Here is a 71,307-nt window from a genome sequence, read left to right on the forward strand (position 1 = left end):
TTACTTGAGAGAATGAGGGATTTTGGTCAAGGCAGTGGAGTGATGCCTACAAAACAAAGTAAATAACCTCAGCAGGGCATTCTGTTTTGGGGTTTACTGAATTGCTGTGCCAACACCTCTATACTCCTTTCATTCGTTTTAGCCATTCTATTTCTCTACTAAAATTAGCACTGAATATGTGCAATACACATGAGAAATGGATGGCTGAGATCAAAGTAAAAGATAAGTGACACCTATAAAGCACATAAACGAAGGACACCTCTGATTTGTCTGAATATTAGCACTTTTGTGAGATCAAAACTTGACTTCTTAAGAGTAGCTAAGCCTTTATCAAACTTGACTTCTTAAGATAGCTAAGTCTCTTAGTTTCTTTCCTCTCCAAGGAGGAGATGTTTCTTGATACACAGGAGTTGCTGTCATTCCAGATTGCCCCTTGTTCTTTTCATTTAATTTCTTTATCACATGATTACATTAAGAAATTATATTAAACTCAAAGGTCCGTCACAAACAGTCTTCTCTATATAATACTACAGATTAAAAAAAAATACTCACTACACCCAACATTCTATAAATATTATAATGCTGTGATTGCTATATTGAATCTATATATCTCTTTCCTACAGAACGGAGTGTAATGGAGAGTAGATCTTGCATATCTCAATTGAGGATGAGACATGGTAGTCTCTTTCTCTAGCACTATATATGATGTGGCTACTGATCTAACCATGCTCTTAGCTATCGTTCCCCATTCGCAAGTTGGCTCGATCATCCCCATTCCTCTTGGTTCCTTGGAGTCACAACCACCACTGCCACTGGAGAAGAAAGTGTAAGCTTATTGCATAGCTCCGTGAAAACACGGAGCTCCATTCTGAAGTTCTAGTTACAAGTGAAACATGGTTAGTCCTATCTTTCCCTCAAAGAAATATTAACAGCTTGGTCTCGGTTTAATAACAAACCAAGTTCAAGCCTCATGTTCAAGCTCAGCTTATAAATTAGCCTTGGGATGAACAGTCCTGAGAATACAGGAACAAGGCGAAGCTTGAGTTTGGCTCAATGACAGCTTGTTTAGGCTCATTTCAATTAAATCAGGATTCGGAGTCAAGCTCAGCCATCAGCTCAATTTGGCTTAAGTTTGGACACTCCTTTGAAATAACAATCTAAAAGCCTAAACACCCAAGACTTGAACCCAGAGAAGGGGTGTGACCATTAAGGCATCACCCACTTGACTTATCTGCAACCTGTTATTTAATGTTATCTCATATTCAATTCTGACAAGGGGCTAAACTTCAAAATATCTTTCCTAAATAGAGATTCATAAGGAAGTCTTATGCAACACCATTTTTTCTTTAATTTTGTACCCCTCTGGTTCCTTCTTGTCTCTGAGGAGATGGATGGGAAGGTGATTCAAGGAGGATATAAACGAGGATGCTAAAGCACAAAACCCACTCCCTAAAAGAATCCATATAAGATCATGATCTTAAGAAAAAGCAACAATATCTAACAGTACATTTCAAATGCAATCACAAAAAAGAGGTATTTGGGTGCTATTGCTATCCTACGATCCAGCACTTCTGCTATCTTGAGTGCAATGTCATAAATTCAATCAATCACATTCATTCGTTCCTCCGTATAAGTTACATGCATTCACACCCATCTTTTCTAGCCCCTTCCTTAAACCCCATCCTTAGAATGGCTTTATTGCTTATAAGGTGGTGATTATAGAATCGGCAGTTATGGTGATGTCTGGTCCGCATGGGACTTGAACATGCTGCTTTTGTGTTTTGGTGGTTTAGGTGCTCGTAATCTCCGTCGCGCCACAATCTTTTTTTCTATTGACCATTCAAAGTGTCAGAGATGGAATCTTAGCGGCAGAAGTCTTGAGTGTCGCTCATTGTTCAGCTTCCATCATTGCAATTTCAGTAATCTCCTTTGACAACTAGCTAATATTACTACCAACTGTACAATTTTCCTCCAAGATCATGTTCTTTCTTTTCTACTCTCCTTGCTCAACCAACAGATGCACCATTTCCCAGCAATAATATGCTAAAAAAAAACTCCTCACCGCACCTATCTAGCCACAGTCACAGAAAAGCAGGACCAAATTTATAGGATGAAATTCATCCCAAAGGTTTTCTTTAAAAAGAAAAAGTGAAAAAAATAAAATTATTGTATTGAAAGAGGGAAAGATCATGAAAGAAGGCATGCTTGTTTAAAGAACCCAAACCTTATTCAGAAAAGGGAGATCATGAGAAAACCTGTCCCTTCCTCAGTCATGTCATTTATAGCTCTACAAGAGTGCCTCTAGTCTTCCAGTTCTGCCATACAATGGGGCAATAGGTGGTTTGGAAACGGATTGGGTAGGCAAATGCCTGTAGTGAAAATATGGAATGGTTGCAGAGGGGGATAGACTATTCCTCAAAGGCCCAAAACTTTTTTTTTTTTTTGATTTGAAGCAGGACCTCTTGAAGGGCAAGCCCTGAAGGGTGAGATGACAACCAACTTTTGCTAACAGTTAATCTATTGACAGCCAAATGAATAGGCCTAAGTTAGTATTAATACTAAAGAGATCAAAAGTTTCCAAGGGAACCTGTAAGACTTCGCTAGGTCATTAACCACTATGAGGATAGATTAACCCTCTTCTGAAAAGAGATTTGTGGCAAAATTTGTACCCAAAACCCGAACCCACTATGTTACACGCTACAATTAAAAATATGACCAGTTCTAAGAGTCCCCTTAAGACTTAGTTGCTGGAATCTGGAGTGGGTGAATGCAGTAAAGCGGGTAATTTAGAAACACATTTGCACTTGGGAAGTAGGTGCAATGAAAGTGGATACTTTAGAAACAGTTTTTCAGTTAGGAAGTGAGCATGAGTCCTAAATACCAAGAAGATTTTAAAACAGGTTCATTATTCTCGGTGGAAGAGTCCAGCTACTAAGTGATTGCCTTTGACAAAGGGTGGCAACCTAGAGTGTTCAAAATCCAGTTTGGAAATTACTGCCATGCAAAATAACCAAGAATTTAACTGTTTTGTCACTAGGTTGTTAAAAGAAACAGCACCAAAGGAGAGAATTTGAATTTTATCAAATACTTATATAATTAATAATCTTGAAAAGTAATAAACTTACAAAATAACCCGGTAAAAACCTAGGCTACAGTCAGTAGTTGCATCCTTCCTCCACATATGTGGAGATTCTAGTTAGACTATAGCGTTGTTTCAAGTATTTGACCTAAATGCTTGAGGGAAGAGAAAAAGGATAATTTATGCCTGTTCTTGTTCTCTAATAATTTACACTCACTATGAAGTTATTATGCTTGTTCTTTGATCACTTACAAACTTTCCACCTGAAAATTGAAAATGAAAATCCAATCACTTGCAGGATAAAATCACATAGGGCTCTGGCAGACCCTCACTGAACACATAAACCCAGCTCATCTGTCCTATTGAAATATTTAATTATATATCTTCTGGGAGAAATAATGATGAATCATTCATCAAAAAAGAATCTTCTACAACATTTGCATATAATTAATTAGAATGGGATGAATCTCCACCTCCACTGGTAATATTGCTCTTTCATGAATTTCACCCAAGCAAGAAAAGGGGGAGAGTGATCTGGGTTTTGGACTAAAAGGTAAATAAACAACTCTCATCATAATTATATTCTCCTAAAAGCTTGGGAAACCCGTGTCCACCTTTCATGAAGATTATTCAATTTCTGGTTTTTGTTACTGAAGTTTTCTTTTTAATGTGCTTGTCATGAACTTTTTAGATTCCAAACAACAATTTACTAGGAATTCTATATTCTAAGAATTGATAACCTCTATAAAACTACAGCCAGTAACGAGCTTTATGTTCAACTCTCTCGATTTATTTATGAATTCTGATTAACTTTATGAATTACCTTTTGATTTGTCAGTCTACAAGTTGCAAAAACACAAACCAATGTACAACATCATAGTATACCTATACCTATTAAGCCCCCAGGTAAATGGCTCTATATGCCACCAATCCACTGCACAACTACATGACCTTGGCCTGTCACAAGAGAACAAATTTTCTGCATTAAATGCTACAGTCCAGCATGGCCAACCAAATTCAGAGTTCGAAAAGCCAGCTTCACCAGAGTTGCCATCTGGCCCTGTTATGCTTCTCGACATCCAAAGGCTCCAACACCAAAACATCTGATTTCAAAGACAGATAAGCTTCAGCCTATCAGTATCCTTTCTACTATGTTGGAGGGGCGCTTTGTCAAAACAACAATGTGGGGCATGATAGATCATTACATGATTTTCATGAAGTTGCCGAAAAACTGAGGCTTCTACAGGAGACACCTATTCAAATTTCAACACCTACTCATTAACTATGGCAAAAGGATACAGTCACAACTTCATTTAAGAAAGATGGCGAGTTTCATCTCATGAGAACTGGTTTCCATGGGTAATACATGAAGGCATTTCAAGTGTGTGAATGATTATTCAGGGCATAATCAACATTATGCAACAGTAGACAACCACAATGCAAAATCAGAATCAAGTGTATTGGCACTTGGAACAGGATCATGATGCATTCAATTATAAAGGTGATTATAAGTAAAGACCTTGATTTGTGGCACTCACTATCATTAAAAAATCATAATTATAATGATGATTAAATGGGTAGTTACCAGTGAAGTTATCAATAACTAAATTCTGGCATGTCAGTTCTTGACAACTTGCTCGTCTTAGTTAATTTAGGATTAAAGAAAGAGACCTAAGTTCATCCTAACAATTAGAACACTCATTAGAGATGTAGAAATCTAAGTCACAGAAAATTAACAAGATGATATAATGATTATTAATTGATTGCCTCATATTCCAACTAGCAGATTAAGAATTAAACTAAGGAAACTTGCAGTCAAAAGAGCAAGCCTAATTCAACTCCAACCCTTGCAAAAGAACCTTGGTTTTTAACTAGTCAAAATTCTTAATCTGACAAGTCAAACTTCACTTGTAAGGTTACTAATTTGGCTCTAATCCTGAATTCTTGTGATATATTGGGAGGCATGCTGTTACTTTTGTATTTTTTATTTGAAATAGTAAAACTTAAGAATCACATTCCTAGTTGCACCACCCTAGGACAGTCTAGTAGACCATCATGTCTATCAACTACACTTGGATTATTAACCATATCATTTTGCAAGATCAGAAAGAACAGATTTCTGACAGTCTATGCATCTGCGCTTTGAAACTTACTATACAATGATTCACTCCCAGTAGTCATGGACCATAATAGTTGTCAGCTCTCCATCCGATAACCATCTCCTAGGCAACCAGGAACCTAAAAATTTTAGAATTGTGGACAGGAGAGAAAAAGATATAGAGAAAGAATCATGAGGACAGGGTCTGAGGATCTCATCCTAAAACTTAAAAGGAACAGAAACCGTGTAAAGAGATGAAACACAAGAAGGATAGAAAGTAAGGTTAATCCACATGTCGAGTGAGAATGGAAAACAGAACTGGAGATGGCTAAGGCCCTTGAGAATCATAGAGAAGGCAGAACTCTTGGGATGAGGCCTCCTCACCTTGTGGTTGTGAATTGGCTAAGAAGCATCTTCACCAAGTAGTTTTAAGGGTAAGAAAAATGTTTCCATGTTGACTCATTATACATAATGATGAAAGGGAAAAAGATAGATTTCTGGAAAGAGTTTAAGCAGTTAAAAGGACTTTAAGTCAGGACCTTGTGGATTAAGAGGGGAATCAGATATAACTTAACCATGGATTAAAGCAAAGAGAATGACCCTAAAATAAGAGCAAAGGATTTTCTATATTTATAAATTAAATGGATTGACTGGTTTTTCTTCTATATAAACAAAGTTCACTTGGATATGTTAAGGATATATCCTAATATGCATAGTTATAAAAACCAGACTGGACTGGCCGGGTGAACTGAAAAATTGGCAAACTGAATCCTTGACCAGTCCAGTTTTCACATAGAACTGGAAATATAGTTGAACCAGCTGAAAACTACTGACCTAACCAGTTTTCAGGAAAAACCAATGACCCGGGTGAACCGGCTAGCATAAAAAATAGTGGTCGCGTAGGATTCAAACCCTTGACCAGGATTTTGGTTAGGAACCTATCAACCACCAAGACAACAATTAATTTCTAATAACTTACTAGTGCTAAAAATTATATCTACATTATTCAAAAGCTGTTATTTGATAAATATCTTAATAATCAATTCTTTCAATAACAAAAAGAAAATAATCATTCCTTTTCTCTTTGGTGCAAAATTAAACAAAAAATATATATATACTTCATTTTGTGCATTTGGATACTTTGAAAACTTTACCATTTAAAAAGTAAACCAATCATTTTTATATAGTTTCCTACATTCCATACAAGACTATTTACATTTGTTAACAAAATTGATAAATCATGATTTTTCTATTTATGCTGCAATTAAAGAGTAGAATGTAGATAAATGTGTTTTAAATATTAGTATTTTAAAAAATATATAAATAGTTGTACATGTTTTTATATTTTATCGATTTTTAATATTTTTTATTTTTTTTATATTTTAAACTATAGCCTGGTCTTATTGATTGACTTGGTGGTTGGACCAATGACATGATAACCAGGCCCCTTGGCCAAGTCGGTCACCATCCAATTTTTATAACCATGCTCACATGATGAGGATTGACATGTTCTCCCATTTATGATTAAAATTCCTTCTAGAACTCAATATCAAACTTCCACACTTGAGCAAACAAGCTGGCAGATCAAAAGCCAACACCACACAGAGAGGGCATGGTGGCAAAAACTAGGGCAATAAAGCAATGACAGGTAGAAAGAGAAAGTAGAACAAAATTTGAAAATATTTTTGTAAATTTGTGATTGCTTGGGACTAATCGTATTGATCTTACAGTGGGAGTTACAGTAGTAACACACAAAGAAAGAAATAAAAGAACAATGATGAAATTAGAAGATGGTACATGGATCTAAGTGAAGGAGATGGGATGAAAACCAAGGTCTAGCATAATAAACAAAGAAAGCAGGAAAGTTCATTTCTGTACAGATGATGGCAAACAAGAGGGGGGTTGTAGGATACATTGTATTTCATGCAAAGGTGAGAATGTGACTTACACAAAAAAGATTATGCTGATCTCTTCTAAGACAACATGATGTCTCAAGAAAGATCTTCTAGCAAGACTAAAAATAAACTTGACCACCACATATTTTTCATTTCTCCTAAAGGAGGCTTCATATATGATAAGAAGGGACTCATTTGATAGATCTAGAAAACTTTTAAGATAATGAAGATCATCATGAAGCTTGAGAAAGGCTCATGAAACACATCGGCTGAAGGAATGGAAAAAAGGAAGCAGAACTAGATCAACTATGTTAAACACTTCTCGAGGACAGAAATCCTCAGTTCATTGCTTGGACCTACTCAGCTCTAAATATGCAATTAATTGATCAAGCACAGATATTAGGTCCATATCTAAGCTAAGAAGATGAAACTGGATACACACAACTCCTCATTAAATGGCTCTCACTTGCTGATTTGAAGATCTCAGCAATCTTATTATTATTGATAAGGTCGCAATTTAGAATTGTTTACAATTTTAACTTACTGGAGTTTCAGATTTAAATAAATGCATTTTTCTTAAGCCAAATTATACTAAAGGAGTCTTAGGACTAGTTTAAGTAATAGCAAAGGCCTTTCATCACTAAGGAAACATTATTCAGTTATCTATCTCTTTAATTAGGGGTTAACACAGACTGTCATTAGTGAAGAGCATTTGAGTTGTTTTGGTTGAAAGGAAAAGGAAGAAGTCAACTTTGGTAGTTCCTCCACCCTTCAAAATTTTCCTCTAATATGGTATCTTTCTATTCTATTTTTATTTTCCTTGATGTTTACCTTTGTTGATCCATACCTAAATATATTCTAGTTAATTTGTAACCTCATTTTTCCTCAAAAGAATGGGTAACATTATTTATAATTTATTCATCCCCTTAGAATTGTAGAAATAGAGAATTCATTTCAAACCCCAGAGGCCCTCACAGCCCTTTCCTGAACTTTTCTTTCCATTCAAATGTCAAAAATCCGTGCACATTGTTGAAAAATGTGCATAACAAAATAGAGCTTGACCTTTAACTCTTGAATCCTTAGAATCCCTTCCTTGTAGCTTCTTAACCCTATATAATATATTCTACCACCATAACCTAATCAGAGAAACCTTGGAAAGCTATAAGTCTTCTTTACTTTCCCAAAACCATCAGATTTTGTGAATCTATCCATTTTCTTTGCAGGACAGCAAGCCACCAGAATCATTAAACTCCAAATAATTCCCTAGCCTCTTGACCTTGATTTGACGTACACTAGCTAGCATGGCTTTTTCATGCTAGTAGTATATGCCTTCTAGGCCTAGACTGATTAAGGGCCACAATGCTCTTGTGCATCCTAAGTATTGCATAAGCTGGTTTGATACCAGCACATATTAGACCAAGTTGATTAAATATTTTTAGCATGAGCTAGTACCAACCAACACCGAGTCAAAAAGATTATACAATAAGGTTTTAAATCCCATTCCTGAGTCTAGGACCTGTGTTAGGATGGTTTGGCTTCATAGTGAATCACCAGGGTGTTACCTTTTTCTTTCCTTTCTATATTGTTTGTTATTTTTAGTGAACGTCTCGAAGGATCTTATAGTTTATTTGTCAAATTATAGGATTAGGATAGTTATTTTGAGCCCGTGTTGGCTTAATACCACCAATATTAATGTCAACACCAATGCTTTGAGAAAAAAATGAAAAGAAGGGCCCTGAGCTCTCTCTCTCTCTCTCTCTCTCTCTCTCCCCCCTTCTCTCCTCTTCCTTTCTAGTGCAACAAAGCCTTTGGCTCCTTTTTGTTTGCTAGGGCCAAGTTCTGTTCGAATTGTTACCAACTAAATTAGCCACCAACCTAGTTGGTCAAATGATGATGTGCCAGTCCATATGGACCCAAGGTCCCATAGCTATCCCAAGGCCTCAGCTCTCACCAGTCCAATCCAGGATGACCCAGACGAACTAGGTCCTGATTCCATGTTCTAAAGTTCTATTTCCTCCCACGGTTTCACCATCTTAGCTTTGTAGAGGAACAAACTCAATCCAAAGATAGTGCTAAAAGTGATATTGACGAAATCATGTCAAGTCAACACCAAATTCTCCTCCCCCTCCAAAAAAAAAAAAAAAAAATCTAGCCAAATAACTTTCAACATTATTTCCCTTTTCCTTCTAAAAAACAAATAGATTCCTTTTTTTTCTGTGAACTCTGGTTAAATGCAAGTTTTATTCTACGATTCTAGTTGATTTACACCTGATAGTGCACAAGCATGAATATGTGCTCAAAATAGGTTGTTTTGGTAAGAAATGTGTTCCACTGAAAATCCCTCTAAAAAACATTATAATCCAATATTAAAACTGTTGAAAAATGAGAGATGCTTAGGTTGACTTCCATATATACTATGGAATATGTAGATCTACAAGTCTAAAGTCTAAAAATAATTAGTTTTGGCATAAAATTAAATTTTTAAAAATTATAATTTCTGAGGAAAACTATTTAACATTATGTAAAATGTAAGCATTTATCAAATTATCCCTTACCTCAAGTGACCTTGCATTACATCCATATTTTGCGATCCTTCCTCAAGTCAACATTAAGTACATGTTTTTGGATCCTTACCTCGAGCATTTTTGCATTATATCAAGAAAAGAAAGTGGTCTTTGACAAAGAATCAAGGGGTTCGAGGAAGGTAGCCAGGAAGTATTATCAACTTACCATCATAAGTATGTGAAGACAAGAGATAGCAGGGAATAGGAGAAAATGAACTCAAGAAGACAAGTATGATTTACCAAGAAGGAGGGTCAACAAATTTTGAGGAAAAAATGAATGTCACAGAAATTGGTGGCTAGGTGCCATAGCCAAAGTGTTAGTTACTGCAATTAGCTCTGCATTTAGGGAAGGTCTATGGATTTGTGCTTGAATTTGGATTCTAAATATAAATGGAAAAGCAAGTGTCGTTTTGAGACTTTAAATTATCTTAGTGACGCTTTCAATGTTTGATAGTTCCTTTGATCCTAACATGAGGGGAAGCACTGGCTCAGAAGAACATCAAATTAAACCAGAGGCATGGTGTGGAACCTGATGTTTAGGGCTGAAATCAGATCGGATGCTAGCATATCTATATTCATATTTGTTTTGTTTGACGAATACAAATACGGATACAGATGTTGGTCGGATGCAAAAATTCATATCCATATTTGTTTTAAATGGATACCATTACAAATCTGATACTGAAAGTATAAATATAAATACGGATATAAATCGAAAAATTAAACTTTTTGAACACAAAATCAAAAATATTACTAAGTGGATAATAAATCAAATAATAGCATGTTAATATGATCATTTATTTTTATTAAAAGTTCACGAGTGCTATATAATTTAAATAGAGTTACACATGGAATCGAATATTCGGATACGGATCGAACAGTTATCTATCCGTATCCATATTTATTTTTCTTTGATGGATATGGATACGGAGACGGATATTAGTCGAATGCTCAAATTTCTACCCATATTTAGATAGTTTTGAATACAAACACGGATTTGGACGGATATTAGCCGATCCACTTTCATCCCTACTAATGTTCGAATGTCACTGTCATCCCCAAAAAAATAAGGAGTGCCACCAATGCTAGACATTGAGAATTAGATGATCACTTGTAATCGTATTATATACCACATAAAGATGTTCTATAGGTGTGAATAATACTCTGATCCTGTATTTTCTCTCAAAAGGGAACTATTATCTTTTCCATGATATTATCTGCATTTAAGAATATGCAAAGCATTACTCCTCTGAACTACATCTTGTATCAAAAATATGCAATTCCTTCAAAGCTAATTCCTTCAGGATCTAACAGTTATAAAGAGAAATCTTGATTTAATCTAACGAGCAAGGCACAGCTCTTTTATTAATAAAATCAACAAGAATATAGCATTACAAATCCATCCAGGATCATGTATGTAGATAAGATAACAATTTGATCTCAATTTAGTCCTCTCCCCAAAAGCATACTGATATGAGAACAACAACAACAATGTAATCGAAACCATCAGGTAGAACACAAACGGAAGAAGAGAGAAAAGATACCACCAGAAGATCAGAACATCACAGCTGTTGCTGCATCGCTACGTGCTCCACATACCACTTGTAGGTATCGACGAGCCCATCCTTGAGTGAGATCTTCGCCTGCCACCCCATCCCCGCCAGCTTCGAGCTGTCCATGAGCTTCCTCGGGGTCCCATCCGGCTTCGTCGCATCCCAGACCAGCTCCCCTTGGAAACCTACCACCTCCTTGACCATCTCCGCCAGCTCCTTGATGCTCACCTCCTTCCCGCTGCCCACATTCACGTGCTCCAGCCCCGAGTACCGGTCCATCAAGAAGACAACTGCATCGGCAAGATCGTCGACGTGGAGGAACTCCCTGAGCGGAGAGCCGGTGCCCCAGACGACGACCTCCTTGGCGCCGGAGACCTTGGCCTGGTGGAAGCGGCGGATGAGGGCGGGGAGTACGTGGGAGTTCTCCGGGTGGAAGTTGTCGAAGGGGCCATAGAGGTTAGTCGGCATGGCGGAGATGGCATCGAGGCCGTGCTGGAGGCGGTAGGCCTGGCACATCTTGATGCCGGCGATCTTGGCAATGGCATACCACTCGTTGGTGGGCTCGAGGGGGCCGGAGAGGAGGGCGGACTCAGGGATGGGCTGGGGGGCGAGCTTGGGGTAGATGCAGGAGGAGCCGAGGAAGAGGAGCTTGCGGACGGAGCCACAGCGGAGGGCGGCGTCGATGACGTTGGTCTGGATCTGGAGGTTGACGCCGATGAAGTCCGCGGGGAAGGTGGAGTTGGCGTGGATGCCGCCGACCTTGGCGGCGGCGACGATCACGTAGCGGGGCTGCTCCGCGGCGAAGAAGGACTCGACGGCGGACTGGCGGGTGAGGTCCAGCTCCGCGTGGGTGCGGAGGAGGAGGCTGGTGAATCCGAGGGAGACCAGCTTCCGGTGGACGGCGGAGCCGACGAGGCCGCGGTGGCCGGCGACGAACACCTTGGCAGATTTGTCCGAGAGGAAGGAGCCCACGGTGGTGGGGGTCTCTGAGAAGATTAGAGATTGGATGAGGGTTAGAGCTAAAGGGCGAAATAATGGAAATCAAGAAATAAACTGAGATGAGAGATAAAAAATTAACAGAGAGAGAAGTTTACCTGAGTCGAGGCCACCCATTTTTCCCCTTTTCGTTCACTCTTCGAAGGCCTCTCGTTATGGGAGGGAGGGGAGTTTCGGAGAGGCCGCCGTAGAGCAACGGGATGGATTAGAGGAGAAGAATTTATTAGGAGAGGAAGAGGTCCGGGTCCGCCTCACCGTTTACCGCATAACTACACAAAGTGGCATGATGGCACATGATGCGAGGAAGTTGTTTATTAGTATTTTTTTTTTTTTCCGCTTCTGAGGTTGAGATGGAAGAGTGGAATACACGGTTGACAACATGGTTCACAAATTCGCATGATATTTGGCCCCCCTTTTTTTTATATAAGTTGTAGGGTTTCCGGGATGGAAACGATGGGGGGGTTAGATGAAATCAAATGGGAGTCTTAATAACAAAGTGTATGACCTTTTATTTCCTTTTGCCGACCTTAGCTCATTGGTAAATGGAGCAGAGGAGCCAGCCGATTGGGCAGTGCGTTGGGTGGGTGGGTCGTGGCATTTAGAGTGAGTGGATTTGCAACTCCCCTTCTCTGCTTCTGGGTTTGACCAGACCTAATTAGTTTGGCTTTTCTTTCCTCCGTCTTCCTTGTGAGCCGGTTCAAATGCACTTTCTAATTTCGAGACATCTGCATTCCTTCCCAGATCATTCTATTTCCTTAACAAAAAAAAAATATAAAAATATAAAAACCTATACATGCATATATTTAGTCTTTTACTAATTATTTATTAAATAAATTTTGGATAGATCAAGCAACCCAAATAATACTTTCTAGCTAGCTATTTTGGATGAGATCCTAAGTTGTTAATTGTTACAAATAGTATCAGAGCAGATCCGACCAATAATTTATATGAACTAGAAAACATTTCAACACGAATTCATTGGGATTGACCACAGGCCGATCATGATATTTGTGATTAGATTTGAATGGATTTGAACTCTTAGCTTGACAAGAACGTCAGAGGTTAAACAAAAAGAGTATGTGAGGACCCACATCAGTTATTTGTTGGATAGATCTTGGGTACTTATATAAGATCAAGAAATTCCAATAATACCTTCTAGTTAGCCATTTTGGGTGAGGTCCTGTTGTTAACTCATTTACTCTAATGCAACTGCAATATAGTTCCTAATATATTGGTTTTTACATTACCTGGTAGCCTCTCACTATGCCAACTTTCAAGAAAGCAAAGCCCATTCCATCATTTCCCTGACTCAGTTAAGATTCCTTATTGCTTAAAATATGGATCCTATCACAGCAGACACAATGCTATTTAAGCTTATGAAGGATAATCCAGGAGATGACAGTTAAAATGAATTTATCACCGACATGTTACAGCTGTGCAGGAAAATTTCAGACTGATGTTGGCAAAGCTTGGGTGTTTGGAAATTGCATCAGAAAGAAGCAAAGGAGAATAGCAAAAGAGTTGAGCATCATTGGAGAAGAGGATACCTACTCTTAGTGGAACATCATGCCCCTTTTTTTTTTGAGACTATTTTTGTTTTGAGGGGAATTAAACCCATCCGCGTAGCAGTCCCTGCCGGGCTCTCCTTCCACCAGGGAATATTTGATGCAGGTAGGAAGTTTCTCATACCCTCTTCACCAGCACGGGCGAACCCGCATGTGAGTACGTCACCCCAGCACCACCTCAGTATCAGAGGACCAGCTCCCAATAGGCAAACTAGACAGGGGGCATGCGGTCCTCACATTTAATCGACGCTCGTACGTTTCGAACCTAGGTCACTCCGTTAGAAACAAAGTCTTGTTCCAACTGTGCTACCACCTTGGTGGTGTTTTCGAACACTCCTTCGCAAATGCCTTATGTTAGGCTTCAGTGCAGGTCCACTAAGAACTGTAGTGGACTAAGAGATTCACAAGCTAACTATTCAACCTGTTGTATTTATGAATTGAGTACTCTAGTAGCAATCCACCAAGGGATTACTTGTGGATATGGCATGACTAGCATCATATCTTCAGCGTTGCTTGGATGCCCATTTGTGATGTCCCCTGCTTGGACGTCCCATGCAAACAGGTGTTACACTCAGTGCTGCATGGTGAAAGGTGTAATTTTTATGGTGATTCAAGACGGAACCCTCTCGAATCACATCAACACAAGGAGCACCATTTTTTTTCTTCTTTTTTCCCCTATTTCTAACAGGGGAAGGGGAGGACTAAGAGCCCACCTAATCCTAATTGAGTAGGAAGAAAAAAGAGATTAACACGAGGAGAACCATTACAAAGCTGACCTTCAGTATTCCAATAATCATCTTCACCTTATATGCTGATTGAGTGCTTCATATGTTAGCCATCAAGACGTAGAATACCATGCAAACATTTCAAATCCACCTTAAGTCATGTCCTCCTCAGTAACGAGTACATGCTGTTAGGACGGATGGCATTTTTAAGAAAAGATGCATCCATATATGCCAGAAGCTCGATTTTAAACTAAAAATTTTTAAACTGAGAATTATACTAGTTGCTTCATATCGGATAGGCTTATCACATTAAACATTGGATCTATTTGTTAAATTGTACGTAGCAAGCCTTGGCACCTCACATAGTTTGCTTGCTTTTAAGCCTCCAGCCATGGCAAGTAAGAATTTCTATGCATTAAGGGAGCCAGGAAACCATACAGTTTATATATATTTATATACACACACATATGTACATATTCAAGAGAATTACTCCTTCACCCATTCAATCAGGTGAAGTCGTATGATGATTTACTCTACAAGCCACTACTGCGCTACTGTAAGTTATAAAACATGCAGCAGGATGTACCCTTGAGTAATTCCTAGTTAGAACAAGACATCAATATTTTTAGCCCCATTGTTATCCTTTAACAGTTCATGTCTAACAGCCTTGCTTCTGCATCTTGTCCCTGGTTTATTCCTTTACCTTGCTTTTGGTTTGGGGGGGGGAGGGGTGGGGGGTTAGAACTGTGACATCTGCATCAAACCTGAATTGAAGCTTCGTTAGTGTGAACTTTTGTATCAATGATGGGGGCCAAGCTAACCTACTGACCTGAGCGTTTTTGGTTTTAAGCCTTTGTAGTTCTTCTTGGGTGCATATAAGCCTGTGGTCAAATAAAAATCCATGAAACATCAATATCATGACAATATTATACTTGTCATTTATTTCAGATCATCAGAATTTACCTCCATTGCAGATCAGTGATATCCTGTAATAGCTCTTTCTCCCTTTCATGTGATGCTTCCAGCTGCAAAATGAAGAGAGTTTCAGCATGCAGCTCTACAACAAGGCTTCAAGATAAGCTACTGCCTCATTAGCATGTTCAAAATCTAAGTTCAATAATAGTTTATAAAACTTTGTATTTGCGCCACAAAATGTAGAGGTCGAAGTAGATTGTCTGCCTGTCATAGTAGAACATCTAAGTAGGTCATATGACAACAGTACCAATAAGTAGGTCCCTAGAAGCCACAGGGTATTTCACATAAGCATGTTGAATCTGCTAGACAGCCAGTATAGTTTTTACCTGCCTAAGATGCCACTCATTTTCAGGTTTTTGCTTTCCTGCCATGAAATATGAACTGCTTTCCATGGGTAAAGGACCTAAACCCAGTGCGAATTTTGAGGCTCACTTATCTGCAACATGTCTGGCAGAAACAACTCATTCTCACTGGCAGGAGGCAACCCACAACCATTTCATAGATCTGAATGGGAACCTACTTCATCAGAAGAGTAGGTGAAGCGAAGAAAAAGTGTGCATGTGGGAAGGAGTGAAATGCAACACCAAGAATAAGAGATCTCTCAGAAAAAAAGGAAAGAAGTTTAGAAGAACATGTGCCATTAGAACATAACCAAGTTGTAAAAAGAAATCTCCCAAGTGATTCATACTGAAGAATAACATAGGTAAGCCCTTCAAGGGTACTTGTGACCTAATACCCTGCAGAATTTCTATCTTGAACTCATTAAGAGTATAACTCAGCCTTTTCAATATAATTTTTGCCACTGATAAGAGCGCTCATCATAGGGATGGGCGGAGATATACTAAAAAAAATATGCTCTAGCACGATCGCTCAATTAGTTTTGTTTTTACCACATTGAATCTCCTTTATGGGATCTCTAATCACGGAGGTTGGGTATCCACTGTCAATGACCAAATAGTGAGCTTAAGCCCCATCTCCCTCGATGATTCTAGGACTCCACCCCTAGACAAACCCTTGGTTAATTGATCTGCCAAGTTTTTCTCAGACTTACAAATTCTAAGAAAAAAATCACATTACTTTTTTTGAGTTGTCTCACAAATTTATGACAAATCTGGATATGCCGATTCATCTTTTTATTAGTACTCTTTTGATATGTCAGTTCTATCACGACTTTATTATTGTAATGGATTGATATGGCCGAAACTGGCTTAGGTACTAAAGGTAGCTCTGATATAAGATTTTTAATCCACTTTGCCTCAGTACATATGGTATCTAGAGTGATCAACTCAGCCTTTATGGTGCTTCGAAAAATAATAGTTTGCCTAGATGATCCCCAAGCAATGGCAGCAACACCGAGAAGAAAGAGATATCCGGTGGTTGATTGAAGATCAAGAGAAGCAGTAATCCAATTTTTATTACTGTAACCCTCAACCGCCTCAGGGTATCCAGTGTAAAAGAAAGATAGATCAAAGGTTCCCTTAAGATATCGGAATACCCTTTCAACAGCCGACCAATGAGATTGATTTGGAATTTGAGTATATCTACTTAGTCTCCCTACAACATAGGCAATATCAGGTCTTGTCTTGTCTGCCACATATAGGAGAGAACCTATGATTTGGAAGTATCTAATTTGATCAACTATATCATCTTAATTTTTTTTGGGATAAATACATGGATCATAAGGAGTAGATATAGATTTTTGATCAGAGTAACTGAATTTTTGAATCATTTTCTTGATGGAATGAGCAAGGAAGAGAGCTATCCCTTCACGAAATCTGATCAGCTTCATCCCTAGGATGATATCAGCTTTACCTAAATCTTTCATATTAAAGTAATTTGAAAGAAATTGCTTGATTTTATATATGATTTTAAAAGAAGTTCCAAATATCAGAATATCATCGACGTATAAACAAAAGATCACACAACCATTGTTGATGAATTTGGAGTAGACACTTGTCATGTTCATTGATGGAGAAACCAAAGGAAAGGATGGTTCTATCAAAATTTTCATGCCATTGTTTAGGTGCCTGTTTGAGACTGTATAAGGACTTAACAAGTTTGCAAACTTTGTTCTCTTGTCCCTTTACAATGAATCCTTTAGGTTATTCCATGTAGATCTCTTCGTCTAGATCTCTATTTAGGAATGCAGTTTTCAAATCTATTTGATGAATGATCAACTTATGGATGGAAGCAATGGCAAGAAGGGTTCTAAGGGTAGAGATTCTAGCTACAGGAGAATAAATATCAAAATAATCTAAATCCTTCTTCTGGTTATACCCCTTAGCTACTAACCTAGCCTTATATTTTTCTATTGATTCATCAAGTCTAAGTTTCCTACGGAATACCCACTTACAACCTAATGGTTTACTACCTAGAGGAAGATTAGTTAGGATCCAGGTCTGGTTTTGAATAATTGAGTTGAATTTAGAAAAAATAGCTTCCATCCAAAAAGGGGCATCAGGTGAAGACATTGCCTCTGCAAATGTCGAAGGTTCACCTTCAACTAGAAAAGTAAAGAAACATTCACCAAGGTTCTTTTCCTTTCTAGTCTTTGTGTTTATAAAATAAAGATATAGCAGTTTTTAGGCTAAATATTTCCAATAGAGAAATCATGATTGGTAATATTAATGGCATGATAATGGCCCTTCTGTAAGCATTTCAGGGCCTTTATTTCCATACCTAACATATTAAAATGCATGCTAGAAAGATGCTTAAAGGAATAGAATAGGTCAATAAAAACACACCAATGACTATCTAAGCAATTTTTTTTTTGATCTGAAGTACTGTAAGTCCAGGATAAAACCACAATACTTTGTGCCCGATCCTGGTAAGAGATGATAATTGCTTACCAAAGTTTTCTCAGTTGTAGGGGTAGATGCTGCTATGTATAAACCCTCAGCTAGACGAGTAGCTGTAGCAAAATGACCAATAACTTTATTCCATAAACAAAGGTCAAAACTAAGCTGAGAGATGAAGTGACATTACCTGATGAGTCACCAGTACTCACTTGCTTCATCAAACTAAGGATATTATCCTGCTAAAAGAAAACTCAAAAATTGGCAAGGTAGCCATGAAAAAAAATTATGTTAATAGAAGTCGATCCATACTCTTTGAAGAATGTTTGTCTGCAATATATAATGCAACTGCGGCAAAGTCGGCCAGCTAGGAACAACTGGGGCAGCATCGGATGGTGATGGTAGAGTGCTTGAAGGAAGCTGAGTAATCACCTACATGGTCCAGAATGTCTGTATAAGCCATTCAACAAAACAAGGTGCATGCTTGCCTAATTTTATCAACCTAATCTGATATCATATTTCATAATTGCCAACCTATTTCATCCATTCATAAACGTAGAAAAATTTTACAACAATAATGGCACATAATTTTTACCATTAAACTTTTGAATAATTTCTAGATGCCAAAGGAAGATTAAAGATGATGGTCATTATACTGTATCTCTACTATTATAATGGGAACCCTTGGGGTAGAACTCCATCCCCCCTTTTGACTCCACTTTTAGTATATTTACAAAAGCACCCCTTTTGACGAAGACTCCAACCATGAAAATGGCATGCATCACACATGCCACCTATTAGTTAGATATAACTAACCCTTATTATGTTTAAATTACTTGATCTAAAGGTGCAAATATTCAAATAAAATTCAAATCTGGCTGGTTCCTCTCTCTTCGAGTGACAAGACCATGGTAGCCAGAATCTTCTACCTAGTGTAATGCACTCAATTTGGAATGTCCCCGAAATGTTGAACAGGCATCTACTTCCTAAACATTTCCTTAAAGTGCTTATAACATATCCACTTACCTACACTCACTCACGATTCTAGCAACTAAACACAAAACTTCTGTATGTGCGTGAGCGCATGCACATGCGTGCTTACATCCTCTCGCTCCCCCTTCTCAACAGTCTCAAGTTGTAGACAGCAGAGTTTGTCTCCCTCCTAACAAGTGAGGTTGGGCAACCCCTTCATCTATTCCTCTTGGCAAGGAGTAGAGACTACTCCAAGCAAGGACTAAAGACAATCATTCCATGCAGTATCTACAGCATGTACCATACAAGCAGGTTGTTAGCAGAGTATAATGTATGTTCCTCTGCATCGTGTTGCACTTGTATCAATGTGTATAAGCCCATATCAATGTGCATCTCTTTGATATGGACTGACACAAGTTGAAACATCATGTTCAGGCTGGTATTCTACTTTGGACTTATATCAAACCACCTTGAGCAGCCTAATTTTCTATTGTAGGTGGTAAGGAACTCTTCCCAATTAATACTTTTTCCCTTTTATAAGGATTTGGAAGACCATAGGACATGATCACAATAAAATGACTTCATCAGACTAGAAGTTAAAATTAATGTATATTCCTAAAAGCTTTTCATATTACTATCAGCGATAAATTTATTACAAATGTCCTTACGCTAGTATAAAGAAATTGAAATCATTCCATGTAAATGAATAAAGTAGTGTATCTTAGTGTGCTGGTTGTTGACATTTTTACAGACTTGACTATCTTTCCATGCCAGTTTGTGACAAGTGATAGTATGATATTTGTACTAAGCCCCCTCATCAGCACTGCCACAATATGCAATAGTTTAATCCTTGACCTAAAGTAGAACTCAGGAAACCCTCCATCGATAGAAATATTTTCTTTCCCTACAACAACCGAGAGCCTGTCTTTTAGTTGAAAAGTACCACCAATCCAGAATGAGTTACCTTCTTCTAAGATATAATCATTTAGATTGCATAGAATAGGTTGAATTAAGTTGTTACCTTGGGTTGGCTTAAGTACATGAAGGGATTTTAAAATAGAGTAGGCCTGAGTCTAGGAAAATTTGGTTCAAAGTTAAAATCAGCATCTAGGCTAGGCTAATGAAACTATAGTTTGGTTCTTCATCCATTTAGCTCAGATATTAAGCAAGGGAGTACATATTGACATGGTACAATATGCGCAATGAATGCTAGGAAAAGTGAGAGTAAGAACTAAGAAGGATAACAGCTCGAATTGCGTGAAGGGCATGAAGTACAGAAGGGCCAAAAAAATCTGGATGGAAAGTTCGATGAAGGATTAAAAAGCTCATTTTAAGAATATTTATCACGAATTAGACCAGATTATGCTTTTTATAGCCAATGTGGACTAATTTCTAGACACCAGTATTCTTTATAGACATTTAAAACTGAAGAAGATGTGCATGGACAGACACATGCAGAGGACGTAGGAATCTAGCACAAACTGGTAATGTCGGTATATAATTAGGATATGGTACACATTGTATCATAAATTTATTCATTTAGATAATTAGACCCTTATGCATATGCACATAAATATAAGATGTAGGATTCTAGCATAACCAACTGTGTGTTGGTATTTAATTACGACATGATACATGCTATATCGTAAAGTGAATACCTACATCCTTTCCATACTTTATTCAATTAGACAACCAGACCCCTAAACAACCGAATGATGACTGCAGAATCCCAACCAGCGCCACATAATATTATCAACTAATAAATTTGGACCAAGTTTTAGTTTGATTTTGTATCATGAAATAAATCATTTGTGATGAAGTTTCAAGTATATTTTGCATGGCAATTAATTCCAATGGGTTTCATCTGCTCAGGAAGAATTGGTTGTATTTGTCTATTATCTAATGGACCTCTTGACAATTCATCCAAGTCTTGATCCACAGGTTTCAGCATGCAATTGAAATAAGTGTTGTGAAGTTGGTTCAATAAAGTAAATTTTAATTCCACAAGCAGATCTTGGAAGATCTACAATCCGACATGGTAAAGGATGGAAATCCATCGATTACTATGGTCATCAATAGAAAGTCAGTAAAGGTAATTTTTGATTACAGTCACACATGGAAGGAAAAGTTAAACATGACCACTGTCAAATTTTAGAAGGGGCTGAGGATTTCTTTCTAGAACAAAATTGCTTCTTTAAATCAAAGTGAATTATATGACATTTATTTAAATGCAGGAAGAAGACCAATTACATGACTTACCTAACTTCTGAACTCACTTATCATAAAGCCATAACCATAACCAGTATGCCTTGTCTGGACTATTAAGGGTTGAATTAACTTATCATAAAAACCAAACAAAATTTAAAATAAATGTTACTTATTATAACTAAATAAAGTCAACATCTTCCAAGTGATAAATGGTTCCATGACTAATCTTTTGCTAATAGATGCACTTAATTCATGGTCATGGGGTTTTTCCTAGAACTATGACAATTATAAATAGATGCACACAAGCCTACAAGGAACACAGAACCTTTGCATCCCAAGACTGGCCTTTTAAATTAACAGTTTTTCCCGTTCGTTCTCATCTGCAAAAAGTGCAGTGATATGTTCATAAATCTTGTCATGATATATTTGGTTTAATTTATCTCTTTCATTCACATGGTGGTAAATATTTTTTTTTGAGAGAGATTGGATGAGAGTCCGATCAATTCATTAAGCAAAAGAATAGATAAGCGGTACAAAGACTTAAGTGAAAACTAACCTAGCTCTTACTCTAAGAAGGGTAACACAACAAACTTATCAGTTTACAAAAGCTTCTGAGGAACAAGGTTAATCGATAAGAGCTTCTTCTTGCGAGGGCAACGTAAAGATGTTTGCATCTCTCTTTTCAAAACTTTCTTCCTCTGAACTTTTGTGGAATCATGAGTCTCTGCCCTTGCTATAGTAATAATAAATGCTGATGTGAGTATCATGCATTATATATTTTCATTATTCTATTTGATCAGCTATGATTTATGCAGTAGATATGTCACTGTACAACAGATATTATTCATGATGTGGCTATAAGTGAGCCAAGGGGGGAAAATACTCAGTGGGACAAGAAATTGTCCAGAATGGTGATTGAAACATCTGTTATGGAAGCAAATGTTGTTGCATGGATTACAAGCTACTACTGGTCAAGTATTAAAAATGAATACAGTTAAAAAAAATTTACAGGTGAGGCTCATTTTGTCGGAGAATGAAGAAATCTCTGTTATCTACAACTAATACAATGGCCCGAAACAATCCTAATCTTATCCCTGGATCAAGATTAGCTAGGATCATAAAAGATCCGTATGATAAATAATGCATTCCCTTGGATCATAAGATCCAACTTAATCATGTTATTTACAAATTAAACCATGTAGAAATCTATTATCTGTAATTTATTTGACCTATAATTTATTTGACTATATGGATCTTATATGCACTTATTGCTAAGAAACCTCAAAAACGCAATATTAGCAAGCCATGGTAGGGCATTTAACTACTAAAAAGTTAAAAAAGAAAGGAAGAAATTCTAAAGTTTTTATAGTTAAAAGCAAGATATGAATCTTAGTATTTTAACAACTATTTGTGGAAACCTTATTTTTTTAATACATATATATATATATATATATATATATATATATATATATATATATATATATATATATATATATATATATATATATATATATATATATATATATACTTAAAAGGATCACTTAACAGATATATTTGAATTTTGAAATCCCAGAATATAATATCTAAAATTAACTAGACATTATGCTTATTCCATTAGATATGCTAAATATGGGCTTATAATGGTGGACACTAGATTCCTATATGTATAACTCTCTATTTTTCATCCATCAACATTTTCAATTTTTTTCTTTTTAATTTCTAACATTTTGAAAGAAATTGTAAAGAATGTGTTTTGCAATCTGATCCACAATGAAATCTCATCTGCTTCCCTCTATGATTTAAGAATCTATCACCATCTCTAATAACATTGGCATTCATCAATTATACAGATTCAGAAAATGCAAGACTAAATGAGCTGTATTTTAGCAGGAAACAAATTTACATAAAGAAAACTGTTGATGTGATGGCTAGCATATGTTCTTTGCAGCCTGGAAGCTAAATGCAGATCATTACCAAATAACTAACCTGCACACTGTGACTCTTTGGTAGACCGAGAGATGGAAGAGCCTGAAGCAGTAAACGATCATCAAATCTAGGTCAACAATATATAAATCAAATAATTAAAGCTTGATGGTGTCTTGCATGCCTTATCTAAATCAACATTCTCGGATGTGACTTTAAAACGCCCCCTTTGCTGCACCACTGGAACCTTTGATTTTTCGTCAAGATCATCAGCATTTGATGCTGCAACATTGCATCTAGGCTTAAGGATGAAATTTTATGCAAAAATGTGCCCTATGTAATTTCCAATATAACCAAAATTTCTAGACATGCCTGCTGACTTGGATGCTTTGTCTGTTGCTTCAATTTGCAAGTCAGCTGCTGCATGACACACCCAGCCATTGCAATTTTCTGTGTTTTGGAGCAGATTGCATTGCTTCACACTAAAAAATTAAAAGAAAAATAAAGATGTTAAAATCAAAATTTTAAATAGTTAGAGATCATATCAAGATATTTGGTTGAGAAATTTTTTTTAAGAAAAAAATTAAATAATGCAAACTGATTGTGGTGTTTGGGATGATTGTGGATCACAATCATCATTATACAAAAAGAAAAAAAGAAGCATAGTTCCACATTCATGAACAGAAGAATTTCAACAGAAAATGGAGAGGCAAAAGTTGATATCCTCTTCGTCCCCTGTTAAGCAATGGCCTCAGAAACAGAGTGACATGTGGCAATCCTACCTCATCAATTCAGGTTGACCATATCTTACTATCACAACAATTCATGACTAAGCCAAGTGTACCAAGATATACAGGAATAACTCTGTTCTGGCAGCTAAGCCCTCACAGTGGTGGGTAGGAAGATAAAATTGTGATATGTAAAAGAATATGTTAGAAAGCTTGCATGTAACCAGCAATAAATAATCTAGGCAATCCATACAAATATACAATGAATGGTTTTTATATAATAACATGCGAACTTTGTTGAGACCTCCATGCTTAACTATATGTGGCATATGCCTCACTAAGTTTAGGTGCAACTGCAGTGTTGACCCTAGTATGATTTTGATGTTTACAAAGCCATTGAGGTCATATTGTTGTACTAATGCTTTTAAATTAAGTATTTCAGATGATTTAGTATATAAGTGTTTAAGGAAGAAAGAATTGAAATGTTCTTGATAAGCTTTGCTGTTCAATTAGAAGAACTTGCAAGAACTCAACAAAAGTGTAATTCTGTCTTTTCCAAGATTCAAGAGATGAAAAATTCATATGCCAAGGATTCTAAGTGAAAAGAAATGATTTGCTATGATTCTAGTTTAAGAAGTTCAGTTATAAGTGCAAATCTAACTTAAAGAGGCAATGAATCTATGTTAAGAGTCGACCCAAGAATTCTGGAGCCAACCCTGGCATGATTTGGCACTTGGTACAGGTTTCAAGTCGACCCCAAAAAGTTTGGAGCCGACCCTAGCACGCCCTGTACACTGGCACGGATTCGAGTCGACCCCACCAGAAGTTCGAGTCGACCCCACCAGTCATTACAAAAAGCTTGTTCTTCTGCAACTACTGATCGAGCCGACCCGAGATCTGCTCGAGTTAACCCCAGCTGGTCTGACAGCCTAACGGCTAGTTGCGCATAAGCTTTTTTAAAAGCTCCAATGGCTATAAACGGTTATTTTCTTCAATCCAACGGCCAGTAACGGCTATTTAGAGGTTGGAGAGGTATTTAAGAGCCACTATTCATCTAGGAGAAAAATCTTTTTGGAATATTAAGTGTGCATTCAAGAGAAAAAGCTTGCAAACCAAGAGTTTATTCATTGCTTCAATTAAGGACAAAAAGAAGAGTGTTGAGCAGAGATTCCAAGTGCATTTAAGAGCTCAACCAACCCATTAAAGCATGAAGCAATCTCAGCAAGGAAGAAAAGCAAAGCGCCTTTAAGCGACATCATTCTTTTCCTTCCTCTGTAGAGCATAATAGTTTTGTTTGCTCATTTAAGGAGCTTTAAATTTCTGAACTATTTATTCTCTTTGTAAGGGTTGTTAGTGAGCCAGGAAAACCAACGGTTAGGGTTTTGTTGGTGAGCCCAGAAAATCAAAGGTTAGGGTTTTGTTGGTGAGCCTAGAAAACCAACGGTGTGGATTTTTGGATTGTGAGCCCGGTAAAATAATCCAGCTATAATCCACGGAATTATAGTGAATTCCTAAGGAGATTCTTAGGGAGTGGACGTAGGTGCCTTAGAGTGCACCGAACTACTATATTTGTTGGTGTTTGGATTGTGTTCCTTTGTGCACCTTGCTTTACTTACCTTCTTGCATTGTGTAGTTGCTCTAGTTTAATTTCTTGCTTGTTTACTTGAGATTGCCTAGAGTTTATATTAATTTTCTTCCACTGCATTTACACCTTTCACATAGGTTAAATTGTGCACATATCTATACAAAAATTTAGGATCAAAAATTTTAGAAAAACCAATTCACCCCCCCCCCTCCCCTTCCTTGGGTTGTCACCTAGGGCAACATGCAGATTTCCTTTTGTTAGTGTTTTTTTTGTTCCCTGATTTAGTTTAGGCTACTTCTCACAGATCAGCCAGTTGGCCAAAATTGGAATTCCTAGGGCTATTTTCTGGATATTTAAATGAAGTGGTTTTTCTAAAATAAGAGATAACAACTAAATGAATGGTAAAAATTATATCAACGGGGGAAAATCATGCTATGGGAATTTTTAGAAAAGGATAATGTATAACAAATAAGAATACAAAAGGCAAATGAGGCCAGATGTGCATACTATCATGATCTTTCCAAAAGTTAGGATTCGGAAAAAGCAAGACAAAGGTCAAAAAAGGGACATATAGATCAAGTTGGATGCAACAAAAATAAGGACATAGAGTTTTAGTCGAAGATGGTCAGATTTGAGAAAAATGGAAGACTTACTTCTAAAGCTTATTTAAAGAGGACACTACGTGAGTGAACTTTTTCAAAGAATAAACAACATTGGCCTCAACAGTTATGCCATCGTTCAATTTGGAGAATTGAAAAATCAAGGATCTTCGACAAAGAGGCTTGATACAAACTTTTAAAATATATTTTTAAAAAAAAGATGCAGAAGGATGAGGGTTTAGGGAAAGACGAAATACGAACTAAGGATGCCAATTCGTGCGAGAAAGTAGGTTTAATTGAGAAGCAGCTGCATGCAATTTAGATAATAAGGAGAATACCATATAATAGAAGTGTCTAGACTCACACCTATATGAGAAAAAGTGATATGCAAAAGTGTACAGATATCAGCTAAATAAGTCCCTTTAAAGTTATAGTATAGGGTGGTAGGAAGAAAAATTAAGAAAGAACAATTTCATGAGTTAATTTGCCTTTATGCTAGGCAGGTCAACAATAGGAGGCCATTTGCTTTCTTAGGCAACAAATGGAAAGACTTTGAAAACATAAAATGAATTTGCATGTGGTTTTTGTTGACTAAAGACAATATGACAGTACCATCAAAGGCACTTTGACAGACGTACGTGAAGCAAGGTGTGTGTTCAAGACATATATAATGGAGGAATGAGAGGCATTAGAAATCCTTGTAGTAAGAGGGTAAAATTTAAATGGTAATTGGTAAGCCTACACTGAGGATTGGCACCAAGTCTGTTTCTATAGAGTTTACAGATCAGACGAGGCCAAGGTTAAAAATTAAACTGGAACTATAAAGAAAAGGTAATCAAAAATATTAAACTAAGTTATATGAAATGTGATTTAGACCAACAAGAATGAAAATGAAGCCGTAGTCTTAATCGATGTTCACAGGATATCACAATTTGACTGTTGATATTATATTGGATATACTGTACAAACATTACAGAGATGATGAAAATATATCAAATAGAATTATGGACATGTATGAAGTGGAGAGGTACTTCAGAGTGTTATATGGTTAGTGCATGCCTTTGACTTTATTCAAAAATGAGATAATTAAGTTCCACATATGATAAGATATTTAACTGTAAAATGAATTTGGACTGAAGAAAGAACATAATGAAAATTTCATTTTTAGAAACATTCACATTTGCAAGGGTCCATATTGGTGATAAAACATCCGTTCTTTATTATCTACAAGAGTTCCACTTCACTATATCTTGGTATTTATTCAAGCAACTTTTGAATGCCACGGATCAAAGAGTGTCTCTGTTTCATTAAAACATCTTCACGGAAGAGACTTATAATCTATGCAATCTGAATCGACAACTATTTCAAAACATCATTTTAAAAGATACAAGTGTTTTTTGTTTTAATTTTCATCTTTTTTTTTTGAAAAAACATGCGACAATTCATGATTTCTTAAAATTATTTTTTAATCCTGCCCATGATAAACATATAAATTTACATATATTTGTTATTTAAGCTAAGACTTATGCAGTTTATCTATAAAAATAAAACATTTTTCAGGTTATAGCTCCTAAAGATCAAACACAAATTCGGGCTTTTCCCTATAAAACTACATAAAAAACTGTTTGTCAAATTCAACAAGAAAATGATGACGACAATCTGCCTTCACATATTTCTATCGCATATGAATTCATAAATCTCCAAGTAAGGACAGCAAATAAAGAAGCATAAGCTTGTTTGGTGATTAAAAAAACATAACGAGATAGATAACTTTTAATTTCAAGTAGAAAACTTCTATTTGGAGAACAATAATCAAAAAGCAGAAAGATAGAAGCGTATTAGAAATTAACAAATTCAGATCAATGTTTGAAAATAGTTTGCAAGAAAATGAAGGTAAAAATATCTTGTAACATATGTCGCATATGTTGTTAATTCTAACATACTTTAAGGGCAATAAGCCAAACCTTTCTCCCCTGCATGATGGAATAATGTCCGATGAGCATGAGCTGGTTGAGAGCTTTCGTTCATGACGAAAGTGCAAAAACATATCGTCCCAATGCTTTTCATTATTATCTAACTCACAATTTGCAGTATTTTCTATTTCATTGCCATGGACCTGCAAGCTATTCTGCTGAGAATTTTGGCCATTTAAAATATATTCACTTTTAGAAACATTGGATCTGACTCTGGAATAAAATATATACAAACTTGTGTCAGTAGAACGACTATTTGACATGAACAAAGCAAATGAATAACTACTTAGCAAATACATTTGATGATCAATAAGTAATATTTGCCCCTGAAAATTTTTAAATTATAACTGAACAAATTAAGTAAATACAATAAAAATATGACACATAACATAGCTCTACAATTTAATGTAAAATCGTATATGTATGTCACACAAGGATTCGTTTGGTTTGTAAAAAGAATTTTTCCTCAGAGGAATATTTTTTCTAGGAAGCTGATTCCTGGAAATATGACGCTTGGGAAAATGACTTTGGCATGTTTGGTTTGCCATGGGAAAATAACTATTCTGGAGTAGCTTATATTTGATTGAGCATCTACTTTTTTGGAAATATTGTGTAAAATTCTATTATACTCTTAATAAAGGAAAAGAACTTATCTATGATTTTGATGGCTCAAGAATAGTTTTGAAAAAAAACTAAGGATCCCAATTTCCAACTAGTGGGAAAGTAGCTTTCTCATGTTCCTCATGGGTTTTTCTCTCCCATGAAATATGGGAATCTTATTTCCAACTTTCCGATCTATCTCCTTTGAAAACTTCAATAAAAAAAGAGGCTTTTCTTTATTTTCCCATTGACCATACTTTCCCTCCTTTTCGTGCAAACCAAACGAGTCCATAATATATCTGTGAATGGAGAAAAGGCATGTGAATGCCAACTTACAAAAGGAATGGTAGAACAAAAGGGAGGCTTCATGCAGAGACTGGAAGAATGACAAAAAAATGAAAGATTCATGAAGGTCAAAGAATGACCTTTGAAATTTTGCAGATTGTCCTGGTGATGGAAGGGGGTCTACTTTTTTCTGCAGATTTCCATCATTATCCTGCAAGCTACCAATTTTTTTAGGAATTTATAAAAGATAAGGAGCTTTAACATATTTTTGCGGAAGATTAACACTTACCACATCAACATCATCCTTAATGGAGCAACTTGTGATAGGGGGCATGCCTAACGGCAAGCTTTCATGCAAAGGTTCAAGCTCAAACAAAGAATTTGGGCATCCTTCTGGATCTTGACCTGGAACATTTTCCTTATTTTCTGGAATCTGGGAGAGCATTTACTAGGTCATATTTATCAGAAAAATCTCTAGTAGACTGAGACTGTCCTAACAAGGTTGCAAAGAAAGTCGCATACATACCAGCGAAGCCTGAGCCTTTAAGTCTTCCATGTCAAAGTTCCAACTGCTGATTCCTCTTTTATATTCATTCTACATGTAAGGTGAAACAAATTGTCATATCCAGGAATTTCTTCAGAAGTATCATAAAAATTATAGACCAAGGATTAAGTATAAACTGCAACTCATGATGAAAGCAAATGTTTGCTTATATTGTATTGTTTATTACTAAGCACCAAAAATTAGATAAGATACTTCTAATAAGAAGAATTAAACCACCAATCAAGTTAAGAATCCAATTGTAATAGAAGAAAAAATACAATTCATGGAATAAAATATTAATTTTGTTACCACAATTTGGAGACGCACAAAATGGAAATGTAGATAGGGCCTAAGCCATCAAAAAGATAGGGAAAAAAAGTATGGAGGCCTAAAATGATTACCTATAACCAAAAATGGGATAAAATAAGAAGAATTTTTATCAATTGGTATAAATACACAAGAACCAAATGATAATGTTGTTGTTGTTGATGATGATGGTAAATTAATAATTGTATGATCAAAGATTGTACAAGTTATGGTTCCAAAATGAGCAAAAGCTATATTTTGAACCCATATTCATCATTGAGCCATGTATTCATTATAGTTTATAAGTTGTTGAAGACTACTTTATCTAGGCATTGGGCCTTGGCCCGACCTGAACCCAGCCTAGCCCGGCGCATGCTCAAGTCTATTTACCATGCGATTTTATGAAGGCCCGCTAATTATATCATGGACAGATAAACTCCAAGAAGTGGCCATCTGAGCTACCAAGAAGAGGTTTAAGGCATGCATGAATTAAACATAATCGTCCTTTCTTCTTCATGTCCATGCAACCGAGAAGAGGCTTTTCTTTCTAGTTCTTTGTCTTGATTCGTCTATGTTATGAACTCTTGAATGGTCAGACTTATTTGTGGAAAAAAAAATTGGCCTTGAGTCTTGACAGTCTATTATCAGTAAACTATTTGACATTCAGAACTACAATACTCATATATCAAGAGCCACATCACCTTCATAGAACATATTTTCCTCTTTACTACATATTTCATTTTTTTCTTCTATTTAAACTTCAATGCAACAAGCACACTCCATTATTAGATTTTTCATTCATGCAAATAGGAGATTTGACTAAAATAAGGTTCATACCAAAGTGCACCTTTGCTAGCATAGAGATTTGCTGCTGCATGAGTATAGTTTAAAGTATTAGGCTGCTGCTATGAATCAAAGAGCTAAAAATTGTCTGTTATTAGTTTCAGTGCAGAAAATAATGTTGACCTGCTAGGCTACTATGTGCTTTGTATTTTCTGTTACTTTACAATATTTGGGCAGAAATATTTCTAAATTTCTTAGAAAACTTTACTGCTGTACTAAGATTGCCTTCCTGCTGTTTCTGGTCCAAATATCACAGTTTTCATAAGTATTGTGATTTATGATCACGCTGCAGTAGTTTCTTGAGTGGATAACAAAGCGAACAACCTAGCCATTGTTAGTGATGCTTCATTGCATATAGTGAACATAATTGTGGAGCCTGCAGCCTCTTCTTCGCCATTTTAATAATATAACTTTTATCCACAGGATGTGCCTCAGAGCAGTAGACGGACAAGTTTGCTATGCCAAACAAGTCTTACTTAAAATGCAGGCCAACATTCAAGTTTTATTACTGATAATGATATCACCATCCAAATAGAAAGAAGTTAGAGGTAGAATGCCCACATCAAAATACAGGAATCAGAAATGAACAACTTGGGTGCCACCATTATCATAACCTCATAAAAGATAATTTATTTGCAATACCTCTATCAGTGTCTGGATTGGAACTATAGGTTCAAATTAGTTGAAATTGTGGTAGAAGGAAAGACAAAAGGGGCAAAAACAAGAACACTTTTCTCCATCTCCCAATCTAAATATTTGTCTCTCACCAGCACATCCTATAAATCCCAAATTCCCCCACCTTTCACTTTTATATCCTCCTAATAGTTACATCAGGCATAGAAATGTCGAGCGAAAACACCATTATATGACGATATAATTAGTTCATATCAACTATAATGTCTAAGGTTTCCTATGAACAATTTGTCAATATATATCTATATCTATATATATATGTGTGTGTGTGTGTGTGTGAAACTTTAGGATTTCTTATCATGAGATAGGCAGTGCATAAATAATGCTCATTCTGATTAATGTCTATGTGTTTGTAACATCCTTAGCCCCTACCAAAGAAAGAGATTTGATAGCTCTGGTCAAAATATACCTGCGACATCTCCTCCTTCTCCCCATCCAGCATTTTCTTTTGTGCAAATAAATCAGCTTCCTTTTGCTGCATTCAGGTAAACATATTATGTCAGTATATTAAACCAAACCAGACATAATTTTTTTTCTTTAGAAAAAAAAAGAATTAATTGGAAGGTTGTATATATGGATCATGAAACCAACATAATTCTCAACGACTCAACCTTTAATGCTTGAAAACGATCACCAAGAGAAGGCAATCCCTCCAAAATTTTCCGAACAATGTAATCATGGGATCTTGCTTGCTTGAAGAATGGCTGTTTTAACAGCTTCTCTGCAGTAGGCCTTCTTGAAGGATCTTTTACCAAGCACATAGCAATCATATGCTTAAAAGACTGGAGAGAAAGGGCCTCTATGAGAAAGGATTATTTCAGACAGAGAGTGCAAATCTAAATGTACTGGTAACAAGAAACACACCTTTGAAAACTTCTTATCTTTTTTATTATCAAGTGATGGGGGAGCATTTTGCAAGGTCATGAGCAAGACCTGCTAAGCTAATTTGATCAGGAACAATACTATTTTGGGTATATGTAATCACTTTGTTGCATCACTTTATATGCCACCTTCCTTGCAACACTCCTGATTTGTCCATCGAGGTGGCTCTGACATAAATCCAAACTTCTCCAGTGGATTCTATGAGGAGCCAGATATTGACAAATCCAGTATATGTTGCAAGCGAGGAATAGGATTTTGAACAACAGAAGTACCTTCATTGGAGGTTGTGATGAAAAAGGAGCATGCCCATGAGCAAGCTCTAAAGCAGTTATTCCGAAAGACCAGATATCTGCCCTGCAAATTGCCAAATGCATTCATGATGGGGAGAAAATGACTACTACAACAGTGCTGAAGAAAAAAAATGGTGATCCTAACTTGAAATCATAACCCTTTTTTGGCTCCATCACCTCAGGTGCCATCCTGAAAGGGAACAAAGATTTCCAAAAATTAACAATCTACAGAAGACAATAAACTTATGGTAACCCACATAAAATAAATAACATGCAAAAATATTATATATTAAGAAAAGAAAAAAATATGAACCAGCATGGCGTCCCCACAAATGTATTCCTCATCCGCTGCCTGTCAGCCGAATCAAAGAGGCAAGCAGAAACCCCAAAATCTCCAAGTTTCACTTCCCCACATGCATCAACCAATATATTTCCAGCCTACTTAGGAAGAATAAATTCAGTAAAACTGCACTAGGAAATTAGATATATGTTTTGAACTCTAAAACTTGACAAAGTTGGTCACTATAACAAAAAACAGTTGTGCAGCATTTAAAATAGTATACAGAGCAAATAAAGCCAATACTAGTGAAGAGAAATGTGGAAGGAACAGAACATATAAAATTCTTATAGACATGCTTCACTTCTGATGATAATAATAAAGAACCTACATTTCTCTATGAACCTGAATCATTGGACTCGGGAATCAATACTCCTTCGAGTAATATCCGAACCTTGAAAAGAATGTTTTCATATCGATCCTAATGTCCAGGATATGAAGACAATAAATGAATAGATAGACTTTCATGATTTACATGAGGATATTACCACGACAGTGGAGTCTGAAGGAAATTTCTTCTAGTCATGCTGGTGACACAGTGATTGATGGAAAGGGTGGTAAACAAGAGAGCATCAATTTTCATCAATAAATAAATAAATAAAAAGATGCCATCAGCAATAATCTACTGGATAGAGAGAGGGGTGAAGGAAACTGCCCCACTACCACCACATGCTTTTATTATTTTCTTTACCAACTTAAAATATTTAACCTATCAAAACTTGAGGGTGTGCAAGAAACATAATTTACAAAAAAGGTTATCACATATGTGTATCCTTTGATACTCATGCATATCATCTCACATATCATCATATGAAGGATCATGGGAACTATAACTTCAAAATATAACCACATACTTATTGCATATTGCAAGCTTTCTTACATGTGCTTACATGGGATCCTCCATGATGCTTGAGAGAGGAGCTTCAGAGAATCTACATATAACTCTTACCCTCCACCTCAATTTCTCATCCATACAAGGGCACTTATCCCAAAGTTCAACTCAGCGAAATGCTAACACTATTTCTTGCAACTCCACAACCATGCCCTTCACTATCTTGAGAAATACATCTCACACCAACTTTTGAACATGGGAGACAGCTGGCCATTTGATCATGTGACCCATGCTTTGGTCAATTAAATAAAAGGAAGATCAAGATTTAAGATAACAACAAATAACATCACCAAATATTGGAAAGTGGTTATCCTGTTTCCTACTAACAAATATAATTGAGACATGTAGAAATGTGAGGGAACTTAAATTTCAATTTAAAGGAAAAAGAGTACCATGTGGAAAAATGGAATCGTGAATAACTTACAAAAGAACTAGGGCATCATATGGAAAAAGTGAACCAAGAAGCCACACCAGAAACACACCGATCAGTTTCGCAACACTTATTAGTGGGATTTCTTTTTAAAGGGTCATAACCTCCCTCTTTTTCCAGAAGCACTATGAATCACTTTTATCAGACTCAAAATCAGTGCACTTATCTTCCCTTTCCTTACCTGATCTGCTATATATTCTTGCTTATCCTCTTACTCTTACTATTTTCTGTTCTTAATCTATTGCAATATTTCTTTATAGGATAGACTGCAACCTTGCCTTCATTGTTATTAAATTGTTTCTATATGTTATTGCTTACTTAGAATCGCTATTATTATTTTCATGATTGTACTAAAAGTATTCTCTATCTTCGGGAACTCCATTTACTTGGAAGTTTTTAAGTTTATTTAAGGCATTAAACAACTCAAATCAAGTATGTCATAATAGTTTTTTGTTAATTTTATCATGTTTTTTGGTGATTGATTAACAATAGATCATGGATAATTGATTGTCATTTATCAAGGAAAAAGGAATTTTTGGCACAGCTATCTGTCTTACTAACTGTGCATGCCAATCGATGATTAATTGCATCAACAATAATCATTTGTCATCAACGTGATCATGTAAATAAGTTGACTCTGAGTTCTTGCTTGCCTCAATGAAGATGAAACACTTCAATTGTGAAAGCAATAGCAAATTATCTTAATTGTCAATATCATGCCTTCATTTTTTTAAAGAAAAATTATTCGTATAGCCAACTCACAACCTTCATTGATTTGTAGAACTCCTAAAGAATTAATCAAAAGCTTAATGAATCCAAAGTTATTTGGATATGACAAGGAAAAAAAATTACAGCAAACACTATTAAATTCAAAATGATTTGTACCCTGATAGAGGAAAGGATAACAATAAAGAAAGGAGGAGGTAAGAGAAAGAGCAAGAGAAAGGATGAGAAAAAGGGTAAGAGAGAGGGAAAAGGAAAATGAAAGACCAAAGACTAATTTCCAGTCTGATAAAATGAGTTATCAAAGAATCTGAGAGCTCTGTCCTTTAAATGGACATCCTGTTAGGAACTGCTCCCTGTAACCATATGGAGTTATTTTTGTTTCCTCAACTCTCTGGAAGTTAGTTGTGGTTCAATTTCTACAACTAGTCCTCCACTTCTTTTGGAAGATATTCATGATTCAGTTTCTCCACATGATATTCCCTTTTTCTAAAATTCAAATTCAAAATTTCTCTCATTTGTATGCATTTCCTAATATAATATTGAGTAGAAATAGGATGATACTTGTTCAATCCTTGAAGATGCCACGTCTTTTCACCTTAAGTTTTTTTGTTTTACTCAATTGCCTGAAAATTGTTCAATTAATCAATTGGCCAACTTCCTCAAATGATTGGTGATTGGTTAATTTATGGTGCAAATACTACAAAATAATGTCAGCCAAATGTTTGAATAAAACCCAGAAGCCCTATGTCAGCACAAAAACATATAAAAGCTTGCAAATAATATTAAAGTTTTACTTATAATTGACAAAAAGCTACATTACCAACCTAATGCAATACAATCTTAATAAAGCAATTTTCTCTAGAGCTGTTGAAGGAATAAATGATCATTGAAAAGCAGAGAGCAAAATAAAAAAGTTCAGTAAGACCACGAAACTTCTGACAAGCTATGTTATTTTGCCACAAATGCTTCAAATGGACAACATAGGCTTAAGGCAAGTTGCTTATCAAAAAAGTGAACAACTTGCATCATTTACTGGCAAGTTTTTTGTTATACAACTGCATTACTTAGAGAAAAATTTATGGAAAATAGAATATTGTTAGATAGTCTTCAAGGATATAATGCATCTTTTTCCCCCTCAGATAACCTGAAAAAATTAAGGATAAAAACATAAATAATTACCTTGACATCACGATGTATATGCCCTTGACGATGAAGATACACTAGGCCTTTTAATGCTTCACGTAAGACTGTTGCAATGACAACCTCCTCAAAACCATTAGGATAGTTAGACTTCATTATATGAAGACAAGAGCCACCAGACATATATGGCATGACGACCCACAAATTATGATCATTGACAAAGGAACAATGTGCCTTGAGAACATTAGGATGGTCAATCAAAATCATAGTCTGGGCCTCACGCGAAATGTTATTCTGCATACAACAATAAATGAATTTGATACCCTTCAACCTTGGACAACAATAGTTGACATTGTAATAAATTGAAAAGAAGTCACATAGATAATGACTAACTTTTTTGGATTCCATGTAAAAGCAAGATAGTATCAACATAATTTCAGCTGACATCAAAAGAATGTTATCAGTGTGGCCTTGTGATGATGGGACGCAGCAAGATTTGTATACAAAGTCTAAGTATGAGCATGCTGTAAATTTCTTCAAATGAAATGCATGGAAATTAAAAATAGAAAATTGAAGTATAGTTTGAATCAAGGAAGGCAAAACCACGCCGAACCGGCCGGTTTGGGACATGCCGAATTAAACCGGTTGGCTACTGGCACGATTTGAACCATGATTCGCTGTACCGGCCCGAACTGAGCGGTACAGAGCGTATGATACTGTATCGGTACTTAGGATAGGTGGCATACCAATACTAAATATGCCGAAAAGACCCCGTACAATACTGTACCGACAATGCTAGTATGGCGCCGGACCCCCCCCCCCCCCCCCCGCCCCCCCCGCGTTTCAATGGTTCCTCGCCTTCACCCTACTTTTTGCATTATCATCTCTCTCCAGAGCTCGAGAACTTCACCTCGCCCCGCACTTGGACCTCACGAGAGGCATCAAAGGTACATGTCCTCATCCCCACTCTCCCTCCCTCTCTCACACACATGGAGTGGTTAGGGTTTCGAGCCCTGCGCCCCTGAAGACAAGGTCTTTGGAACCCTCTCTTTCTCCTTCTTCCTCTCTCTCTCTCTCTCTCCCACCCTATCCCTCTCTCTATCCCTCTCCTTCCCCTCCCCTCTCTCTCCCTCTTCTGCTCTCTCCTTCTCCCTCTCCTCTTTTTTTTTTTGGTGCTGCTGTCCCTCTCTCTCTCTCCTGCTCTTCATTTCAGAAGAGAGGAAAGTGGTTTAGAACCCTTTTCATTTTTTTGTTTTCGGATTTTGAATTGAAGTTGGCACATTTTTTGCCGACTTTAGTTCAAAATCTGAAAATTTTAAAAAATTAAAGAGGCCAAAATGCTCCCAGTACGGTACGGTATAGATCCATATGGTACCATACCGGTTGCCGACCAGCGTAGGTCCCAATACCCGTTTTGAGAATCTTGGTTTGAATAAATCCACATCTTTTTTGAGCAATACCCAGGATTTGAAACCTGGACCTTCTCCTCCACATCAACTAATGCTTTCGGTGCAACTTGTGATACTTGAATTTCTTTAATATCAGTAACATAAGGATTAATTTATGTGCACAAATAGTAGTAGGACCAGTAGAGAAGAAAAGGATGTGTTGTAAGCCCTAATAAATGCTTTCATCACCCCTGTGGAAAATAGAAAAGGTCCCTCCAGGTATTTCATAATGTCAAATAATAAAACAAACATTAAACCTATGAAGGAGATTGTACAGTAAAGCAATATATGCAGAATTTTCCTTCTGACAATTCATTATAAGGAACTTAACTAGTCAAATATCAGGTCCCTTAATGAAAGGATTACATCAAACCAAATCAAATTTATTCTCTCTGAAGTTAGGCGGACTACCTTATGCATGAGGTTGATCGAATCATTACTATGTTCAAGAAACAACCTCACAATATTTCTCAAACTCAAAATAATGGAGGAAAGTGTAGTTCCCTAGACGTTCATAATATTTTTTCAAAAACCCGGCTAAATATATAGATAATCCACCATGCTCCAAGAATACAGCTTTTATTGATTTAACGAATTCATGTGTTATAAGAGTTTTCATGTGCAACAGTGAAGAAAACTTAGCATTCCATTTAATTTTATAAAGACAAATATTTGAAGAAATACTAAAGGTAAACGACAATGTTTAGCCACCGGGTGGATTTATTAAGTACATAAAAATCGTACTTAAACTAGATCCAGTAGCATCAAATAATCCCCAATTCTGCGTCCAAAATCACATCTTGCTATACTAATCCCAGAATTCAGGATTTTAAAAGCACAAAAGTTTGATATATAGCTGATGCTGCACCCGAGGAAACTTACGAGATCGCTGTTCTGTCTCTCAAAATCAAGGACCTTGATCGCCACGATCTCATCGAAGGGAATACACCGAGCGCGATGAACTGCGGCGCTAGCACCCTCTCCAACGATCTCAAACAACTCGTAATCCTCTGCGCGGATCGGATACTTCTTCCTCTCCATTATTCCGCCCACGATTCAGCTACCCGGATCTCTCTTTCTTCTTCGAAGACCTTACAACCTTTAAACCGATCCAGAACGAGAGCAGACGGCGATCCAAGATGGAGAAAAGATGGGGAGAGAGAGAGAAATCTGGATTCCTAGGATTCAACGCTCACAAGCGCGGATCTCGGCATTGGATAGGAATGTGGAGGGTAGAGAAAAGGGGAAAGGTTGTGGAAACCCTTCCGTGGATCTTGGCTTTACCCGAGCTTTCTCGTGAGAGAGAGAGAGAGACCGTGCGGTTCGGAACGTCCCTGAGATAGAGAGGAGGATTTGGATTCGGAAAAGCCCGCGACTTACAACCAAAGGAGATAGCCATTTAAACGAGTGCACAGAAATTCTTATATGGTTATTAGATCTTCTGCCTATAATTCTGTGCGGAGATATCGTGTCCGCTCGTTTTTCGCATCACCGGAGAGAAAGACTTGATACCGAATACGTGGCCGGAGATAAGAGAATGGCTCCCGTTATCCGCATATACATACATATACATATATATGCACACACGAATGTAGAAGCACAGCTGCACGTTCATCTGGATTTAGAATTTGGCTTGATGACTTCTTCCAGCTTGCAGCTGAAGGATTTGACAGTTGGATGCTTTTCCTGCACGTGACTTTTTTTATTTCCGGAAACGTTGTTTTTCTGGTATTTAAGATTCGTGTGCAGGATCGTATGGATGAGATTAGCTTGGTAAACAAAACCAAGGTTTTATATCGGACCCGAAGATACTGATGATGATATTTTTACCAGCGAATATTTTTTATTTATATTTTTAAATAACTTTTTTAATAAATTTTATAATTTATATATAAATATAGTTTTAACTAAATTCCTAGTTTTCATATCAGGGGAGATCTCAAAAAATCTAAGTTCTGTCCAAATTTTCTCACTTACCATATAAGCCGAGATATCAATTCAACTCATTCTAAAAAAGTTACCAATATAATAATATACTAAGATTTTAAAAAAATTTGGAACAAAGTATGAGTATTTGCTTAGGTCATATGTAGTTACAATATAGTTTATCAGGAAGGAGAAAAAAAAATAAAATATTCTAAAATATAACAATAAACTTTTCCATATTTGTAGGTCTTTTTCTAAATAAAAATAAGATTTATGCATATTCTCTCTGCAACCAAGTTTAAAACTCAAAAAAAAGAAGAAGAAGAAAAGGATGGAAAAAAGAGAAAAAACTTTAGGATGTCTAACCTATAAGGAACATTTTCAACTCTAAGCTAAAATAGTATGTCTTTTTTCAGCCCTCCCTTAAGCAACCCAAAATAAGAATGATAATAGCAAAATTAAGGTGGACAAGATCTCACATTTCAATAGCATTTAAAACATTAGATGTAAATGCAAGATGAGAGTATAAACTTCTTGCGTTAATTCAATCACATCTTATTATACAAATCATCTGTAGATTTCCTATGATCCAAAAAGACATGCATGCCACCATCACCTATAACGATGTGTGAACATATTATAAAGAAAAGGAAAAAGATGATTGTTTCCTCTGTTTATGGTAACATGACTCTATTTTTTAGGGCTCTTCCTGATAAATCTTTTATGGATAGAGGTATGTTAAATCTTAAAAGAGATGGCTAACAATGGTAAAAAAGTAGCTAGAGAGATATTAGGTGATTCAAAGAGAAAAGGACCATCCGATAATGAAACTTTGCGGTCGAAAAAGAAAGTTCAGTTAGTAATCAAGGTTAGAAAAGAGTATTATAGAAGAATACCTAAATGTAGGAATAGAGAAGCCTATGAAAGTTACAAGGTATCCGAGTAAGGAGTTAAAAAGACTGGTATGAGAGACTAGATTCAAAATGTATAAAGAGTTATATCACAAACTAGAAACTAACAATGGGGAGAAAGATAACTATAAGATTGTAAGATTCAGAGAAAAGAAAAGTACAGACTATCAAAGATGAAAAATCAAAAAAAAAAAAATAAAGATGACGAGTTCAAAAAAAGATGGAATTATTTTAATAAACTATTCAATAAAAGCCATGTAAATGATTAGGGTGCATTACTAATTTCATTGAGAATAGAAAATATTATGTATATACACAAAATTATAGTATATGAGATAAAGGAAGCTTTGAAAAAGATGAAAACAGAAAAAATGGTTGGACCTAACAGAATTCTTATTAAGTTTAAAAGTGTTTCAACGACGTGGAAGTAACTTAGTTGACTATTTATTTGACAAGATTTTAAAAACCGAGAAGATGCTTAATGAATAAAAAAAGAGTACTATAGTACAGATTTGTAGAGTAAAGATGAAATTCAACATTATTCTAACTATCATATTTTAAACTTATGAGTTATATTATAAAACTTTGGAAGAGGATGATTGAACACAGATTAAGGTGCGACATAAAGGTATCAAAGAACCAATTTGATTTTATGTCGGAAATGTCAACTATGGAAGTTATTTTTCTTCTTTGAAGGTTGATAAAAAAAATATAGAGGAAAGAGACCAAATCTACATATGATTTTATTTATTTAGAGAAAACATATAATATAATTCTAAGAGAAGTATTATGGTGGATGTTAGAAAAGAAAATAGCTTTTGTTAGGTACATTAATATGATTATGGATATGTATGAAGTGGTTACTAGAATGAAAACTACTGACAGTAAGAATAGTAACTTTGTGGTTAGAATAGGTTTATACCAAGGATCTGCTCGTAGACCTAATTTTTTTATGCTAATTATGGATGAGTTTGTTAGACATATTTAAAAGATATTTCTTGGTGCATGCTATTTATGATTGATATAGTTTTAAGAGATGAAATTAAGGTTAGAATTGCGAGTTTCAAGTTAAGTAGGATCAAAAAAACGAAATACATGAAATATAGTTTAGTAAAATTAGAAATAGAAATAAAAATGAAATAAAAATTGAGGATCGTGAAGCTCCTAAAAGGAATCATTTTCACTATTTAGGATCGATTATTTAAAAAGAATGGGAGATTTAATAGAATATTATCCATAGAATTAAAATAGAGTGAATAAAATGGAGAAATACAACTAAGATATTATGTGATTGTAAAATACATGCTAAGCTGGAAGAGAAATTTTATAAGATAACAATACAACTAGTTATGCATTATGGTATAGAATGTTGAGCAATTAGAAAACACGTATACAAGCTTAGTATTACATAAATAAGAATATTGTAATAGAAGTGTAATAATCCATAAAAATATAGAATAAGAGATGAAATCACTAGTAAAGGTAGCACCATTAGAGGACAAGTTCGTTGTTTGAACACATAAGAATGATTTGATATATGTAGAAGGAAAGATGGATAAAGATGAATCAAAAAACATATAAGTTAAAGTAGTAATGAAAGATTTGATGTCACTACATCCTTTATAAAGTAGGGTCCTAAACAGAGCAAAGTGGAAGAAAAGAATTTTGCGGCCGATCTCCAACTAATTTGGAATTAAAAATTAGTTGAATTGAGGCATGTCAAACCTCAGTTCTTTAACTTTTATAATCCTTCTCTAAGAACCTATTTTGTGTCTTCCATTCTTAAAGTAGTGAACTCCATGCACAGCTCAGAATACCAAAGTCTATAACCCTACAAGGAATCAACTATTAGGTTGTATGATACAGTTCTGCTTTCAATTTGCAGCTGTTGGGAGGATACACAAAAAAAAGAGACCTCGATTTGATGGAAAAATATGAAGAATGAGTAGATGACCAAACAAATACTGCCTGCTTATTCACATCTTTGAGTCTACTGAGTTCTCTTTCTTCACTATTGAGCATCAGACTCTTCTTGTAATTCCAAACCCTAGTCCACCTTACATGTGGCCTGTGTATGGATTATGGGGAGGATAAGATGGAACAGTTGGTGCTGCAAATAGGTTGCTAAAGGGATTGGTGCCATCCTGTCCCAATGGTTGCTGCTGCTGTTGCATCATGTATGCTTGTTGCTGGGCCATTGCGGCCATCTGCACACTGGCAGGTGATGCTATAGTGGTGGAGGCATATAAAGGATCTTGGGTGTATTGAACTGCCTCAAAGGAATTCATCGCCATCTGAACCCATGTAGCTCCCACCAGGATCTGTTCTTCTTGCAATTGCATTGTCATATAAACTGTCCAGGGTCAACTTGTCTAGCCCACCAGCCTGTTATATGAAGAAAATAATCGGATGAATTGGAATGTAACAGAACAAGGCAAATACGAAAATACATTCGAAGGGATCTGTTGACAACTATCCAAGGTAAACAAGGCAGCACCCTTATCAAGCAAAGCAAAGTCAATGATTTATACATATCTGGGGTGACCGACCCAATCCACAGATTTCGAAAGAGAATAGTGCTATAGATGTAGAGATATAACAACATATGCTTTGGCTAATTTTCTGATGTGAATATAGCTTTACCAGTTTACGCTCTGAAATTATTGGAACTTGGAGCACCAACAAGTGCAAGCTCCCATCCAGTAGTCTCACTTGTAAGATTAGAAGTATTTGTACTTTTAATGGATTATCTGGCATAAACAGAAAAAAAAAATCAGCAAAAAATGAGGATCATCCATTTACAGATAATTTAATTACTAAATATCATTTTAACCTACCATCACCAATGATTGCAAGTTCTAGGATGTTTTTCTCTTCCAATTTTATTGCATCCTGGGCGAAATCATCCAAATCCTGTATCTGACAGCATGGATCCAAACCAGATAAAACAATAATTTTAGCCATCAGCTTACACAAGTGCATTGGATATTTAACTTCTTACCAAGATATCAGTTATTTGAGCTTCGGTAATCTCAGCTGCAGGAGGTTCAGGTGTTGCAGGGGCTGGTGCTGGTATTGGCACAGACTTTTCATGATCATCTTTCAATTTGTTGTGCTCAATGGCCAACAGGGCTTTAGGAGGTATTTCTCTGTCACTGCCTACCTGATGAAGATATCTGAATCATTATATGCCCATACAGGAAGAGTATCAAGGAAAAATTACCGCCCTTAAAAACTAAAAGCAATTGATAAAATGCATCATACTTATGAAGCACCTATAATGTCCAACTAGAATAGAAGCATTCCCAAGTTGTTGCATACAGCATTTATAATTCCCAACAAATTCAAGAAGCAAAATCCATAACTTCTCTGCATATCTAAACATGGAGCAATCTAAATGATTTAGACCCAAAAAGAAATAGAAAACAATATGAACATCATCTCCTTGGGCGCGCCAGAAACCTTATTTAAGTAAAAGATTCCAAAATAAGTAAACCTTAAAGCGGGGAACATGACTAAATTGCATCAGAAGATAAGCTTGCACTAAATATTGAAGCATTTAAGACAAATGCTTTGCATTAATTAAACCCAATGTAACAGAGAATCAGAATCAAAGCAATACTCACCAGTTCAAGCAGACACATAAAATAATAATAAACAAGTTTCACTAAAACTCCTAACCTCATGATAAGCAAGCCAGAGAACTTTCTGCCAACATCTACATTCTTCTAGAATGAATAAGAAATGAAGCAGTTAACATATATACCATATTCCAATTAGGAGGTAAAGTGCATGGAGCACCCTTCACATACTCTTCCATTGCTGCAATAAATGAGGCAGGTGGCTGCAGATGGATAAGCCAAAACAAAAGGGAAGAGCACCATCATGTTAGAAGAGGACAAAAATCTCTAGAACTATTATGCATTAACATTTCAAAAAAAAGGATAGAAATACACCAATTTGGTGTTAAAAAAGAAACTAACCCGTTCAATTTTGATAAAATTTTTCTTTCGTCCCACATCAAGAGCCTTACAGATCTCATAGAACTCAGACAGCCTCTCGGCCTACAGCCAGATGGAGAGTATTTTCAGATGATAAAGAGAAGAATGTTTTTATGGTAAAAATTACATCAGCAATCACAGTTAAATCAAAATATATAAGAGCTGAAAATTGACATGTACCTGATGCCTTGCCTTCCGATAAATTTCAAGTGCCCTGATGGCATCATGACGTGGCATCTCAAAGAACTGTCACAGAAGCACTATTAGTATGCATATTCATAAAGAACAAGTGCATTATACGAGAGCAGTAACCTACCTTGTCAACCAAATTTAGAGTCCCTTCATTAATTGCACTGTATATCTTAAGACTTTCGCCAGCAATGTGAACAAAGAGTTATATTAGAGACATGTCAAAGCTTAAAAGTAAACTAAACCAGAAAAACATTATGCATCTATTTGCTACTTACGATTGAAAGTGCATATCTGATCATACTATTGTATGCAGCTGATACCTCAGGCTGAAAAGGCAGGAAGAAGTAAATGTTTTACAAAAATAAGAGAAAGGTATTACAGAGGAGCTGAACATCTGGATTTACAGAAATGCATAATTTATTGGAGAAAGAATGAAATAGGGAGATTGAAGAGATGCACGAGATCAAAAGTAATCACAAGCCACCTTCAACTGTATTACCTGGCAACTGAGCAGAAGGAAAAGAAGCTGTTGCAGAGCAGGTAATTGTTCAAGCTAGTCAACAGTGTCAAGTTCTAGAGTTCTCTGTTGATGAGGCATCAATTCATGGTAAGTTGAGCTCAAAACTGGACTTACTAACATATTCTTATTTCCCATTACATGGACTATCCTAGTGATGAGGATTTTATATTGCACTTTGCATGCCAGGACAAATATATACCATAAAAAGCAAGAAGCTGAACCTAAATTACAACAAAAATAAAAATAGCTTTAACATCAAGATTTGATTTCTGGAATTTCCATTTAGTCGTTGAGAATTTCTCCAAGGTCTCATAGAACAGCATCCAATCAGATCTAACCTACATTCTCCAGGAATGCATGTCATTTATCCAGTCATTATGATGCTTAAGGGAAAAAATGTCAATATTTCCCTTTTCCAAGAAAAAAAAGAACCAATAAGGAAAATAATAGCGAACGTATATGCCTGCATAAAACGACAATTCAAGCAAAAACAATTCCATGTGGAAGAAATTTGAATCCAAAGTTCGAGCCACTTACGGAGCGTTCTTCCTCGACATCATATTTCAACATGCGAAAGCACTCTAACCGCTCCTCTAGATACAAAGCATATGTTCGAATCCAAGCAGAATAATCCCATGCTTGAGAGCAAAATATAAACGGAAAAATATATATACATCAGGAACAGTTTGTTTTTCCTCTACAAGACAATGCTATTTGTAATTAACTAATTATTAAATAATGGATCCTGCACTGTCCAATTACGTAATCTTCTCGCTCAAAAAACAATTGAGAGGGATATGGTGCAATAGATGGAAAAAAATGATGGCATTATCAGCTTTTGAATGAGAGGACAAATAAATTTTTAAGCATAAAATTTTACAGAGTACAAGATACAGTACCATTTAGACTCGAATAATCCTTGAAATGTGATAGGTTTAGCATATGACCTCTGCTCCTAGTACAGTTGATGAGCTCTTCTCAGAATGAGGGATCGACTTCTCTCAAAGCACGATGTATAACAATCAAAGTTTTAAAAGCAACCTGATTGAAATTAAGAAAGTAAACTCACTGCAGATAAGCTAGGAGCAACATAATAGGACTTCAAAGTATATTGCAAACAGAGTTATGAGCAGTCAAACTAATATATTGTTGTCTACAACCAGCTCCAAAACATACTTTTAGTCAGCATGATATCAAAAATATTTTAAAAAAGAATTTAAATTTGTCTGAGCTGGTATGGAGGTTCCATCTAAAAAAGAATATATATGGAATAGCCGCCACACATAATCATGCTCCTACATTTGCTTTGTTGTTTCATGGAAGCAAGCAACAATAACTTTATATATACAAGGTTCATATACAACACTTAGTTAATTTCACATTTTTAAAATAGATAGTCACCATTCACCCGTAATTTTCAAAGTCAACGTATTAAGTCTACCATAGTTTTCAGATATGTAAATGCTTTGCATGCGTCCAACAGTGATGCTCACATCTGAGGTCAATGCCAAAAGCCATTGCTTAAAGAACATTATACAACTTTGTTTATTTTGTCTTAACGTGAACTAAGAAAACATGATCCTAAATGCACACCAACAAAACCGCCCATCATGGCAGAAACAAACAATTGCAAACACTATTCAGACTTGTCTTTGCAAATGACTTCGAACTATCAAAGTGAGTGGTACATGTTATAGATAAGGTTCTCAAAGACATACCGTTCTGGAGATATATAGATTGTAATCCATTGTCATGGAGATAAGATCTTGTTTAAACTGATAGTCAATATATTACCATGCCAAAATAAGTTGTTGTAAGGTATGATAATAAGCGCATATACAAAAAATATGGCCAAGAGATACCCTATTTCAATTGTTTTCGGTTTCTTGAGCATGCCATACAGAAGAAGACACATTGTAGTCAACATTTCTGGTAGAATTAGCATGACACACCAAGTAGACGTGCCTAAGGGCCATGGGATGATATTTATTGAAAAGAATTTTCTGACATGGTAAAAATTGCACTTCTGTGTGGATTGGTATAATGGTTTGAAGTTCTGGCAGAAACTAACTTAAAAACCAAAACCAAAACATTTTGTTTTTGACTTGAACCAGTCTGAATCCAGGGTCAACTCCGAAGTTTCACAGAAAAGTGACTTGTAGGAACAAATTTATCATATAAGTGGAAAATTGTGGAGCTCTTTGACCATTTATTCCTTTGTTTAATTCTGACAGGTGATGAGCATTTTGTCGAATGTAAACTCGAAATTTGCAAATTCTAAGACAAATGTGAAGTATTTGATAATGGGTCTAAAAGAACGTCAGAAAAATATATTTATTGAAAGATCTGGCAATCTCAGAACATAAGCTTCATAAGTATTAATAGTGCCATGTGTTCAATTGTCACTAAATAATAAATGATGTATTATACCATAAAATGATGCAGAACATGAATTTTACCTTTCCTAGTGAAAAAATTATCATTTTTAACTGATTCAGTATGTAACTAGTGAAAATGGTATACCCAAAGGTCCCACAGAATTCATCATGTTTTAATATAATAATCATCTTCCTGACTACTTTTATTCTTCTTTAATTTTTTAATATTCTCTGATATTTTGATATTTAAATTCTTTTTGACCTAATACTAGAGCAGAACGCACATCAAGAGTACAGAGCAGAATACTAGGACATATGTTAGAAGTATGGTATGCCGCAGCGTATGCCGAACCGGCCCGTACAGGCCGGTACAAACCGGTCCGGCCAGCTACCGGTACGCCGGAGCCGTTGAAACCGGTACAGGCCGGTTCCTTACCGGAGACGAAGAAGACGAGGAGACAAAGAGAGAGCGCGGGGAAGAGAGGGAGGGAGCCCACTTTTGGCCGCCATCGGAGAGCCGCGGAGGGGCGTCGGAGGCCGGTGGGGGGCGGCGGAGCCCGGCGGGGGACAGGGGAACCCGCGGGGGCGCTGCGGAGGCCGCGGCCGCGGCCGCATTTTTTAATTTAGGAATTTTAAGTGAAGTCGGCAAATCGGTTGCCGACTTCACTTAAAAATCCCCAATTTCTTACATCCGGGTGACAAATCCTTGATCACCTAAATAAATCACATAGGGGTCACATTATTCTCTATTTATTTCAAAATTTTCTAATTTATCATAACATGAATTTACTTGCTTGGATCTCAAGTCCAATTTACTTAATTTAGAGCCCTTGGCCTCGATTTAGAACCAGATTGGGTTCACGTAGGTCAATTGGGTCTTTAATTAAAGAATTGGGCTCGGTTCCTGATTGGGTCTAGCCCTATCGGGTCAATTTGGTCTTCTGATTAGGTTATTGGGCTCAATTTCAAGTCCAATTATTTTTAATTTTGGTCCAGGGTCAATGTGGCTCATTTAGGCTTGAGTCAGGGTCAGCCCGAAGTCAATTTGGTCTCAATTTAGTTAAACTGGTTTTGAATTGGGCTTGATTCATATTCAATTTGGGTCTGCTGAGACTAACTCAGCTTAATTGGGTTCGGATCCAATTCAATTGGGCTTAATTTGGTTCGGATCTAACCCAATTCATAGTTTGGGTTCGTCCGGACTTAGTTCAATCTGATTGGGCTCGGTTTTAGTCAAATTTGGCTAAACCCATTTTTCTTTTCTTTTATTTGGGCCTAACCGGTTCGGACTCGAACTCGGATCCGACCCGGTAGGTCGGACCCATTAAGGGTCTCTCTCTTTTTTCTTTTTTTCTTTTTTTTCTTTTCTTTTCTTTTTCTTTTCTTTTCTTCTTTTTCTTTTCTTCCTTCTTCCTTCCCGAAGGTTCTTCTCCCTTTTTTTTTTTCTTTTCTTCTCTTCCTCTTCTCTTCTCCCGACTCCTCCTTCCCCCTTTCTTCTCATTTCTTCTCCCGTGGAGGGAGGAGGGCGAGCTCGGGAGGAAGGGCAGCGGCCAATGGCGTCCGACGGCCGACCTGCGGCGCCCACGGCCACACCCGCGGCCGTGCCCGTGGTCGTGCTCGGGGGCGCATCGGCGGCCTGCGGCCGCATCGGCATCCCGCTGTCGGCAACCCACGGCCTGCGACCTGCGGCCGAGGCCGGCGCCCACGGTTGCGGCTGTGGATCAACCACCGGTAAGTTTTGTATTGTTAGTTTTTTTTCCTCCTCCCCCTTCCTTCTCCCGTGAAGGGGAGATCGTACTCGGCAAGGGCCCTAGCCACGGCCGGTGGCGCTCCCCGGCCGGTCAGCGGCACCGGCCGGCCCTGCGGCCCCGCAGCTTGCAGCCTTCCTTGCTGCCGCGGCTTGCAGCCGACGTAGCTCGCAGCCACCGCAGTCGACGTGCGTCTCCCTTTTTTTTTTCCTTTTGATCTAATCATTAATCTAGATCTACCAAGAATAAAATATGAAGAAGGGCGTTACCTGAAGGGGATCGTTCGTCTCTTACTCCGGCGATACGGCCTTCAGCTCCGGCGGCGCTGGCCTAACTCCAGATCCTGTCCACCGGGGGGAGTTGTGTGAGAGAGAGGTAATGGAGGAGAACAAAAGGATGGCGAACCGTCTAGCCAATTGAGGCTTCTTGTAGCCTCGATCACTGGGGGAGGCGGACGGTTGTAACCGCCCGTTACGAACGCTTGCACGACGGTGTAATGGCCCCCCCTCTGTTTTTCTTGGGAGTGGGGCGGTTATCACATTCTCCCCTTCTTATTAGAATTTCGTCCTCGAAATTTATATACCTGCATTGTTAGAATTCTTCCGAGGATAGTAAGGAAGAATAATGCAGTGTGGGTGATTGTTGATCGCCTCACGAAGTCAGCTCACTTTTTACCCTTTAGGGTTGGCACTTCACTTGATAGGCTGGCTCGGAGGTATATTGATGATATTGTGCACCTACATAGGGTACCGATAAGTATTGTATCTGATCGGGACCCCCGTTTCGTATCTAGATTTTAGAAAAGCTTACAGACTGCTATGGGCACTGATCTGAGACTCAGCACTGCTTATCACCCTCAGACTGATGGTTAGTTAGAGAGGACAATTCAGACCCTGGGGGATATGCTGCGAACATGCACTGTTAATCTGGAAGGTTGCTGGGATGATCATATATCATTAATGGAGTTTGCTTACAATAATAGTTATCATTCTAGCATCCAGATGGCACCTTATGAAGCCATGTATAGACGAAAATGTCAGTCTCCTTTACATTGGGATGATGTTGGAGAGAAGAAGATGTGGGGCCCTGAATTAGTTCGGAGTGCCAGAGAGAAGATCCTACTGATCAGAGAAAGGCTCAAGGCAGCTCAAGATAGACAGAAAAGCTGGGCAGATAAGAAAAGAAGAGAAGTAAAATTTCAAGAGGGAGACTTTGAATTCTTAAAAGTTTCACCCTCGAAAGGTGTTACAAGATTTGGAAGACATAGTAAGCTAAGTCCTTGCTACATTGGCCCCTTTGAGATTCTTGCTAGAGTAAGGGAGGTTGCTTGCAGACTGGCTTTGCCACCAGAGTTATCCAGTGTGCATAATGTCTTTCACGTTTTCCTTCTACGGAGATACATTCCTGATCCCAGCCATAGAGTACAGCACGAGCCCCTGCAGATTGATAGAGACCTAACTTATGAAGAGTATCCTTTACGCATCATTGATCATAAGGAGCAGGTCCTGAGGCGACGTATCATCCCTATCTGAAAGTTCAGTGGAGCAACCATTCGGAGAGAGAGGCCACATGGGAACTTGAGGAGGATATGCGAGCGAGACATCCACAACTCTTTAACAATGCAGGTATGTAAATTTCGAGGACGAAATTCTAATAAGGAGGGGAGAATGTGATAACCGCCCCACTCCCAAGAGAAACAGAGGGGGGGCCATTACACCATCGTGTAGGCGTTCGTAACGCCTAATGTGGGCGGTAACAACCGTCTGCCTCCCCCAGTGATCGAGGCTACAAGAAGCCTCGATCGGCTAGACGATTCGCCATCCTTTTCAAGCAAGGACCAGAATGCATTTAGTCACAGTAATAACAAGCCTTAAATTTCTTCTTCTTGTTAGGAGGGCCTTCAAAGTTTCTTGGCCAGTTCATCAGATTCCTTGACGTCTCGGGCCTTTTCTGCTCACCTCTTTCCTTCCCTGATTTCTTCAGATCTATTTCTACCTTCAGTGCTCTCTCCAGGGCCTCTCCGTAGCTGGTAAAAATCAGAACTGGCAATCGGGATCGAATTTCGTCCCTCAAGCCCTGCTCAAATCTATTAGCCTTGCTTCTCTCAATCTCTATCATCTGAGGGCAGAACCGACCCAGCTCAGTAAATTTGTTGGCATATTCTAGCACAGTCATATCATCTGTCTGCCTCGGAGATAAAAATTCGTTTTTTTTAGATATTCTGACTAACTTAGGAAAATACTGGTCATAAAACATCTTCTTGAATTCCACCCATGTCGGTAGCTCGTCCTCATCCTTGAGTGTAGCTTCAATGGCCGTCCACCAGAACTCTGCATTCCCTTTCAGCTTAGGGATAGCCAATCTAACCTTCACTTCTTCGGGATATTGCAAGGCTTTGAACATCTTCTCTACCTCCCGAATCCAGGTCTCAGCAACCAGAGGGTCAGCTCCACCATCAAACATAGGTGGGTTGAGCCTACGGAATCGCTCATAGTAGGACTCAATGGACTGTGCAGGTCGGGCAGTGGTCTGCACCTGCTGCTGCATCTGCATCTGCTGCTGCACCTGCTGCTGCATCTGTTGTTGCATCTCCTGCTGCATCTGAAGGAGCTGAGTCATACCTAACTTGCTCCGGCAAAATCGGCCTGGGTGGCAGCTGGGTTAGGAGTTTGCTCAGCTAGCTGCCTGGCATGTCCTCTCCCTCTTGCTCCTCTCCTCCGAGCTGCAATATTTGCCAAGACTTCCTCCTCTCTGTTCTTCATTTTCACCTATCAAAAATATTAGCATAATTCAATTAACTAATTTTCTTTCTTTTGAATATGCCGAATTTAATTGAACGAGACTTAACTGCCCATTTTCCTTACTAAAACTTAGAGTTTTTTTTTTTTACTCTTGATTAAACCTATTGCTCTGATACCACTAAATGTTACGCCTCCGCCTGCGCAGAGCACGTGAGGCACCTAGTGCCCATTGGGGACCACATGAGGTGGGACCGCGGGGCTCCCCTGCCAGATATTGTCCGGTTCCGGGGCTTCACGCAAGCGTCCTTCACCCCTCTCCGATTTTGTTTTTCTCTCAAAACGCGTCTGCAGGATTAGGAGACACCCGCCTCATATACCCAGGATCTGGAACGAGTCTTTCCGATGTAGGACTATTGGGCCTCACACCCTTTCCACCATCGGACAAGAGTCGTCCTCGGCTCTGATACCACTCAATGTCACGCCCCAAATCCGGATCATGACACGGCCGTGCTATTACAATCTTATGCACACAATAACACGAAGCCACTTAAAATTTCATAACAAAAATAAATAGTTTCATTTACTAATGTCATAACATTATTCATGAAGTTGGAACAGTACAGAGCTTCTAAAATTTGATTATTACATAATATTTTCAGTTACCCCAACCTTGAATAACACCAAGCTCCCTGCTCCTAGTAGTCTTATTCATCTGTAAAAAAAAATAGATAAAAAGATATGAGCTACACAGCTCAGTAAGTAACCACGTACTATCTTATTGGATCAAGTACAATTATGCCAATGCAGTGATTAAAAAGCCAACAGTTGTAGTAAAATAAAACATTTTATAGATGATATACACAAATCAGGTCATAAAGCAATACATGTTCCATCCATGAAAGTTCATAATCATGATAATGCAAGTCATATAGAAATATTGCCATTTATCCATACTTTATAAAACATACTCTCAGATGCAGGGGCGGCCCAATGCATTTGGAGGCCTAAGGCGAGCTCATTAAAGGAGGCCTTTTTTTTAAAAAAATGATAAAATTTTTTAATAAGTGTAAAATACTTTAAAAATTTATTTAAAAATAATTTGCGTAGCTTTTTGAAATGCAAAATTACTAATCAAACTTTTGTACTCATTAAAATACTATTTTCAATCGATAATATAGCTAATCCATTTAATTTTTCTTATAAAATAGTTGACCACAAATAAGATTTTATCAACTTTAATTTTGAAAAACTTCTTTCAGCAGAAGCAACTATTACAGGTATTATTAACAATATCCTATAAGCAATGCATGCATTTGGAAAAAAAATTGTTTTTTTATAAAACTTAAAGTATCAATAGGGGTACTAGTTTATGTTTGTAAAACTTTTTTTAAAACTTTTCATTTTGAAAACAGATCAAGACCATCAATATCAGAATATTCACCATGCTTAAAAAAATTTCAAGATTAAGACAACAATTTTTCAAATCCTTTACATTCAAAGATTTTAACTTTCTAAAATTAAACAATTGGGGCGAAGGTGATAGGTTCATAGGTGATAAGGGGAATAGCCCGTAGCCAACTGAAATTGGGCCAAAGGTGAGATCAACTTAATTCACTGGCTTCCAACTCCTAGCAACTTTACCAACTCAACCTATTGGTACCATTTTTTGCAAGCCATTTTGTGTGCGCTGCTTCTTACAAAAGTAACAAAATGTGCCTTTCTTTTTCTTAAACATGTATTAAGATATATTTGTTCTCCCACAGGCCCCCACCCACAGATGCTTGGTGGTGCTCATGGCACCACCTCCGCCCCCCAGTGTTCTATCCTCCTCCTCATTCTCTACCTCCTTAACCACCACCTCATCCACCTCCTTCCCCTCCAATGCTGGTTCCTCCTGTCTCCTCTCCCCAGTCCACACCAAAAACCCCTCCGCCTCCCCACACGAACCCCTCCTCTCCCTCAAAACTTTTATAGTTTTATTCTACATTAAGAATGACATCTCCATCTTATGGCACACCAACCCTTTGCCCACTCCTCAAAGAAACTCCTTTGTCAGACCATTCATGCAAAACCTCAGATTTGCAAAAGAAAAGGTCTAATGCTCAAAAAGATGCAAATGGCCATTAAGTTAATACTACTAGCAGCAAAACTGACCAAAGACAAGACTCTTTTGATCATAAGGACAACATGGAGTATCTAAGTATGATATAAAATGCAATTGAGACAACGCAGCCATAAACAAACACAAAATGCAATTTTTTTAAGGGAAAAAAGTTACGATATTAATTACAAAGGCACAGCAAAGTTATGGAACATATTACTCAGCATCCAGTAATAGCTATAACAGGAAAAGTAATGATAAAAACTACCAAACAGCTATCCCATTACCTTGAAACCATTGCGGCCACAACCCCCGCCCACAGATGCTTGGTGGACCGGTGGTGTTCATGGCGCCAGCTCCGGCCCCCTGCGCTCTGACCTCCTTTTTCTCCACCTCCTTTACGGCTTTACCATCACCTCATCCACCTCGTTCCCCTCCAATGCCGGCTCCTCCGAACTCCCCACCCCATTCTGCCCCAAAAACCCCTCCGATTCCCGCACAAGCCCTTCTCCTCCCTTGACTGACAAGCTCACCAACAAAAACTGGCTCCCATCCACCCTCCCACGCTAGCACACCCCCAGAACGAAGGAATCAAAGAACTAGGAAGATTGAAGAATGAAGAAGCTAGAAGCAAATGAGGTCTAAGGAGGAAAGAGGAATAGCCGTGCTGGGATTTGGGAACTGGGAAGTTGGAATTGGGACAAAGAGGCAAGGAGACGTCAAGGACAAGAGGAATAGCTCGTAGCCGAATGCCATAGGTGATAGGTTCATAGGTTTACGCCTTACCTTACCAGCTTTACAGCCATGGCGTCAATGGCGATGGGATTGGGACAGGCTACAGTTGACAACCATTCTCAGCGATAGGCCGAGGCCTTTTTTGGGGCCGGGGCCTTAGGCGACCGCCTAGGTCGCCTAACGGTCGGGCCGGCCCTGCTCAGATGAATGTACTGCTATGGTCACTATAATCCCGTAACAGGGCCTGTTAATCTTAGTCGACTAATTCTGTTATTCGTTACCAACTTTAACCCGTGGGCAGAGGGCCTGTTATTCTTTGGATGCTAGCTCCAAGGTGTCGACTAGCCTCTATTTCTAGAGATGGTCATAGCTATCTGAGAGTTCATAAATCATATTCTTTTTCTTTTATACATCATAATCATCATAAATAGGTTGGAAAATGATAAATGGCATCATATAATTTAAAATGCATAAACATGTCTCAAATATCATTTTTCATGCAGTCTAACATAATCATAATTTCATAACTCATACACCATCAAATATTCATGAAGGATGCTCTTTAATCAAATTCATGAATCACATGCAATCATATACTTGATCCTAATTTTGAGAAAAATATATCATAACCAATACATTTTCATAATTGTAAATAAACAGTAATTTAAAAACTTTAAGATCAGTGCCAAGGTTACTTACAGCAATTTGCTTTCCAATTTCTTACGTCCGGATGACAAATCCTTGATCACCTAAATAAATCACATAGGGGTCACATTATTCTCTATTTATTTCAAAATTTTCTAATTTATCATAACATGAATTTACTTGCTTGGATCTCAAGTCCAATTTACTTAATTTAGAGCCCTTGGCCTCGATTTAGAACCAGATTGGATCCACGTAGGTCAATTGGGTCTTTAATTAAAGAACTGGGCTCGGTTCCTGATTGGGTCTAGCCCTATCGGGTCAATTTGGTCTTTTGATTAGGTTATTGGGCTCAATTTCAAGTCCAATTAGGTTTAATTTTGGTCCAGAGTCAATGTGGCTCATTTAAGCTTGAGTCAGGGTCAGCCCGAAGTCAATTTGGTCTCAATTTAGTTAAACTGGTTTTGAATTGGACTTGATTCATATTCAATTTGGGTTTGCTGAGACTAACTCAGCTTAATTGGGTTCGGACCTAACTTAATTGGGCTTAATTTGGTTCGGATCTAACCCAATTTATAGTTTCGGTTCGTCCGAACTTAGTTCAATCTGATTGGGCTTGGTTTTAGTCAAATTTGGCTAAACCCATTTTTCTTTTCTTTTATTAGGCCGAACAGGTTCGGACCCGAACTCGGATCCAACCTGTTAAGGGTCTCTCTCTTTTTTCTTTTTCTTTTTTTTTCCTTTTCTTTTCTTTTCTTTTTCTTTTTTTTTTCTTCTTTTTTTTTTTCTTCCTTCTTCCTTCCCGAAGGTTCTTCTCCCTTTCTTTCTTTTTTTTCTTTTCTTCTCTTCTCCCAACTCCTCCTTCCCCCTTTCTTCTCATTTCTTCTCCCGTGGAGGGAGGAGGGCGAGCTCGGGAGGAACGGGCAGCGGCCAATGGCGCCCGGCGGCCAGCCTGCGGCACCCACGGCCACACCCGTGGTCGTGCTCGGGGGCACATCAGTGGCCTGCGACCGCGTCGGCGTCCCGCGGCCGGCAACCCACGGCCTGCGACCTGCGGCCGAGGCCGGCGCCCGCGGTTGCGGCTGCGGATCAACCACCAGTAAGTTTTGTCTTGTTTGTTTTTTTTTCCTCCTCCCCCTTCCTTCTCCCGTGAAGGGGAGATCGTACTCGGCAAGGGCCCTAGCCGCGGCCGGTGGCGCTCCCCGGCCGGTGGCGCTCCCCGGCCGGTTAGCGGCACCGGCCGGCCCTGCGGCCCCGCAGCTTGCAGCCTCCCTTGCCGCCGCGGCTTGCAGCCAACGTAGCTTGCGGCCACCGCAGCCGACGCCCGTCTCCCTTTTTTTTCCCCTTTTGATCTAATCACTAATCTAGATCTACCGAGAATAAAATATGAAGAAGGGCATTACCGGAAGGGGATCGTTCGTCTCCTACTCCGGCGATACGGCCTTCAGCTCCGGCGGCGCCGGCCTAACTCCAGATCCTGTCCACCGGAGGGAGTTGTGTGAGAGAGAGGTAATGGAGGAGAACAAAAGGATGGCGAACCGTCTAGCTGATCGAGGCTTCTTGTAGCCTTGATCACTGGGGGAGGCGGACGGTTGTAACCGCCCACCATCAGGCGTTACGAACGTCTGCACGACGGTGTAATGCCCCTCCTCCGTTTCTCTTAGGAGTGGGGCGGTTATCACAGGCCCGAACAGGAACGTACAGGAAGTACCATACCGTTTCGGTACCAGTATCCAATACGAGTAGCGTACCGACACTCGGTATGCCAAAAAAAGCTCATATCATACCGTACCGATACTGTGCTAGTGTGGCACCGGCATAGAGTCGGGTATCGAGACGACGACTCTTGGTTAGGAAAAACAACAAAAGGTTCAGACTTTGGAAAAAGAAAGTAGATGGAATAATAGAAGTTGCACTAGCTGAAAATATACTAGTGAAAAGTATGGCAGATATAGTATATGCATGCACAAGAAAGATTTTGGGAAGGGCAACAAGAGGGCAGCTCAGATTTGTGTTAAAAGTTTAAAGCAAGGAGAGGGGGAGGCTAGAATGGCATGAGCAGATATTCTGATGAAGGGTTTGAAAAAGATGACAATGGAAGATGTTATCCCCTTAATTAAAATTAAAAGTACATAAGGATTCCTAATGTTGGACATAAATAGTTGGAATGAGACTTTGTTGTTGTAATTATTATTTAAATAGAAGATCATTCTCCAAAAATGGAAAAAATCTTGTTCATGGTGTCAGCATATCCATACAAAGCTAGACAAGTGGGATCCCAGAAACATGTGTCATGATCAATTTTTGCAATTAAGTCATTGTCTAATGACATTTAAGCATAATGGAGAATATGTCATGAAATCAATAATAAGAAGTCAAAATTTGTAGTTGTTCAGTTTATGACAACCAACTCCATTGAATCGCATGACTTGTCTGTCAACAACCTTTTAAAGAGAGTCTCTGTAAGAATCAAATGCAATTTTCTAATTGATTTGTACAAACATTGAATTTTTATATAAAATTCTGCAAAAGATGATCCAAATCCTACAATTTGATATTGTTGCTGGTGGTCCAAACCGAGAACGATTGGCACAGCGGTGTGAACGGGGTTCCGTTTGGGTTGCCTTGGTTGGTGTTGATTGCGCTCGACCTTCCACCGGGAAACCTGCAAGCAAGCCTCGCACCACCACTGGGGCAGTAGGGGCCCTCCGACGATCAAGTCAGAGGAGATTGGAGGAGAAGGAGAGATAATAGTAGCAAGTAAGGGAATGCTCTGGAAGTTCTCGCTTACCCCCCCTCCTCCCCCCAGCCGCATATATACCAGGCTGGGGGGTCTTTCAGGGGGGTTCGTCATCGTGGGGCACGATGGAGCTGCCACTGACACGGCCGTTACAGGGCGTCGTGGGGCAGCGCTGGGTACGGCCATGACAGGGCGTAGTGGAGCTCCGCCTTGTACGGCTGTTACAGGGGATCGTGGAGCAGCGCCAGATACAACCGTTGCAGGGAGTAGTGGAGCAGGAGGCTGCGGCGTGCCTCTGGGGAATAGCCTGTCGTTGTCGAGAGATGTCCGACTCGGGGTCGGGCTGCGGAGACGAAGATGTCCGACTCGGGGTCGGATTGCTGGATCAAGGGGCAGCCGTAGTCTTCCTGGGCGCGCGTGCCGGTCACGTGGGGCATGGTGGCTAAGTTCCCCCGTAACAGTAGCCCCCCACTTCCGAGCCCGGAACCAGAAGGGAAACGGGTGAAGGGAGTGATGCTTCGAGATTGCCGCCATCCCTCGGAGAGGCGCGCGCGCTTCGAGCTCCCCGCCTTCTTTATGGCGTATGGCGGTTGTTGCTGACCTGGCAGTCTGAGGATTTCGGTGGACATCCTTCCTTAATGGCGTCGATTCGCCTTTGGGGCGCGAGCGACCCTCTGGCAGCCAGGCGTCCTCTGGCGTCACCGAGGCGTCACCCACCTTTCTGCCTATTTAACCGGGGGCCCTCCTCCGTCCGCCTTTCTCTTTACAGACATCTTCGAGTTTCTCCTTTGCGCTGCCGTCATTGCCGTCGGACTGTTCGCTTGCTCCTCCTTTGACGCTCTCGGAGCCGTTCTTCCTTCTCTTCCGGTGAGTTGCCCCATTCTTCAATTTAAGGCTCTCCATACTTTCTCCTTTTGTATTAGTGTACTCCAGTTGTTCCGGTCCTTTCCCCCTTCTTGACCCCGTCCTGACCGTAGATTCACTGGCCATTAGGGATGGGCGAAGTGAGAGCAGACCGCATTAAGTCGGAGCTGGTCGCCGAAGACCTAGATAGGTTCGTGGCTCGATACCACCTTCCCGAGGCCTGCAATGTTACGCTCCCGGGGCCTGAGGAGAGGATGTCCCATCCTCCTCCAGGGAAGGTTGCCATCAATGAGGGCATTCTTCAGGCCGGGTTCCGCTTTCCCCCCTCGGACTTAGTTGTGCAGGTGCTTCGGGGTTTAAGAGTGGCGCCGACGCAACTGGTGCCGAACTCATGGCGCGCCCTGACGGCCTTCCAGGTTCTCTGCCGCATGCACGAGGTTCCCGCCACCCTGAATGTCTTTTGGGAATGCTACGGCCTGAACGGCCACCCCCAGGACAGAGGGTGGTGGTGCTTTGCGGCGCGGTGAGGGTGCGGCCTCGTCAAGGAGGCTCCTTCCTCCATTCACGGCTGGAAGGAGCGTTTCTTTTTCATTGACGTAGATCCCTCTTGGGGAATCAGGGCCACCTGGGAGACGCCGATGAAGTTCCCGATCGGCCTATCGAGGTTGTCGAGGGAGGAATCCGATGGCGTCGCCGTCTTGAAGGGGTTGGTTGCCGAGGGCCGGCTCCCCCCGGTGTCTCGCCTTATTTCTGAGGACACCTTGGTGAACGTCGGCCTGAGCTCGGTCCCCGCTGACCGTGAGCCCGCCACCACTTCTTTTTTAGCTTTTTTCTCCTCTTTCGTTTCTTCTTTCCATCAGCTTCTCAGTCTCCGACCATCTTGTCCTTTTTGCAGAAATCGACGACGTCATGCGGTCGGACAAGGCGATGGCTGTTGGTAGGACGTCCCTACTGGAAGCGGTCCGGAGGAAGAAACGGACTCCTCCGAGCGGGGTCCCACCGGCGAAGAAGTCCCGCCAGCAGGCGACTCCGACGCCGACAGACGGGTCCGGACCCACCGATCAGGGGGACGCCGCGGGCTCGGACCGACAGTTGGCGCTGTATCAGCCCTCCGGTGATGAGACTATCGTTATTCCGGAGGTGTCATCCGAGCGTGCCCGAGACGGCCGGGTTGGACGCGATCGGTCCCCAACCCGGCCTTCGACTCGGTCGGCTTCGGATGACACGAGAAGGAGGGGCGCGCCGAGGCCCCGGCCAAGCGGGACCCTGTCGATTCCTGGAGCGGCCCCCGCCCCGAGCACGGTCAGCATGACTCTTTCCCAAGCGATGGGTAAGGGTAAGGCTGTAGAACCACCGTCCGGCTCCGGGGCGAAGTCGGGGTCGGCCTTCACTTTCGCCGGCGCCCGAAACCTCATCGAGACGGTGCTGCTGGAGAAGGACCGTAGGCAGGTCCGGCAGATGAGGATCCCTGACGTCGGGGCTGCCAGCTGCGTCTGTCTCATGTCGGTGAGTGTTCTTTTGGTCGCTTTCATCATTTATAGGCTCTGTTGATCCCCGCCTGACGCCCTCGTTTTTCCTATCTCTTAGCTCGCCCAGTACATGATCCGCCTGGAGGAGTGCTACGAGGAACAGGCGAGGCTTCTGGCGAGGGCCGAGAGCCAACTGAAGGCAGTAGAGGAGGGAGGTCAGGCTGCGGCGGGGAGGACGACCAGGGACCTCGAGATGAGGCTCCAGGTGGCCGAAGAGCGGGCACTCGGCTTCGTCACCCTCGAGAAGCAACTGTTGGAGGCTCAGGAGCAACTCAAGGTTGCCTCGGGTCTCGAGGGCGAGATCAAGAAGGCGGAGGAGCGGGCCGAAAAGCAGTCCCGGAAGGCTGCCGACTTCCGAGAGAGGTGGGAGAAGGCCCGGCAGTCAGCCGACAACGCCCGCAACCGAACCCGGTCTCTTGAAGCCAAGCTGGGCGAATTGGAGTCGGTCTTGGAGGAGTCCCGCGCGAGCGACCAGGAGCTTCGTTCGCGCTTGGAGGAGGCCGAGGCTGCTCGCATTGCTGCCGAGGCGAAGCATAAGGAGGCTCGGGCTGATCTGCTGAGGGTCTCCTCCGAGGCGGACGACCGGATTGTGGCGAAGGTCATGGAGGCAAAAGCTCAGATTACGGAGCGAGCAGAGGCGGCGCTGGCCGAGAAGAGCGCGGAAATCGGGCGTCTGGCGGTACAGGCCTATCGTCAGTCCGCCGAGTTCACCCATGATATGTCGGAGGCGGCACAGGCCTATCGTCAGTCTGACGAGTTCGTCCGTGACATGTCGGACGCGGGGTCCGACTCCTTTATCTTAGGCTTCGAGGAAGGCCTGACAAGGGTGTCGGCTAAGTACCCCGAAATTGACCTGAGTGGGATCTCTCTTCTAGACTCCTCTCCGGCGCCATTGCCTGCTGATTCTCCAACCGCCTCCCTACCCCCTGCGGACGTGCCCGGCGTTCCCGACCCGGGGGTTCCTCCAAGCTGACCTTCTGTATTTTTGTTCTTTTCTTTGTGTGTTGGCGTTTTGCCAAGTTGTATGGGTCTCGGCCCTGAAACAATGAAAGTTAATGCAAATAGAGTTTCTTTATTTCACTTTCGTCCTTCTTCTTTTTAACTCTTGGTAGCGTCTCGCTGACTCCCGACTCTTGAAATTCTTCTGGCGCTAGGCCAGGTATCTGAGGGTTAGGCCTCAGGGAATTCTTCCGGCGCTAAGCCAGGCATCCGAGGGTTAGGCCTCAGGAACTTCTTCCGGCGCTAAGCCAGGCATCCGAGGGTTAGGCCTCAGGAACTTCTTCCGGCGCTAGGCCAGGCATCCGAGGGTTAGGCCTCAGGAAATTCTTCCGGCGCTAGGCCAGGCATCCGAGGGTTAGGCCTCAGGAAATTCTTCTGGCGCTAGGCCAGACATCCGAGGGTTAGGCCTCAGGGAATTCTTCCGGCGCTAGGCCAGGCATCCGAGGGTTAGGCCTCAGGAACTTCTTCCGGCGCTAAGTCAGGCATCCGAGGGTTAGGCCTCAGGAAATTCTTCTGGCGCTAGGCCAGGCATCCGAGGGTTAGGCCTCAGGGAATTCTTCCGGCGCTAGGCCAGGCATCCGAGGGTTAGGCCTCAGGGAATTCTTCCGGCGCTAAGCCAGGCATCCGAGGGTTAGGCCTCAGGAACTTCTTCCGGCGCTAAGCCAGGCATCCGAGGGTTAGGCCTCAGGGAATTCTTCCGGCGCTAGGCCAGGCATCCGAGGGTTAGGCCTCAGGAACTTCTTCCGGCGCTAAGCCAGGCATCCGAGGGTTAGGCCTCAGAAAATTCCGCTCGTTGGTCGGCCAAGGCTGGCGCAAGCCGAGGCGACCGGTCGGGGCTTCAGGCTAGTTTGCTCCCGGGATGATCATCGGGTTAGCCTGGCATCCGAGGGCCAAGCCTCGGAAGATTCCGCTCGTTGGTCGGCCAAGGCTGGCGCAAGCCGAGGCGACCGGTCGGGGCTTCAGGCTAGTCTGCTCCCGGGATGATCATCGGGTTAGCCTGGCATCCGAGGGCCGAGCCTCGGGAGATTCCGCTCGTTGGTCGGCCAAGGCTGGCGCAAGCCGAGGCGACCGGTCGGGACTTCAGGCTAGTCTGCTCCCGGGATGATCATCGGGTTAGCCTGGCATCCGAGGGCCGAGCCTCGGGAAATTCCGCTCGTTGGTCGGCCAAGGCTGGCGCAAGCCGAGGCGACCGGTCGGGGCTTCAGGCTAGTCTGCTCCCGGGATGATCATCGGGTTAGCCTGGCATCCGAGGGCCGAGCCTCGGGAAATTCCGCTCGTTGGTCGGCCAAGGCTGGCGCAAGCCGAGGCGACCGGTTGGGGCTTCAGGCTAGTCTGCTCCCGGGATGATCATCGGGTTAGCCTGGCATCTGAGGGTTGTCAGGCCTCAGGAAATTCCGCTCGTTGGTCGGCCAAGGCTGGCGCAAGCCGAGGCGACCGGTCGGGGCTTCAGGCTAGTCTGCTCCCGAGATGATCATCGGGTTAGCCTGGCATCCGAAGGCCGAGCCTCGGAAAATTCCGCTCGTTGGTCGGCCAAGGCTGGCGCAAGCCGAGACGACCGGTCGGGGCTTCAGGCTAGTCTGCTCCCGGGATGATCATCGGGTTAGCCTGGCATCCGAGGGCCGAGCCTCGGAAAATTCCGCTCGTTGGTCGGCCAAGGCTGGCGCAAGCCGAGGCGACCGGTCGGGGCTTCAGGCTAGTCTGCTCCCGGGATGATCATCGGGTTAGCCTGGCATCCGAGGGCCGAGCCTCGGGAAATTCCGCTCGCTGGTCGTGCGCCTGTCACTTGCCGCCCGACGGGATTTCTCCGTGGCCAGCTGTGATCGTGTTTCTCCTCGTCTCCAAGCGTCGCCTGGGGAACACCAGATGGGCATTAAATGCTAATTGAGGGGTTACCTGGGAAATCGGATCGCCAGTTGCTGCTTGCGAGGAGTGTCAGTTAAGCGGCCGCGATACGCGCGTTCTTCGAGGCGGATGCGGCCTGGGCGCGAGCGGAGATATGTGGACCTAGGGGTACAGGCCACCCGGAGTGTCCTGCACAAAGAATGCGATTAAGGAGAATAACGCTTAGAAAATCGCGGGAAGATACGCCTCGAGAGCCGGATCGGCTCCGGATTCAATGCGCCCGCATTTATTGGAGCCACCCGCATCGGAACGACCGGGGGACCGCAGTTTGGCTATAAATATTGGTGCAGGTGCGATGGAGCCTGCCAAGCCGGAGCTGTTCAGGTTGCCATGGATCGTGGGCCTCCTCTCCGGCGCATGGTTGAGAGACCCCTACCGAAGGAACGGGAGGCGCGCCCTTCGCGACTTCCGCCAACTAGCCGTTTCATCTGGGATCAACAAGGAGGTTCTCCCCGGCGGAACTCCGCTCTAGGCGTTTCATCCGGGATCACGTCTCCCCTCCTTGAAGTTCAGCCTCCCGATTGAGCTCCGCGCCAGACGCTTGATCCGGGACCGCGCCTCCATATGCTCTTCTCCCTTGTATTCCTTCTCTCCCCTAACACTGGGGAGGACCGGAATATCCCTTAGAGGTGGCGTTCCCCTGGAGGCAGCGGGAGCTTCTTCTGCGGCGGCTCCTCGTCTTTTTCGTGAGGCGTGGATGACGCCTCTGGGTAGGAGCAGTGTGGACTTCTCCTTCGTCCACTTCTTCTTCATCCGCGCTGGCTCTTCGTCTTTTTCGTGAGACGTCGATGGCGCCTCCGGTTGGAAGCACCCACTTCCGGTGGGATTGCAGCCGCTTCGGATGGAGGTTTCGGGATCCCAGATCTTCAGCTCCTCGGAGTCTCCACCTCTTCTTTACTTTCTTTACACCCTAATTCCCCTCTGGGAATTCCTTGTAATCACACGAGCACGCCATTGTAACCAGAAATTATTGAAATGAAAAGTGTTATACATTTTTGAACTGTCTTTCTGGCATTGTCGTTCTACTGGTAATACATCCGCAGGTTAGCGGAATTCCAGCTCCTTGGAATTTCTCGACCATCTAGGGCCTCCAACTGGTAGGAGCCAGGTCGGTTTACCCAGCGAACCCTATACGGGCCTTCCCAATTTGGCGCTAGCTTCCCACCTTCCGCAGGTTGAGATGCTTTAGCTCGCCTTAGCACCAGATCTCCGATTCTGAAAAGCTTCGGTCGGACCTTGGAGTTGTAATATCGGGCCACCCTCCGCTGATACATCGCCATCCGAACCTGCGCCATTTCCCTCGCTTCTTCCAAGAGATCCAGGTTCCCTCGGAGTTGCTCCGAATTGGCCTCGGGTCGGTGCGCGGCCACCCGAGGTGAGGGGAGTCCGAGCTCCACGGGGACAACGGCTTCCGTGCCATAGGTTAGGCTGAAAGGCGTCTCCCCGGTAGGGGTCCGATGCGTGGTCCGATACGCCCAAAGGACATTCTCGAGTTCTTCGACCCAAGCTTGCCCCGTCCGACCGATTCGCGCTTTGATTCCTTGGAGGATTGTCCGATTTGTGACCTCGGCCTCGTCGTTGGTTTGGGAATGCGACACAGATGTGAACCGATGCTCGATCCCGAACTCCTCGCAGAAGTCACGGAAATGCTTGTTGTCGAACTGTCGACCATTATCCGAGATGAGGACCCGAGGTACCCCAAATCGGACAATGATGTTCTTCTTCACGAACTTCCGGACTTGCGCCTCCGTGATAGTGGCCAGCGGCTCTGCCTCCACCCACTTGGTGAAGTAGTCGATTGCAACAATCAAAAATTTCCGCGGAGCTGAAGCGACGGGGAATGGTCCGAGGATATCCATTCCCCACTGGGCGAAGGGCCACGGTGCAGTGATTGGTGCCAAGGGGACAGAAGGGACTCTCTGGACATTGGCGTGGCGCTGGCAGGCGTCGCATTTCCGTACATGATCCTTTGAGTCCTCCAACAAGGTAGGCCAATAATAGCCTTGCCTCATGATCTTGTGCGCCAAGGACCTAGCCCCCAAGTGTGATCCGCAAACGCCTTCGTGGACTTCGCCGAGAACGTAGGCCGCTTCCGAGGGGCGGAGGCACTTTAAGAGGGGGGCGGTGAACGAGGTCCGATACAGCCTCCCTTCATAGAGTACGTAGTGGGCGGACTTCATAACAAGTCGCCGAGCTTGATCTTCGTCTTCAGGGAGGATCCCTTCGGCGAGGTAGGCGACAAGCGGGTCCATCCAAGACGGCTCCGGATCAATCGCCATCACCGCTCCAGCCTCGCCGATGCTCGGGGCATCCAGGGTCTCCAGGTAGATCGCCCTCGACAAGTTGTGCGCGTCTGCGCCCACTAAGCGGGACAACCTGTCGGCTTTGGCATTTTCACTTCTTGGGACCTGCTGGATGTCGACACTGCCGAGGTCGGGAATGAGTGCTTGCACCTTCCGGACGTAATTCTGCATGGTCGGGTTCCGGGCCTCGAACTCCCCACGGACCTGCCCGACCACCAGCTGGGAGTCGGTGAAGACCTTCAGGCACCGGATGCCGAGCTCCTTGGTGAGTTTGAGTCCCGTGACTAGGGCCTCGTACTCCGCCTCGTTGTTGGTCACTGGAAATCCGAACCTCAAGGCATACTCGGCTATTACTCCATCAGGACTGGTAAGGACCAGCCCGGCCCCTCCACCTTCGGGGTTCGACGACCCATCGATGTGAAGCGTCCAAATCGGGAGGTCGAGGCTGGGTGTTTCCGGCGACCTAGGTTCCGCCTCCTGCACCGTGCACTCAGCGAGAAAATCCGCGAGCGCCTGGGCCTTGATGGCGGGTCGGGGCTGGTAGCGGATGTCGAACTCACCAAGTTCTACTGCCCACTTCACCAGCCGTCCCGCATTTTCAGGATTGCTGAGGATCTGCCGCAGCGGTTGATCGGTCAAGAAGGTGACAGAATGGGCCTGGAAATAGGGGCGAAGCCTCCTGGTCGCGGTCAGCAGCGCAAAGGCGATCTTTTCAGCCTTCGTATACCGCGTCTCGGCATCCCGTAGGACCCGGCTGATGTAGTACACAGGCTTCTGGAGCTTTGCCTCTTCCCGAACCAGTACCGCACTGACTGCGGTTGGGAAGACCGCCAGATAGAGGTAGAGCATCTCCCCTTCTTGCGGCTTGGACAGCAGGGGAGGAGACGCCAAGTATTCCTTGAGTTGGTCGAATGCTGCTTGACATTCGGCCGTCCAGAGGAAGTCTTTCGGGCGTTTCAACACCTTGAAGAAAGGTTGGCAGCGTTCGGCCGATTTTGCCACAAATCGTCCGAGCGCGGCGACCCTCCCAGCGAGCTCCTGAGCCTCCTTCACTTTGGTCGGAGGGGACATATCTTGGATGGCCTTGATTTTGTCCGGGTTGGCTTCGATCCCCCGCTGGTTGACAATGAAACCGAGGAACCTCCCGGCCGAAGCGCCAAAGGCGCACTTCGCTGGGTTCAGCTTCATGCGAAACTTCCGCAAGGTGGCGAAAGTCTCCTCCAGATCCGCGATGTGCTGGTCTGCATGGCGGCTCGTCACCAGCATATCGTCCACGTACACCTCCATGTTCCGGCCGATTTGCTCTTTGAAGATTTTGTTGACGAGGCGCTGGTAAGTGGCGCCAGCATTCTTCAGACCGAAGGGCATTACCTTGTAACAGTACAGCCCCCGGTCTGTTATAAAGGCAGTTTTCTCCTCGTCCTGTGGAGCCATCATTATCTGGTTGTAGCCGGAGAAGGCGTCCATGAAAGACAGCAGCTGATATCCGGAAGTCGCGTCGACCAGTTGGTCTATCCGCGGAAGCGGAAAGCTATCCTTGGGGCATGCCTTGTTCAGGTCGGTGTAGTCGACGCACATCCTCCACTTTTCGCTCGCCTTCCGGACAAGTACGACATTTGCCAGCCATTCGGGGTAGCTGACCTCCCTTATGAATCCTGCCTCCAAGAGCTTGTCTACCTCCTGGTCGACCACTCGGATCCGATCCGGGGCACAGTGTCTCTTCTTCTGTTTTACCGGTCGGTGGGTCGGGTCGACGTTGAGGGCGTGAGAAATGACCTCCGGGTCGATCCCAGGTACATCGGCCGCCGACCAGGCAAACACATCGACATTGGCTCGGAGGAATTCCACCAACCGGGCCCGAGCTTCCGGGTCGAGATTGGCGCCGACCCGGATCGTCCTGTCCGGGCGACCTTCCTCGAGGGGAACTTCGATCACACCCTCGGCCGGCTCCCCGTGCCGCAAGGCCACCTCGTCTCTGGCGTCGAGGGACTCGACGCTTAAGGCTTCTACGGGCTTCTTCCCTTTGAGAGTTGCTAGGAAACATTGCCTTGCGGTCGGTTGGTCACCTCGGACCTCTCCAATCCCGGCCGCCGTGGGGAACCGCATGAGCAAGTGGTACGTAGAGACCACCGCGCGAAGGGCGTTCAGTCCGGGTCGTCCGAGGATAGCGTTGTAGGCCGAGGGAACACGGACGATCAAGAACCCGAGCCGCACCGTGGCTTCTGCGGGTGCAACGCCCGCAGTCACAGGCAGCTCAACGACACCTTCGGCCGAGATAGCGTCACCAGAGAATCCTATGAGGGGGGTGGATGTTTTGTGCAACAATTGTCTGGACAAGCTCATCTTTTGGAAGGCCTCGTAAAACAAAATATCAGCTGAGCTTCCACTATCCACAAGAACACGCCTTACATCATAGTTTGCCATAGTGAGGGAGATCACCATGGCGTCATCGTGGGGGGTCTGAACCCCCTTTACATCTTCATCACAAAAAGTGATTACATTACCGACCCTTTGCCTCTTTGCGACGGCTGCCCCTGACGCTTCAGTCGAGCCCCCTGCGTTCCTCTCGGGCCGGGGGCAGCCCCCAGTGATAGTGTGGATCACGCCCGCGACGGGTCGATTCTGCTCCCGAGGCTCCTGAGGGGCCGGGTCGGCCGGACGCGGGTCTGCGGGGGGACGTCGGTCGTTCACATATCGACCGAGACGCCCTCGGCGGATGAGAGCCTCGATCTCGTCCCGAAGCTGGAAGCAGTCTTCGGTGTCGTGGCCGTGGTCCCGGTGGTACTCACAGTACGCCCGAGAGGGCCTCCTCCCAGGAATCTTCTTCATCTGTCTCGGGACCGGGAGGTCCTCCCGCCCCTTGATTTCCATGAGGATCTGGGCCCGGAGAGTCAGGAGAGGAGTGTACCGGTTGAAACGTCGGGGCGGAGAACGAGGGCGTAGGGCGCCGTGGTTCCTCGCCGGCGACAGGCTTCTGCGCCGACGTTGAGGCGTCGGGCTCCTCCTCTGGCGTGCCTCTTTTCGCCTTTTCTTCCCGAGCTTTGGAGGGATCTCGGCGGCCTCCTTGCTCCGGTGGGCGGCCGCCTCCTCGGCGTCCGCATACTGGTTCGCCCGGGACAACAGCTCCGGGAAGCTCCGCGGCAGGCGTTTGTCCAGGGAGAAGGTGAGTCTGCCCTTTCGGAAGCCACGCTTCAGGGCTGAAAGAGCCACCTCCTGGCTCAGGTTCCGGACTTCCAGCGTAGCCTTGTTGAAGCGGGTAAGATAATCCCGCAAGCTTTCTCCCTCGTTTTGCCGGACATCAAAGAGGGAGTCGGAGACCAGTCGCCGCCGGCTACTGACGGCGAAATGGGTGATGAAGAGGCGAGTAAACTGGTCGAAGGACTGGATTGAGTTAGCCTCCAAGCCGGCGAACCACGCCCTTGCCGGGCCATGGAGGGTCGCCGGGAAGGCCTTGCAGAGGAGAGGATCTGATGCTCCGTGGAGGAGCATAAGGGTCCTGAAACTCTCGACGTGATCCCGCGGGTCCGCCGCCCCGTCATAGGGCTCGATCGCCGGCATTTTAAACCCCGGCGGATTCGGGGTCCGCAGGATCCTCGAGGCAAGCGCCGGCTGGGAGGAGATCTCCAAGTCGGCGAGGGGATCTTTGGAGTGGCCCTTCAGGACCTGGAGTTGTCGGTGGAGATCGTCCACCCGCCGGTCCAGGGAGCGCGACCGATGGGTGGGAGACAAGGAGCACCGAGAGGGGGACCGACTGGAGCGCGGGTTCCTTGAGGACTGGGGGGTCTGGGAACGCGCCCGGGCCCGCCTCTCGTACCCCGCGCAGCTCCGATGGAAAGGTCCCGGCGGAATGGACCGTGCTCGAGAATCTTCCTCGCGCCGGCGCTCCTCCCCATGGGAGAGGAAGGAGCGCGGGTTGAGGAGGACAGGTGAGCGCTCAGGGAGCAGCGGCTCCTGGGCCCGCTGCGGCGCCCGAGACATCACACCCTGCAGGTTCTGCACTGCCTCCGTGAGGGTGCGAACCTGCTGGGCTAACTGGTCGAACTGAGCGGCTTCGACCATCTGAATGGGAGGTGGAGCGGTGGAGTGTTGCTGAGAATGTGTTGGAGACGCAGCGGCCTCCCGGCCGGAGGCGCGAGAGGCCCCGCGACCGGAGGCATTGGAAGCTCCACGACCACCTCGCCGTGCCATTACGATCGCTCTGAGATTCGGCCCTTCCTCTAGCGCCAACTGTTGCTGGTGGTCCAAACCGAGAACGATTGGCACAGCGGTGTGAACGGGGTTCCGTTTGGGTTGCCTTGGTTGGTGTTGATTGCGCTCCACCTTCCACCGGGAAACCTGCAAGCAAGCCTCGCACCACCACTGGGGCAGTGAGGGCCCTCCGACAATCAAGTCAGAGGAGATTGGAGGAGAAGGAGAGATAATAGTAGCAAGTAAGAGAATGCTCTGAAAGTTCTCGCTTACCCCCCCTCCTCCCCCCAGCCGCATATATACCAGGCTGGAGGGTCTTTCAGGGGGGTTCGTCATCGTGTGGCACGATGGAGCTGCCACTGACACGGCCGTTACAGGGCGTCGTGGGGCAGCGCTGGGTACGGCCATGACAGGGCGTAGTGGAGCTCCGCCTTGTACGGCTGTTACAGGGGATCGTGGAGCAGCGCCAGATACAACCGTTGCAGGGAGTAGTGGAGCAGGAGGCTGCGGCGTGCCTCTGGGGAATAGCCTGTCGTTGTCGAGAGATGTCCGACTCGGGGTCGGGCTGCGGAGACGAAGATGTCCGACTCGGGGTCGGATTGCTGGATCAAGGGGCAGCCGACTCGGGGTCGGGCTGCGGAGCCGAAGATGTCCGACTCGGGGTCGGATTGCTGGATCAAGGGGCTGCCGACTCGGGGTCGGGCTGCGGAGCCGAAGATGTCCGACTCGGGGTCGGATTGCTGGATCAAGGGGCTGCCGTAGTCTTCCTGGGCGCGCATGCCGGTCACGTGGGGCATGGTGGCTAAGTTCCCCCGTAACAGATATCATTTTGGAGATATAGATTCCACACAGCAGTCAGGATTTGTATTTTTCCAAAACTATGAGACTAGGACAACCTAAAACCCTGTAAGAGAAAAAAAAAAGTTCTTTGGTTTACCAATTAACAATAGATCCTGATAGATCGAGCAGGTTCATATTTCTCTTTATGCAGTCATTCTGTTAAATTCCTAAAAGTAATTATCCAAATCTTCGGATTTGATTAACATAAGCAACCAAGCCCTACCATCTCTCTTTAGACCACGTTCGCAGATCCTTTGTCACTATTCTTGTCGAGAGTAATATTAATTGTCACAAAACAAGTTGCTAAATCAGCTATTATAACCTATCTCTATCTTATATTAGGTCTCTCCTCTCTCTCTCTCTCTCTCTCTCTCTCTCTCTCTCTCTCTCTCTCTCAA

General features: G+C 41.7%; 3 protein-coding genes across 16 annotated transcripts; all 3 read right to left on the reverse strand.

The window, feature by feature from the left end:
- Positions 1 to 10,969: 10,969 nt before the first annotated feature.
- LOC103707252 (putative GDP-L-fucose synthase 1) lies at positions 10,970 to 12,532 on the reverse strand. The gene is made up of 2 exons (XM_008791669.4): positions 12,284 to 12,532; positions 10,970 to 12,175 (listed from the first exon to the last, which is right to left on the reverse strand). Exons 1-2 carry the CDS (start codon positions 12,300 to 12,302, stop codon positions 11,199 to 11,201), a joined length of 996 nt encoding a protein of 331 aa, XP_008789891.1. The 5' UTR covers positions 12,303 to 12,532; the 3' UTR covers positions 10,970 to 11,198.
- A 2,354-nt stretch (positions 12,533 to 14,886) lies between these two features.
- LOC103707310 (uncharacterized) lies at positions 14,887 to 38,883 on the reverse strand. Of its 8 annotated transcripts, none has more exons than XM_008791747.5 (21): positions 38,532 to 38,883; positions 36,241 to 36,495; positions 32,990 to 33,114; positions 32,822 to 32,866; positions 32,659 to 32,740; positions 32,369 to 32,437; positions 32,116 to 32,286; positions 31,914 to 31,979; positions 29,645 to 29,713; positions 29,408 to 29,551; positions 29,259 to 29,329; positions 28,225 to 28,446; positions 23,721 to 23,830; positions 23,533 to 23,630; positions 23,412 to 23,453; positions 18,558 to 18,677; positions 18,436 to 18,484; positions 18,300 to 18,361; positions 15,439 to 15,500; positions 15,305 to 15,356; positions 14,887 to 15,239 (listed from the first exon to the last, which is right to left on the reverse strand). In XM_008791747.5, exons 1-21 carry the CDS (start codon positions 38,688 to 38,690, stop codon positions 15,234 to 15,236), a joined length of 2,079 nt encoding a protein of 692 aa, XP_008789969.1. In that variant the 5' UTR covers positions 38,691 to 38,883; the 3' UTR covers positions 14,887 to 15,233. The 8 variants fall into 8 exon arrangements, 5 of the variants coding, with proteins under 5 accessions (XP_008789969.1, XP_026660530.1, XP_089782165.1 ...); XM_026804729.3 differs by having other exon boundaries at positions 15,104 to 15,239; positions 18,436 to 18,487; positions 38,532 to 38,861; XM_089926039.1 differs by lacking the exon at positions 18,558 to 18,677 and having other exon boundaries at positions 15,104 to 15,239; positions 38,532 to 38,861.
- A 3,427-nt stretch (positions 38,884 to 42,310) lies between these two features.
- On the reverse strand, positions 42,311 to 59,650 carry LOC103707251 (putative clathrin assembly protein At5g35200). Of its 7 annotated transcripts, none has more exons than XM_088707011.2 (16): positions 56,948 to 59,644; positions 55,602 to 55,651; positions 52,736 to 52,778; positions 51,861 to 52,093; positions 46,099 to 46,240; positions 45,737 to 45,837; positions 45,179 to 45,262; positions 44,955 to 45,005; positions 44,804 to 44,855; positions 44,668 to 44,733; positions 44,470 to 44,550; positions 44,253 to 44,330; positions 43,488 to 43,649; positions 43,324 to 43,405; positions 43,130 to 43,236; positions 42,311 to 42,871 (listed from the first exon to the last, which is right to left on the reverse strand). In XM_088707011.2, the coding sequence occupies exons 8-16, from the start codon at positions 44,966 to 44,968 to the stop codon at positions 42,761 to 42,763; spliced, it is 753 nt and encodes a 250-aa protein (XP_088563137.1). In that variant the 5' UTR covers positions 44,969 to 45,005; positions 45,179 to 45,262; positions 45,737 to 45,837; positions 46,099 to 46,240; positions 51,861 to 52,093; positions 52,736 to 52,778; positions 55,602 to 55,651; positions 56,948 to 59,644; the 3' UTR covers positions 42,311 to 42,760. The 7 variants fall into 7 exon arrangements, with proteins under 7 accessions (XP_088563137.1, XP_089782206.1, XP_026660527.1 ...); XM_089926080.1 differs by having other exon boundaries at positions 52,713 to 52,778; XM_026804726.4 differs by lacking the exon at positions 51,861 to 52,093 and having other exon boundaries at positions 43,324 to 43,399; positions 56,948 to 59,650.
- Between the last annotated feature and the right edge of the window lie 11,657 nt (positions 59,651 to 71,307).

The sequence above is a fragment of the Phoenix dactylifera genome, chromosome 11 (genome assembly GCF_051530095.1).
Source record: "Phoenix dactylifera cultivar Ajwa chromosome 11, Ajwa_hap1_PhDact_Kaust_v1.1, whole genome shotgun sequence".
Lineage (NCBI taxonomy): Eukaryota > Viridiplantae > Streptophyta > Magnoliopsida > Arecales > Arecaceae > Phoenix > Phoenix dactylifera.

Bases quoted from the DNA above. Each gene is read 5' to 3' on its own strand.
- LOC103707310 (XM_026804729.3), bottom strand. From the start codon at position 38,690: ATGGAGAGGAAGAAGTATCCGATCCGCGCAGAGGATTACGAGTTGTTT. The intron at 33,115-36,240 runs GTAATTATTTAT...CTTCCTAAGTAG, and splicing joins ATATACATCGTGATGTCAAG to GCTGGAAATATATTGGTTGA. The intron at 29,330-29,407 runs GTAAGTGTTAAT...GGTAGCTTGCAG, and splicing joins TTAAGGATGATGTTGATGTG to GATAATGATGGAAATCTGCA.
- LOC103707251 (XM_026804725.4), bottom strand. The intron at 44,734-44,803 runs GTAGGTTACTGC...CTTCTGTGACAG, and splicing joins CTCTAAATTTGGTTGACAAG to TTCTTTGAGATGCCACGTCA. The intron at 42,872-43,129 runs GTAAAGCTATAT...TTCATATAACAG, and splicing joins TAATTTCAGAGCGTAAACTG to GCTGGTGGGCTAGACAAGTT.